The sequence below is a fragment of the Equus asinus genome, chromosome 15 (genome assembly GCF_041296235.1).
Source record: "Equus asinus isolate D_3611 breed Donkey chromosome 15, EquAss-T2T_v2, whole genome shotgun sequence".
Lineage (NCBI taxonomy): Eukaryota > Metazoa > Chordata > Mammalia > Perissodactyla > Equidae > Equus > Equus asinus.
The window spans coordinates 11,907,618-11,979,706 of record NC_091804.1 but is presented as its reverse complement, the minus strand read 5'-3'; positions in this window follow the sequence as shown (position 1 = coordinate 11,979,706).

Genomic DNA, 72,089 nt, shown 5'->3' with positions numbered 1-72,089 from the left:
ATTCTTGATGCTTGACTCTTGGGTCCTTTCTTCCCCGTGCCATGGAAGCAGAGATGGGCATGGAGGGGCCACAGGATTGATGCTGCCTGAAAGGAGAGTGGCCCTGACTCGTGGATGATTTAGGATGAGTGAGAAATAACTTCGTATTGTGCTAAGCCACTGAAAGTTTGGGGTTATGCAGCATAACCTAGCCTAACCTTATTGAAACAAGATTTGTGTTCAAACTCTCTTGAATGAGGCACTTTAGAACCACTGTTTCTTTATTTCCAGAGCATTTGTCCTGATTATTCTTGGTGGAAGCTCTTAACTGTTTTCTAAAATAGACTGTCACTTGGAAGGTCATGAACAGAAGGGTCCAGATGTTGACCCGCCACTAGCAGACCAGTGTATCATTCACGAGTTCCTCTAATTAATAGAGAGGAGTCATATGATATAAGCAAAATCAGGCTTCGCACAAGGCTGTCTTGGGATGTCTGCTTGTGATTGTTATAAGAAAAGAATGCCTTATTTAAGTGACATTTATTAATTGCTCTTGGCTACTCATATTAACTCACCTCTACACTGCTGGTGGCTTACAGGGATAACCTTGATGTGAGTAGTTGATTCAGAAAGGCCTGGGTGTGATATCAGTTTCAGGCATACAGACCTCCTTTCAGAAACATTGAGGTTCCAAAAGGCAGATGCCAAACCCAGTTTTGCATAAATCCAAATGAACCCCATCTACCTCAATAGGGTAAAATTGCCCACTTCTGCTATGACTCAGGCTTGATTCTTACCTATGAAATTTCTTAAGTTCACCAAAAGAAGTGAGTTGTTTTAGCAGTCCCTAGAATTTTAATTCCTTGAAAACTGGGAATACATTGAGTAAAGCAGCCCCGTTTTAATAGTCGTGAACATTTAATGTTTAACAGGCCAGACTCTCTTTCCAAATTGGAAGGGTTGGGGAAGGGGTATATATTTGGTTGTGTTTTGCGTGGTACTTCATAAATTACTTGTTAGAATAAAGAACTCTTAAAATGTAGCTATAGTGTTTCATCTGACCCTCTACCATGGAAGTTCTATTAATAATGAACTTAATGCTGATTTTACGTTCTTTCCTATAGGAAGGAACTCTTGACTTTCCTTTGAAGTGTATTCAATCCCCTAAAGCTTGATGTTTTTGAATTAAATAGCTATTGGGTTGTGAAGTGGGAAGGGGGATAAAACTGAAATATTTTGCTAATGGCTCATGGAGGTGGATGGGGTAAGGATGAAGCTTTGAGCAGGACTCCATCACTGATAGATAGGAAAATGTCTGAGCTGGAGGGAGGCTCTAGTCTGCGTCATTTCTCCAAAGCCCTTATGGAGAGGGATGGGCACACTCATTCACCCTTCCTTCTTTATTTGTCTCCTTCTGCTTATCTCAACTCATTTGGAAAGATTGACAAACCCAAGGAAGATGCAAGTCTCCTTCACTTGTACCTTGTTTAAAATGACTTTTGAAGTGACTCGGTCTCTTCTATTAGGGCTATTTTGTAGATATGACTTCTGATTGATGGATACAGTTCCTTCAAAATTTCTCCTGCTCCTTGATTTCTACTCCATTATTTTCCTGGAGACCATTTGCCTTGCGCTTTTCCAAGATAGCATGCAAAGCTATCTTGAGGTGGCTGGTCTCTCATTAACCTATTAAAGAGTCTTGTGCCTGATAATTTTTAGGTTGCAATCGCTACTTTTGTAGGTCAAAAACGATTGAATATCAGAAATTTCATATGGTTCAAGTTATATTTGCTGTGGCTAGAAATTCATGGAGAATTTCAAGAACACCCTATATATATGTGTGTGTAAAGAGCCTACTCTTTGTAATTTTATTTTCTGTCCTCCTACAAAGGAAACAGAGAGGAGATAGAAAGGAGTATCATCAAGATGGTCTATAGACGAGGCACGACGTTCTGTACATTGTGCATCGCTCATCCCACCCTGGTCCTGCTCCAGGCTGAGGGGTAATGAGAAAGAAGAGCAAAGGAGAGGAAGAGGTGATGGTTTATACTTGAGATCCAGCCAGCCTCAGGCAATAGCTTTATTCTGATGGGCCTCTGCCTCCCAATAATGAAATGAGACTAAGTTCTTCCTACTTTAAAGAGTTCTCTTGAGAGAAAATAGGATAACATAGAAGTATTTTATATTTTATACATCAGAGAAGCAGGACACATCTTAGACATCTGTAAAAACATTTGTGAAGTGACTGTAAACTTTTCTCTTATTTCCCACTCCTCCACAGAAAAACAAATCCAAAACAACAATCACAAAACCTCAGGGGTCTCCAAGTCTCCTTTGACCATGCATCCATGGAGAAGAGAGAAGAGCATTTAGGATAGAACAAATCAAGGGGCATGAGAAGCTAGGATGCCTACTTTTCCTCCTTGCCTACTCTGCTGCAGGAACTTTGTGTTAGCTTTTTAAATCCTCACAACTCCTCTATCATGTGGATATCAATATCCCATTTTACAGAGGAGGAGACTGGCTGACAGAGGGAATATAGCTTGCCCCAAGTGGAAGAGCTTGGTAAGCAGCAGAGGAATAGACCAAAGCCAAGCTGGCTTACTCCAAAGTTGTGCTTCTTCCAAAATGATATGCAAATTCCCATGTGGATCCAGGCAGGCAGTGGATTTTGTGGAAACAAGGAAAGCAAAGGGTACTAGGTGGGGGCAGGAACTTATCTGTCCACAGCTTCTCTGACAATCTATCCTGCTCTTCTCTGTGAGTCTTTCTCTAGCACATTAATGAAGCCATATCCCTGATGGTCCTCCAGGAAACACTGGGTAAGAGTGGGAGTGGAGGGGGTGGGAATATTGTCTGTCTGCCCGTCTGTTGCCCTGTCCCACTTGAATAAGCAGGTTACCATGGGAGAGAACTTAAAAGCTTCTCTATATGGCCCTTTGAGAGAAACACCATTTATAAATGTCCCCAAATAACGACACAGAATATTATAGGGGAGAGAGCATAGTTTTGGGGGCCAGGTAGCTCTGCCACTTAATGTTTGTGAGATACTGGACATCTAAAAATGGGAATGATCACACCTACTTTGTAGAATTGCTCGAATCAGCGATTCTGTCTGTCTGTCTCTCTCTCTTTTTCTTTGGTCTCAGGGCCTCTTTCACACTTAAAAATTTGTTGGGAACACCAAAGAGCTTTTGCTTAGTTAGATATGGGTTATATCTACTGATATTAGCCATGTTAGAAATTAAAACCAAGAAATCTAAAAATACTTATTAATTTATTTCAAAATTATACTTCATCTATTACATGTTAACATATACTTCTTAAGAACAATAACTATCCATTCCTAAAAACTTAGTGAGAAGATTGGCATTGTTTCACAATTTTCCAAATCTCTTTAATGTTTGGCTTCTCCTATCTGCCTCTGCATTCAGTCTGTTGTGATACATTGTTTTGGCTGAAGTGTATAAAGAAAACCCAGCTTCAAACAGATTAATAGTTGGACAAGTGCAGACCTTGTGGATCCCCTAAATAGTGAACTCTAAGGGTTCTGGTCATACACTTGAAGAATAGCTCCTGTAAAGACTAAAAAGAGTGGATAAATACAAAGGATTTCCTACAGTGCCAAGATTCAGAGAAGATAGATGTTCGCTAAATAGTATGAGAAAATGTTACCCCCAAACTTCAATGTACCTACATACCTATGTCTAAGAAGTATGTCTCAAAAGAATATATATACCAGGTGAATAGACATAGGTATAGTTATATAGATAGATATCACAGCCAAAGACGTGAATGAATGGGAGCAAACATACATGCACACAAATGAAGCTTTGAATTCCCTTGACCACCCTTAATCCAGGATATTGGCACCACTTTGCAAATTATTTTCACACCATTCTTTTGCCCGTATCCCTCTTACTTTCTACCTTTTTTTTAAATTGGGAGGGACACAGTTTATTGGTCTGACCAATATGGTACCAGTAGTGGGCATTGCCCAGCACCTCTCTCTGTCATGAATTCCTTTCCTCCTTGTCCTGGGAGCTCATGACCGAATCCCAGAAACAAATAAAACTTCAAACGCATTCACCAGGGCAAAGTAGAAGCTATTTACCCTAAAGCCCCTTCTTAGGAATGAGAGGAGCCTGGAAGAAGGACATCCCCTGCACAGGGTCCTTAATCTCAACCCTGGAACCAAGAAAACGATTTGAGTGGTGATTTTTTCAATTCTCCAAAGTATAGTCCGTATAAAATACCATTCTAGGTGCATAGGAGGGAAGTTAATAGACATACACAACACTAGCAATAAGCACTAAAGCTTAACTTTCTCTCAGCACCACATGGAAAATGATTGGGCAACTTCCACTGGCCTTCTGTGCCGTCAGCGTCTCCTTGGCATTGTCCTTGGGGTCCTCAGAGTTTGAAGTGTGAAAGTGTCCTATAAGATAATTTGTTAAAGATGTGATTCCTGATTTACTGTTATTCATTTTTGTTTGTTTTGAGTTCTTCCTTGACTTTGGATTGTCTTTAAGAAATAATCAATATTTCGTTATAATCCTTTTTCCCATTTTAAAAAAATCTAGCAGTAATTTGTATACAGTAAAAGTCATTATTTTCAGTGTACAGTTCTGTGAATATTGACAAATGCTAGAGTTGTGTAACCACTACCGAAATCAAGATACAGAACAGCCCAAACACCCCTCAAATTCCCTCATGCCCTTTATCGTTAACTTTTGTTCCCACCCACGGCCCCTGGGAACCACTGATCTTTTTTTCCACTTTCTGTAGCTTTGTCTTTTATAGAATACAACATTAATGGAATTGCAGCCTTTTGAGTTTGGCTTCTTTCATGTAGCATAATGGATTTTAGATTCATCCTCATTTTGGGGTGTATCAGTAATGGGTTCCTTTTTCTTTTGGGGCTGTATTCCATTGAAGGGATGTTCCATCATGTTCATTCATTCCCGAGGGGAGGGACAGTTGAGGTGTTTCTACTTTGGGGCAATTACAAATAAAGCTGCTATAAACATCTAGATATATTCTGTGTGTGTATGTGTGTGTGTGTGTAACTTAGAGTTTCATTTCACTTCGGTTGCTGGGTCATATGGCAAATGTATCTTTATAAGAAATTGTCAAGCTATTGTCCAAAGTGGCTCTACCATTTTGCATTCCCACTGTCAATGAATGAGAATTTTAGTGGCGTTTTATCCTTGCTAGTGTCACTCCCCCGACACCTCATCCTAATAGGTACATTCATACTTTGATTTTTGAGGTCTCCATTTTCTACACTCTTAAAAAAGTCACAAACTAAAGAATATAAAAATAACAGGTGGGCAAAACCACTGTGGAAACAATTGATAGAATAACTAAACTAATGAAAAAATATCAAATCCTGAAATTCTCAACATGTAAACAGAAAACTCTAAATGAAGTATTTATACTTTGATTCTAGGTATAATATTTACCTAAATATTATGTTTTGAAATCCTCTTGTCCTCACAAAATTTTAAAAGATAATTTAACATTGCAGGGCTAGTAACTCAAATACTAGAGGTCACATTAAAATAAGTATAAAGTTGATGCCTTTTCTAAGTATTCTTCTGATGCCACATAAACATTCTTTCAGTTAATATTGTTTTAAAATTTTTGATGGCCAGTAATTCCAAATAAGTGAGTTTTTAATGATGACTCTACGTTCTGTAGTTGTTTAGTAACATTGTCAAGTTTTAAATTAGAATTTCTATTTTTAAAAAAAACAGCTTTATTAAGATATAATTCACACGCCATGAAATTCACCTATTTAAAGTCTATGAGTCAGCGGTTTTCGTATAGCTGCAGATTTGCAAATGTAACACACTCTAATTTTTCTATTTACTTTTAAAAACAGCAATGGCATTATATTGGGGTGCATGATTCTTGATCTTTTTTTCAGAGTGTGTATGTTGTTGCCCACATATTAAGATTGTCCAGTGATGAGAAATTCACAGCAGCAAGGATTTAATTTTCCCCAGGAGTTAAACGTTTCAATGATTAATGTTAAGAGCCTTTTGCAGCTAAATTGATGGACAGTATCAAGCTAAATATATTGATAACATTTTATTTGGAACTTAAAAGCTGTGAAGCTTATTTTTAATAACCCAGTAATTGAGTTGAAATTAAGTTAATTAAAAACTCTTTTTGAAGTAAGCAAATTTAAAAATGATGAATGGAGAAGCAAAACTTTATTAGGTTTAAGAAAAGCTTCATTTGTTTTTCATCTTGTATGTCATGGTTTTTCAAGTAGCATCATGGCCTTAGACTCTGTAGGTCAAGTTTCTTTCGTTTGTACATTTGCATTCAGGCCAGTTTCCACTAAGGATGTTGATATATATGCATCTGTCCAAAGTTGGGGGTATTATTTCAAAATGTCTATTAAATGGATTTAACAAATCAACTGAAGGTCACCAAACTATTGGTACGTATGAGATCACATGAACATATGCAGGCAAATTTTGCCAACTGGTGTGTCTTCATTTTAATTATGGCAGAATATTATCCCCCTTTCTACAAGTATTGGGGGCCCCATGGAGTATCTCAAAAATGCTCATAGAATGGACCTCGGCTCACAGTCTTTACCTGCCTGAGCTGCTCCTCACATCCTCCTCCCCCATTACTGCTCTGTAATGAACTGCTGACCACTAAACAATATCCACCAATGACCTGGCTCTGCCCTAACCTGCTCATAGACTCCTTCCTTCAGAACTGGTTCGGTAAAACATTCTTCTTCCCTTGGTTCAATTCTCCTGCTTGGACCTCAATGTTTCACAGAGTTTATTAGGGCTGCAATTTATCCAGGGATCCTTCCTCCCTGGGTTCTCACATGTGCCAGAATAAATCCATGGGCCTTTCAGCCCCCTCTGTTGGGTCCAGCCAGCTGCAGTCTCATCATCCTTAGCAAGCGTTCCCTTAGGGCCCTAACAATTCCATCTTCCTTTGAGATTCTGTGTGCCCTCTTTATGCTCCTCCATGCCACCTTCCAGCCCACTGCCCCACCTCAACCATACATCCCACATCCCAGGTCACTGTCCCACCTCAACTGTACACTTCACCTCCCTGCCCACTGCCCCAACTCAACCATATATCCTACATCCCAGGTCATTGTCCCACCTCAACTGTATACCCCACCCCCATGCCCATGGCCCCACGTCCATCAGACTTCACCCCCCACCGCCACTGCCCCATTTAATATACATCCCACTTCCCAGCCCATTGCCCCACCTCAACCAGATGTCCCTCCAGTCACAGGCACTGCTGTAGGTGCCTGAAGGGACAGAGCTTCCCTCTTGTATTTTTAAAGGAGCTGCTTTCCCTGCATGCCATGCAATGACTTCCTGAAAATAGAATCTGGGTTGGTTTTGCCTAAATTCACAAAAGTACGTCCGAAGCAAACTTGAACCCAGACTGGGCCACTTCGACAGGAACAAGAAGAGATTTGGAGTTACAGATGCACCAAGACCAACTGCCCGTAACTGAGAAGACTTGGTGAAATGTCAGCTACAGAGACAGCTATCTGTATATCCTTGCCCTGGTCTAACATTTTAATATTAAATAGTGTTTGGCATAATCCTTGAGATGGCAAATGAGTTACCTACGTGTACCGGGGAGACCTGGCTATGTGGAGGAACTTGGGCTTTTGCCATCCCATTAAATATTTTTGAGGTAGCTAAAAGTATTTTAACATGGAATGTGTCATGGGACATGGGATTCTGCCAACTTGATAACTGAATGGGAGGTTGATGTTTATTTTAACAAAACCAAATCCCCTTTTGACAAGTCTATTTTTTCCCATTATGAGAGAAGAATTGCACTTTGTGACACCCTTCAGAAGCAGGCTGTCGCCCACTCATTTCTGACTCATGTCTCCAGCTGGTGTTCCACCCTCCTGTACATCCCCCACACTGTCGCACCCAGAGGCAAAAGGTAGAACTGCCACCACAACTTCACATCTGAGTTCCTTCTTCTGGTTCTGTACAACTTGTAGGTTTGCACAACTCTCTGGTTGTCTGTGATTGGTTTTCAAAAGCAACAGCAACAACAAAAAGGGAGATCCATGAAAAAGTGGTGCATGGAAGTACCTTTCCACATCTCTTCCTCTGTTCGGTGTAGAGGATATTTGTAGGCTAAAAAGAATTCCAAAGAGAAGATATATTCAAATTATTTTTAAGGTAGCATTTGCAAATTCAATTTATTCCTTTTACCTTAGCTTTTAATTTAAGCAATGGCCTCTGAAGAGTATCAGTATACAACCCAGACACTTCTTCCCAATGCACCTGGGATGGCCATTCATTTATCAAATTTGTAGATGTGTCAAGTTCTGCCTGGGTGCTGGGAAATTCAGGAGTGAACAACACAGATGAGGTTCCCTCCTCCTGCGGTCAAAGAAACAATAAAGACATAATCTGATAAGGCCAAGAAGAGAATACTAGGTAGGTTTGAGTATGATGAAGATTCTAGCCTTTAAAAGCAGCTCCCCAGAGTGTCTCGAGTTGAATCCAAGCATTCAGGGGGCAACATATGCAGAGCAGAAGGAAACTTTGTATTCTGTTGGCAAAGGCTGGGAAGAAACATCAGGGAGGAATAATGCAAAGCCTGGTCTAATTCCATGAGGAAAAGAGTTTCCACGATCTCCTTGGCATCTAACCCTGTCTTTCCACATCTTCCCCCTTGCCTGGCAGCTGAGCAGATACCATAGGAATGCTGGGTGGGTAGTCCTCAGGGAGGGTGCTGTTGAACCTTAGAGACCAAATCCATAGAGGATTACCCCATTTTACAGCCATGTTTTAACTAGCTTAATAATGATTTGAAGAGAATTTCCTTGAGAAAATGTGAAAATTGGAAGAGGGTTGCCTGTTTCTAATTATCAAAGGCTTTCAACTCGAGAGCTAGGAAAAAGTTATTTTTCATGCATTTGTAAATGGAATGTTCCAATGGATGTTCCAATGCTGAAACAGCTATTCTTTTATCTACCCCCTGCTAATATCTCCTTGCTATGATAAACTTTCCCCCCGCACAGACAATCGAGGGAAAGTGATTACCTAAAATTTTTCCTACTCTTCTCTTTGTATATTTTTCTTGCCTATAAAATGTTCTATAGGCATATCCTCAAGACAGTTCATTCCCTACACTTTACACTTTGCATATGCTCTACATTATGGAGGGTCATCCCAACTTTGATCTACTCTTCAATTCTTAGCCAAAGCCACACGCAGAAAAGGTGTTAATCAGGGGAACCCTTGCAATCACATTCCACTTGATCTTATTGGCACATTTGTCATTGTAGTGAACTGAATGGTGGCACCAAAAGATATATGCAGGTCCTAGTCCACAGAACCTGTGACTTTGACCCTTTCAAAAAAAAAATCTTTGCAAATGTAATTAATTTTGATATCTCAAGATAAAATCAACTTGGGCTTTAAAGCCAATGAAAAATATCTTTGTAAGAGACACACAGAGAAGAGGAAGAGGCCAAGTGACAATGGAGGCAGAGACCAGAGTGAGGCGGCCACAAGCCCAGGAAGGCCAACAGCTACTGGAAACTGGAAGAGGCAAGGAATGCAATCTGATATCTTGATTTTGAACTTCTGGCCTCCAGAATTGTGAGAGAATAAATTTCTGTTGTTTTAAGCCACTAACTTCGTGGTAATTTGTTACAGCAACCCTAGGAAACTAATACAGTCATTATAGGTTGTAAATTCCATAAAAGCAGGCCTAAGGAATGGGCCCTAGAATGTGTCCTATGCACAGAAAGGGGCCGAATGAATGTGATTTGATGAGGCCAGTTTGAGAATGGAGCTAAGTTATAAAAGTATCTATTCCAGAAATATTGCTATTTCTAGTATTCATGTGGCATCTCCAGCAAAATAGGGACAGCCATTTTTCTCTGTTAGAAGAAAAGATCTGAAGGTTTTTTGAGAGCTGTTCAGTTAGATGACAGCAATCGTACTCATGGGGGTCTGACAGCAAACCAGGAGATTAAATGAGGCCAGTTTACACCGACATTTTTCCTGCATGTGTTCCTCTCTTCCTACACAGAGATCTCCTTACATACAAAACTCAGTTTCTCACCCCAGTGCTTAGTTCCTCTCAGACTGTCTCATCAGCACCAGGATGCTGTGTGGATTCACCGTTCCCTTCATGCTGAAAAGAAAGCGACCTTGGAACTCTCTGGCACTTGAGCCGCTATAAATTTTTTGCATTGCCAGAGAACAGCACAGGCCAACTGCAGGGAGCGGTTGTTTATTTCCCCAAATACTGATGAAAGGCTGGTGTCTTGTGGTAATTCAGCTTCAAATTTGCCAGAAAAAAAGATTCCTTCTCACTCCTCAGTAATAAAACAGGGTGGCAGGGAAAACACAAAGACACCGAAAGAAACATTCATCAAGGTGTAGATGCTATGTCATGAAAACAAAATATACCAAGCCAGTGACACTGAATCACAAGGAGCTGTTTGAGCTTGCTCTCCTCACTTGGAGCGCCATGTGAAGAATGGGCGATGTTCTCAGTGTAAGGCTGCATCCTGCCAACTGCCATAAACAGTCACATGCAATAAAATGAGAGTTTCTTCTTCCTCTGTCCTTCTTTCTGGAGTACAATTTGATCCCACTTTGGGCCTTTGCAGAACCCCAAGCCTGCTCTGGGGTTTAGAAAGGCATCAGACAGATGACATAGCTCAAGAGTTACCTTCAGAGGCACAGAATCTAGCCCTCTTCCATTAGCCAGGCTCTGGGGGAGGGCAGCAGTAGAGTAGCATGTTTCTAAATATGCTCTGGGAAAGCCTCCATTAATACGATTTATTTCAAATGCTTATTACAATCCATACCCTTAGAACACAGCGATGAGGATGATAGCACAGATGAATAATTTTACCACATCCTGATTAGGTTTTATTGAAAAGATCCTCCTTAAAGCTGGTGGGACTAGACTGCATTTGGCAGAATGACTTGGAGATATTTCTGGGTTGAATGCACGTTTACACTTCCTTAGCAGAGCCAGCCTAGGAAGTCTAGCAATTTTAGAGAAGTCTCACACTCAATAACACTTTAAAAAGTTTATTCATTCTATAACTATGAATAGTGCACCCACCATTTGACCAGAAGGATGTATGTGCTATGCAAGATAAAGAAAAGTATAACACAAATTTCCATCTGCCACACTGTACAATCTACTCGAGAATAACGAGGGTACTTTCTTGAAAAGTTACAAAAACATGCGAGAGCAATCACAAAGCAGTACCTAGTTAGTCCTCTGACGAATAAAACAGATAATAAGTTGTATGTTTATAGGGGAGAAAGATGTGGCAAGACGATTTGTAGGGTAGAAGGAGCCTGCATCTTGTTTCAGGCAACTTGAGTTCAAACCCCCTTTTTTGCCTCTTCCTAGCTATAGGATTGGGACCAGGAGGTTTACAACCTCTGTGAGCTTCAGCTCCATCAAGATGTCTATGCCAGATTCTCAAGGTGTTTGGAAAATGAGAGACAGTTTATATGAAACATTTTGCACATAATAAGTCTTCACGTGTATTGTAGCTTCATTTTTACTGCTTCTTCGCTCCTATGGCCCACGTTTTCCTAAGAAGGAACACTCAAATGTTGATCAGATTCTCATGAGGTGTTTCAAAGTCTCTTGTGATATACTACATGTGGTGAGTGAGGAACTGCTGATTAAAGAAACAAAACATGCTAAAAAGAGGATTCCTATCATCCAGATGGTCCAAAAAGATGGTCAAGCTTCTGATTTATCATAGAGCTAGTGGCATTCATAACTGGGTCCCAAATTGAGGCCTCAGAAAGGATCTTATGTGGAAAATTTCCTTCCCCAAATCCAGATCTCACCTCCTTGGTTATGCTAACTATGTTTGAGCACTAAATTAGTTTTAAGATTTCTGGTACCCAGGAGAACAATGGAAACACAGCAGAATATATAATTTTCATTGACTGATAAAAAGAACATGTGGAGTCTTTCTGGAGATTAAATTCTAAGTTTTAAAAGGTGTAGTCACAAAGGAATGAGACTAAATGTATAATTTGCATTAAAAAATGTGCTTTATCTCTTTGCTTCACAGGTGTGGCTTCCAGCTCTGCTAGCAATGGTTGGGGGTGAAGCAAAAATGTACACACCTGGTGGATATGACCTTTAGGGCATTATGACTCAAGAGGAAACCTGGGAAGATACAGATGTGTGTGTCCGAGAATGGAAAGAAATGTGAACAGCATTAGCATATGAGAGATAAATGGAGAACAAAGAGAAAATAGAGAAAACAAAAGGAGAATCTGTCTAGAGTGGCTTCCATTAAGAAAAGTTTTATAAAAGCATCAGATATGAACAGGAATGGAGGTCTAGAGATTGGCGTAAGGCCAATGACATTGGTCTGGATGGTATGCCTAAATTTAGGATGACTTTTGTGACAGAACGGATTGAGGTGAGCCACTGCTTGAAGTATGGGTGAATGTAAGAAAATTTGACCCACTATTACAGCCAGCCATTGATACATCTGCATTCATCCACAAAGGAATTTTCTTTCTCAATGACCAAAGAAAGTATGCACAATCATTCTTGTCATGGACAGGAAATAGAGAAGTCCTTGGAGGAGACTGTCTGATGCTTTAGTTCTCATACTAAGATCACTTTCTATTATATAAATTATTTTGCAGTTGGATGTAGAAATACTATCTTAGGGAAGTCACAAAGTGGTCAGATTTCTACATGAAAAAAAGAAAGGAAAAAGTCCAAAAGGAAAAATCATTGAACAATGATACTTCCTCACTGTTCCGTGGGTAGAACTGATGAAAAATCGCCCACTGTGAAAAATCCCTTGTATGGCCTTCTCCTCTGGCAGTCTTGCTGATCAATTCTTTTTATTGATACATTCACTGCCAGTTAACTGTGAGGAAAAAAAGCAAACCAATGTGTAGTTTGTTTTACCTTTGGTTCTGACTTGTGAGAGGTTAAAAATACTCAAAATGAGCTGGTCCCCCTTTAAGGCAGTTCTCTACCCTGACAGTCCATTAGAATCACCCAAAGAACTTTTAAAAATCCCTGTGCCCAGGTCCATCCCATTCTCAGGGTAGGATCCAGGCACCAGTGTTTGAAAATCTGCCTATGTGGTTCCAGTGAGTAAACAAGGCTGAACACCAGTGCTTTAAATGATAAGCTAGTAAACCAAAAGATCAGAGCGAGGAAATGAGATACAACTAGAAGTAGCAACACCAGTAATAAAGAATGGAGCTGACTGAAAATCATGGTCGTCTTAAGAGGTGGAGTGTATTTCCCACTCCTTGAATCTGGACTGGCGTTGTGATTTATTTTGGTCAATAGAATATGGTAGAAGTGACATGAGGTGAGCCTCAGTGCAGCTTCTGCCTTCATTCTTTGGCATATTGCTCTTGCCATGTAAGGAAGCCTGGGATAGACTACTGAACCATGAGAGACTACATGGAGAGATGCCCAGTCAATAGGCAGCATCAACCTCTAGACTCGTGAGTGGGGTCATCTTGGATCATCCAACTCCAGTAGCCCATCTAACACTTCATGGAGCAGAAGTGAACCATCCCTTCTGAGCCTGGTCAAATTTTCTACCTATAGAAATATGACAAGAAATAAATGGTTGTTGTTTGAAGTCATTACATTTTGGAATAGTTTCTTATGCAGCAATCAATGTAAAGATATAGGAAAGAAAAATTTGAAGCTAAACTGTCAGATGAGTCTGTGGCAGCCAGCCTCCAAGTTAGTCCTCAATGATGCCCACCTCCTGGCATTCAGGCTCCTATGTTGTCCCTTCCAACATTTTACCAGGGTTGGTCTGTGTCCCACAGAATATTGCAAAGTATGGTATGTGACTTCTGAGGCTAGATCAAGAAGTTTATTGTGGCTTCAGCCAGCTGCCTTTCTCCCTCTTGCATAAAGATTCCAGATACAACACCATGAGGATGCTCAAGCAGCCTATGGGAAATTCTGTGCAGTGAGAACCTGAGTTATCTTGCCAATAGCCGTGTATGTGAGCCATCATGGAAGCAGATCCTCCAAACTCAGTCAAGCTTTTGGATGAACACAGCCTCTACTAAGTTTCTGACTGCAAATCTTTGAGAGACCCATACAAGAACCACCAGCTAAGCTGCTCCCAAATTTCTGACCTGAAGAAACTATAAAAAACTAAATGGTTTTTATTTTAAGTCACTAAGTCTTGTGGTCATTTGTTATGCAGCAATAAATAACTAGTATAAGGTCCTTTAGTTTTGGATGGATTCTACCAGAGAGAATAGGCCTAATGTGTCAAGTTAAAGCACATGAGGGGAAGAAGGGTAATTCAGCATCTACAATTAAAGGTCGGGATATGTGGTCAATGGCATGGTAGTGAACTGGATAAGCAGTGCTTTGCAGCCCAGTTTCCAGGGGAACTGGAAAATGGTGTATTTATTAGGAGCGCCAGGTGGTTATCCCAGGAAATGACAATCCCGCGGAGGAACAGAATTCAGTCCTGTCGGAGGTGAAAATCTGCCACTGGAAGGGTATTTAAGAGCTTCAGTTATATAGATTGGAAAACTGCAGGTTGATGGGCTGACCATTATACACACCTCCAGGGAGCTACAGAAGCCACTTATAGCTGAGAAAAAGAAGGACATAGAAATTCGTGTTAAGAGGTGATAAAAAGAAATGTACTATTTTTGGACCAAATACAGCTAAGGCCCAAAGTGAAAAAGGAAAGGGAGTTGGAAAATGAGGAGAAGGATTATGCAACAGAAACCAGGAAGGAGAAAAAAAAATTTAAACAAAATTTAAAATGGAACAAAATCTAAAAACAATTAGCATTTTTTAAAAAAAGTAAATAAGTTAGGAGAGTTTTTATCCTTCTCTCTTAACTGCTATAATGATCACCAAGCATGTCACAATCTGCAATAACAGCAGGAAAATTAGGAGTAAAATGTGCATGTAAGATGAAACTGAATCATTTCAAAGAAGGATGCTAATATGTAAATTTCAGACAGATTGCCAGTTCCTGAAAGCACAGCCTAGATACAAAGTAGAGTGGAGAAGACAGGAGAAGTGTCAGCAGCTCAGCAGTTAATAAGTAGAGGTGGGTGAGCAAAAATAAGTAAACATTAATTCACTAAAATAAAGGTCTCTGTGCTATGGAATTTTATTTTGAGACATGACTCTTTATGATTGTCTTATCCAGAAGGAGTAATTAATGGCTGAATGTTGAAGGAAAGCAGATCCAAGGGGAGATTGTTGGATTCCCCACCTCACTTCCCAGACACTCCCAAAATTGTGTTGGTCAGGGGTACAAATTTTCAGTTATGCCAAATGAATAACTTCTGGAAATCCAATGTACGGCAATGTGATGTTAGTTAACAATACCGTACTGTGTACTTGAAATTTGCCAAGAGGGTAGATCTTAAGTGTTCTCACCACACACACACATACGCACACACATGAAAGAAAAGGAAAACAAAAGAAGATGGTAACTATGTGACATGATGGCTTTATTAATTAGCTTGATTGTGGTGACAATTTCACAATGTATACATATACCAAAACACCAAGTTGTAATCTTACGTTTATACAATTATTACTTGTCAATTATACCTCAATAATGCTGGAAAAAATTGTATTGTAACAAATGGCATTCCCATGAAATAGACTCCAACAGAAAAATTCCAAGAGGGCATCTAGGAATAAATGAAGCCACAATAAAAATACATGAAAAAATAAATTGGAGATGAAGGCAAGAAAGATAAAAACAAAAAGTAGTTACAGGAATATGCATTAAAGGAGGGATTAATCTGGTTAGCAGAAGAATATTTATTTATATTTGTACTTTTGAAGCAGTGACACAATTACTAGTGGAAAAATCAATATTAGACTCCAGGATGTCTGACTTCAAAGTCTGTGCTTTTAAACATTATGTGATGATACCAAACAAAACTGAAAAATAAGCTGGAAACAAAGACAAACACAGAATTTAATGCATTAAGAAATAGAAAATGTGCAATATATACATATATATTCCAGAATTGTGTCTTTGAATAAATCAGAGACATAAAACTCTAATACATAAATCAGAGGAAAAAAGGAAAAAGTAAGCATACTCCAAATTAGAAGAACAAAGAACTAGCCAAAAATCAGAAGACATTAAGAAAATCATAATGGGAGAGCTCGCTCAACTATACAAATAAATTTGGAAGCCCGGTTGAAATTGAAAATATGAATTATTACAAATTCACTTGAGATAGACAAAAACCTTAGTAGAGCACTGGCCATAGTCGAAAATGAAACAGTTGTGAAAGCATTGTAACCAAGGACCCTTTGGGACCAGTTCAACTGACCTCATCTATCAGCAGAGTAATTAAGAGTTGTCTTTCAGGAACTGAGAGTTCCCTCTTGTCCAGTTCAGGCTGCTGGAGACCACCAATCCATCAACTAAGCCTGTGCAAATGCTGGATAAACTACCTTTTTGACATCAAGAAGACAAAAACTCCACCCTCAGATCATGGTAATGCTGCCATTTTGTGAACATGTGCCCTATGAAGAGCCATGAAGCTTGACTACGCTTGTGCAGATCATCAATGCCCCACTTCTCCATACTTCAAATCATCTATCTCCACCCTGCCCTGCCCTTTATCCCATAAATTTTGCCCCAAGCCCTGGATCACGGACACAGATCTGAGAGCATATGCCCTTGTCTTTGTGCAGATTAATCTAGCAATAAAACTGTTTTCTTTTCCCAAAGGCTGATGCCATAATAATTGTTTTTTTAATGAACATTAGCTGAGAGAATCTCAATTTTGTGGTAACAGTATTCTATAATAAGCCCCTGAAAACAAATGGCAAACCCAGATATTTTCACAGGTTCAATTTTGTGAATATTTCAAGTAATACATAAATCCAACCTTACTTAAACTGTTTCATAGAAGATAGAAAGAAGAAAGACTTCCAAGTATTTTTCCTTTAGTCGGGATAACTTTTATGCCATCCTCCAAAGAAAAGTAAAATTAACACATAGAATCACACAATGACAGATGAAAATCCAGTCTATCATCTGTATAAAGCCAGGGTGATCCCTTTAAAAGGTGAAGTAGATTTTGCTTCTCCTCTGCCCAGATTTCTCCAATTTCCCTGTAAAATCCAAAGTCCTTACAACTGCCCTCAGTGTCCTCTCACTCTGTTCTAGTTACATACGCTATCTGCCGATCCTAGGACTTTTTCCCTTTGCTGCTTCTTCTGGAAGAAGCTTCCCCCAGATATTCTGATAGCAAATGCCTTCCTTCAAGTCTTTGTCAAATCTTGTCTTTTATAAATAAAGTCTGCTGTAATCACCCCTGATCATTCTATTTAGATTAGCAACCACCTCCCATTTTCACGCTGGATTCCCTCTTCCTGGTTTGTTTGTTGGCTTTGAGAGCACTTAGCACCTTGTACCACATGATGTAGCTGACCTGACTGTTGTTTGTCTCCCCTACCAGAATGTAACTTCTGGAAAGAGCAGTCATTTTTATCAGTTTTGTTTGCTGATGTATTCCAAGCACCTAGGAATAATGTCTGGAACACGGTAAACTCCCAGTATATATTTATTGAATTAATTGATTATTTCTTTAAAAATTTTATTTATTCAGTTATCTTTTTTCTCTTTTTTTGGGAACTATTATATCTATATACTGAATCTCCTGGATTGATCCTCTAATTTTCCTGTCTTTTAAAAAACATTTTTCATCTTTTTCTTTTGGTTTTACTTTCTGGGATTGTTCTTGAACTTTCTCCTCTAGCCTTTGAATGAATTTTTAAAAATTTCTGCTATTTACGTATTTTTAATTTTCAAGGACTTTAGATTGTTTTCTGATTTTCTTTTTTATATAGCATTCTATTCTTATTTCCTGGATGTCATGTCTTCCCTTATCTGTCTGAATATATTAAATGCAGTATTTTTTTTTTGCCATTTTATAATTATAGAAACAGACAGGAAACTTATAGTGGTCAAAATCTATTGGAAGTAGGAGTTAGTTGATGATAGTCTTTAATTTTTCATTTTATATCCTTTGGTACTATTTGACTCTCTTACAATATGCATATATTACTTTTTATAATGATATTATTATTATTAATAATAATAATGAGGAAGAAGAAAAGGAGGAAGAAAAGCCATTAGATAAGGACTGCAAATTTTGACCAGTACATTTATAATGCTCACACAGCATCAAGAAAAAGAATATCCTTTATATCATCATGGGCCCAGACAGAGAATTCCGGTTTCATCAGGCAACTTAATGTCCCTCTGCATTCTATAGCAGTTCTTCAATGCATAATTTAGAGTCCCTGTAATGACTTCTGCTAACCAATGTGACTGCCCCTCCTCATGGTATCTATTGCAGAGTGGGACTTTGATGAAGGATTTCAATGTGATCTGGACTCTTACTCATCTGTAGTTATGCTACTTGTGTCTTGCATGGCAATCTCAAGTCCCTTTAGCCTACCAGGCAGCAGGCTAAAGGGTAAATCTTTCAGTTACCCTTATTTGGTAGTTTCTACTTTGTCTAATGGGCCTCGGAAATGACCAGTTTCCTTGCATAAACCTGAGCTGTGAGGTTGAGCCATCACTCCCAAAGGAATATGTGGCAAAGAAGGTGACTTGAGTTTATGTATCCAGGTTGGGCATCCTGGGCCTAGCTCCCATGTACCATGCATGTTTGGGGCAATTTGGGGCAGACCACTCCTGGCCTAGGCTAGTCTTCCATATGCCAGTTTCCTTAGGTAGATCCTACCAAGAGCACAAACTATGTGCAGAGGACACCGGGCAGCCTGTTCCTGAAATTCTACAGCCATCTGCATGGCCCCCAAAGAGGATGCGTTGTGGGTGCTGCTAAGAACTGAGTTTTCGCTAATGTTCTGCCAAGAATCTCGGGCCCATTACTGTCCCCACAGCCTTGGCTTCACTTGCCCTGCCAGTGCCTTATGGGGCCCGACACTAATTCTAATGTGTCCTTTCATCCTGCTCCTTTCTGTTTGTTCTTTCTACAGTAGAATCTTGAAGAAGTTTCTCTTCCTCGTCACTGAAGGGCTTACTTACATGGACCATTGGCAATGTTGAGAAGTAGAAACAATTTGCTTATGATACCTTCCCATCAACACACTCAACCAAAATGGATGCTGTTCTTTGAGAGCTTGATCTTTGTTAACTGTTCATTCATTTAACCAACATTAACTGTCCAATTACTATATGGCTCGTACCCTTTTATGCACTGGGGATATTTTGATGAAAAAAATAGAGAAAATGCCCGCTATTGTGGAGCATGTATTTTACTAAGTGTGCCCCCAGAATCAAAAGCTTTTACTGGCTAACAGTATTTTTTTGCAGGGGGGAAGATTAGCCCTGAGCTAACTGCTGCCAATCCTCCTCTTTTTGCTGGGGAAGACTGGCCCTGAGCTAACATCCGTGCTCATCTTCCTCTACTTTATATGTGGGATGCCTGCCACAGCATGGCTTGCCAAGTGGTGCCATGTCTGCACCTGGGATCCAAACCGGTGAACCCCAGGCTGCCGAAGCAGAACGTGCAAACTTAACTGCTGCACCACAGGGCCGGACCCAAACAGTATTTCTTGATTGCAAAGGAATGATCTTTTAAACAGGTGCTCTTGACTATTCAAAGACTATCTTAAAGAATTAAGTCAAATGATAGTGAATTGTAGCAATCTATTACAGTTTATTACAGGAAATGTGGTGATGGTTGACCATATCTTTAAAAATAACAAATATTTCTTGTTAGCCTGTTTTTCTTATCCAAAAGAAACCTATTATAGCTGAAAGAGCCCTGGATTTGATATCAAAAGATAGAGGTTCAAATTCTATCTTTGCCCTGTGGTGTGCTTTTTGGCAAGTTATTTTACCATTCTGAGCATTTGTCCCCCTTCTCCCCTCTTCTCCTAGGAAAAAGGAGATTCTAACACTCGTTGAGAAGTAGTGAGATAATATATTTAGCAGCCTAGGCTGGCCTGGTGCAAAACAAGGGCTCAGCATATGGATGCCCTCTCTGTGGAAAGTGCAAGACCTGAGCAGCTTCAGCAGAGTCCTTGATCCCAGCAGGAGAGCATTGGATATCCAGATCCTGCGGCTCTTGGGGGGCTGTGTCCATGCCCCGGGGAGGAGAGGGTCGGGGCAGATGGTGGACCCCATGCAGCTGCAATGGCCTGGGGCCTGGCCACTTCGCAGCTTGCTCTCCTGATGTATGAAGCCCTTCCCTGGAGCCATTTTCTTGTGAAACAGCCTTTATTTGCCCACTGTGGTTTGTTTGGAGTGAAAGCCTGTGTTAACTTCCTGCAGGCCTTTTTAATGACAGACTCCAATGTCCTCAGGAAAGACAGAGAAAAGCCACTGTGGAGGCACAAGAGGAGAGGCCCCATGCTGAATTATGCTGAGGCTGACAGAGGACTCACACTTGTGTTTTATATGAAGCTTAATTTATTTTTCACTATTATAAAAGTGAATTATATTGCTCTTTGTTTCTCTAATTCAGAGGAAGAAGAACCATTAGCCACAAAGTAAAGTGTCGATTAAAATGACAGTGCTGTGGGTGAATCCCTCCAACCACCCTCATGGAGGTTTATTTAGGATGATGTAAGAAGGGAGAAGACCTGAGATATAAATTTGGAGCCTCCTGAATTGTACTTGTAACTGGGGTCACAGAAGGCCAGGAGGAGATTCAATTCTCATTAGCTTCAATGGGAAATTTATGCTGGTCAAAAAAGAAAATACAAATAAATAGACAGCAAAAGCACCTTTCATTGAAAAGACATGAGTGATATATGGACTCAGTACCCCGAGGCAGGAATAATGATTCGAGTTGGTCATTTCTACTTGATCAAGAAAGGAGAGAAAAAAAGGAAAAAGAAAGAAGATAGAGAAAGCAATATTATATGATTTTTTTTGTGCTAAAATTTGAGGCAAAATATCTTTAAAATTATCTATTTATCCCAATGATGGATATAATTATTTAGACATGTTGGCAATAAAAATATCTGTTGTATGTTGGAATATTAGGGCTTTATGATGACGGATAGTATGTCCTAAAAGAAATCAAAATTATTTTCTTATCTTAGGCATTATCATAATGATACCTAGCATCCTTGAGAGGAAAGAAAAAATTCCTTGAAAACAACCTTAATTTTCATGTAACTTTAAGAAACATCAGTGAACCAGGCCAATAAATTTACTGGATCCTATTGTGATTGACTTATGAAGGCCTCAGTCTAAATGACTATAATTGCTGAAAAGCATCCTCACAAATGGGGTTAAGTAGAATTTTCTATCAGCAGAGTTCACTACTTAGCCCTCTTCAAGTGGGAAAAGATTTTGGATCAAACTATTGGAATTTAGGGTAGAAACAAAGAAATAAAGCTTCTCCCTGGTAGACATGATACAGACGTGTTTTGAAAATATTTGAATAGTTATAAACACGAATTAGTAGTTGTTGATTGTGATTTATTAAAGCAATGGAAACAATGGAAAGTTAAGACCTCAGTTTGGTATTTTATGCATATATATGTGTGTGTGTGTGTGTACATATGGGTGTATGTGTGTATGTGTGTTTGTTTATATATATATATGTATATTTGGTTGCTTACTTCTGCCCTGGAGTGTGAGGGTGTGAACGATTCCTACTGACGTGAGATTTAATTACTCTCCTGCTTTCTTCTACTTTCTGGGTTTGTGGGAGAAGAAGGAGAACTTGAACCCTCCCGTGTCAAGATCCTTCTCAGCTGCTGAAAGATGCATGCCTGAATTGGAGTAAGCTTCGTCCAGTCCAGCACCTCAGTGAGGTTGGGGATGTGCAAGCTGAAGTTTGTTTATTTTATTTATTTTTGAGGAAGATTAGCCCTGAGCTTACTACTGCCAATCCTCCTCTTTTTGCTGAGGAAGACTGGCCCTAAGCTAATATCCATGCCCATCGTCCTCCACTTTATACGTGGGACGCCTACCACAGCGAGGTGTGCCAAGCAGTGCCATGCCCACACCCAAGATCCAAACCAGCAAACTCCGGGCCACCAAGAAGTGGAACGTGTGCCCTTAACCGCTGCACCACCAAGCCAGCCCCCTGAGGTTTGTTTAATACAATGTGTTTCAAGAGCACGGTCATAGGATGCCAGGTGGGCTCCAGAGTCTATCCAATTGTCCATAGGAAGTTTGGCAAGCTCACAAGAGAAAGCAACGTGATTATTTGGTTCATGAACAGTTTGTAAGTTTAAAATGTTAGAGTATTTTTAATTTTCACAGAAATCCTTTGGGTACTTGCTATTTTTATCAAACGTTTTGCATGTGTTTAAACAACTGGGGCGGTCAGTTCATCTTGACTAATATTAAATTCACAGGAGTGATTTGTCTCGGCAATGGTATTTTCAATATTCAAACAATAAAATCAGTTGCTGTGCATTGTTTTTGTTAAATGCCTTTTATTCTCACTAGTGTGTACTATTATATCCCCAATCGATAAAAATGGATGGATGACTCAGAAATACTGCATTGAATATAAAAGGGCTATTAAAAGGAAAAGATTATACTCCGATAAAATTATGATGTAAATAGTAAACAGGTCTTCAGTGTGAATACAGAATGTAAATCTATATATACTGACAATTTCACATATGTAGCTAAATATTAAAAGTGCAAATAGGAAATATAACTGTTAATATCAAAAATAAATTTTTATTGGACTAGTGAGTCTTCCATCTCCAAATATGCCTGCTATGAAACTTCTGAAAACATTTTATGAAGCTGTCTATGTTTTCCTGTCCTTTTTGAATAAATAAAAGACACTGGTGTTTATTTTTAAAACAAATGCAAACTAATAGATCAGGACAAAATGGAAAATTTTCTCTCTAAAGTCAAAGAAGAGATAAGAATGAGAGATGCTTAATTCAGTTTGTCTCTTGATAGCAAAAACTAATATAAATCTTGTTATTGCCAAAATGCTTGTAAAACCAACCATAAAATTAATGATAGGTCTATTGCACAGAAAGGAAGCTGAACTAACCATTACCAAACAAGCCATTACCAAAACTCCTTTATCCATTGATGTTGTTGCATATTCCTTTACAGCAGGAGGCTATTATGATTAATGCAATCCCAATTTGACTCAAAGGCATCGCCAAAGGCGTCCTCATGGCCCCCGCAGCATGGTCTGTTTCCTTTCCTGGGTAGTTTTAGATATCTGACATACTTCCATGTGCACATTTTGCTTGATCGTCGACCTCCTAGTACCACAGTGTCATCATATTACAGGGGCCGGTTGGGTATCCTTGGTAAATTTGTTTGACTCAGCTCAGTCCTTCCTTAGAGGCAACCATTATGCTAGTTGGTTTGCTTCCAAGTGAGTACAAATCATATTATACCTTTGCAATCAAAACAATGTAAAATCATGTGCTTCTTTTTTAAAGTTGATTTTCTTTTGGCCTTTTTTTTTTTGATGAAGAAGATTGGCCCTGAGCTAACATCTGTTACCAATCTTCCTCTCTTTTTTTCCCTCCCCAAAGCCCCTGTAGACAGTTGTATCTCCTAGTTGTGGGTCATTCTAGTTCTTCTATGTGGGATGCTGCCACAGCATGGCCTGGTGAGTGGTGTGTTGGTCCTTACCCGGGATCCGAACTGGCGAACTCCAGGCCGCTGAAGGAGAGCAGGCAAACTTAACCTGTCGGCCATGGGGCCAGCCCCCTAAAGTTTATTTTATAGACACCAATTGGGATAAAGTTGATCTGTCTTTTCCCCTGTCCTTGTATATTTGTTTTAAGGCAAAAGCCAATTTTCTTCATTTAGCTATGTCTATTTATTTTAGAATATTATTTGAACTTGAACATTCTAGTGTATTTATTGTTCGTTGTGCTCCACATCATTGTATCTACTTTCTATCTGTTGTGAGCGTGCTAACAAGCGTTCCAATTTACAGTCGGATGGAACCAAAAATGTGTTGCATATGAATCATTTCTTAGTATAGGACACATTCTCAGCAGAGGGAGAAATGAATGAAGGTTTTTTGTTTTGTTTTATGCTAAAAATTCAAACTGCAGAAGAAGATAATTTCTATTTAACTGATTGTTTTATGAGCTCTGATGTAGACTAGAGAATATGCATTAGCATAAATGTTAATGTAGGACCCACTATATGTGAACAAGGAACATTGTTGCTGTGCAGATGAAAGAGTCTGTGCCTGGATTCTCAGCCACTAGGTGGTTTATTCACAGAGAACAGTTGGCCACAGATAATTTGCCTCTTAATCTCAAATCAGACTGGGATAGAACAGTAAAAATTGTCAATATAACTAAATGGTAATCAGTTAATACAGGTAGAACAAGACATTACTTTTCCACACTGAGGTCTGTTGGCTTTCAAGAGAAATGGTAAGCAGACAAGTCTTTGAAATGAGGATTGAGATGAAAGTATTTCCTCATAACCTAGATCAAAAATAATAAACCGTTTCTGTGATTTCCACTGGCTTTCTCCTAGATTAGAACACATCAGGATTTCTTAGGCAATCCAAATTTTGGTCCTATGTTTCAATTACTTAAAAATTAACTTTTTCACCAACAATTAATAGTTTTCTTGACTGCTCGGTTAGGAAGAAAATTGATGTTTAAATTTTGTATAACAACATGATTGCTGAAAATTTGCCTTTTTCCTCCAACGTCATAATTTTATTTACTTTTTGTAAAAGAACTTGATAGGTTAAACGATGCAAGAGAAGATGACAACAAACGAACACCAGGTAAGACTTTTCAGATGTGAATTCAGCCAGCATTAAGAATGAGGACTCCATTTGCAAGATAAAAATGTAACCTTTCAGGTTTTGAAGGTTGATATGACTATTCGATCAGAACCCAAAAGCACTGGGAGTAATTTTCATTGAGACCCACTGTCATATATTCATCATAGGCCGACTATGTCCATGTTCAAATTAAATTGCCAGAATTATCTGTCAGGACAAACATGGGCCACCACTCCTCCTAACATGAAATTATGTGGTTTAGGATTTTCTAATTTTGTTTAAAGTAAATATAATAGTAAAAGAAAAGAGAACCAAGTGGATGAATAACAACTACTTTTCAACCTACTTAACCATCTTTAGGCTAAATAGAAAAACTTCAGAAAAAGTTTGCAAAAAGTTTTCTTGCTGCCAACAATATGAAATAATTTTTATTAAATCTAGTACATTTAATAATATATTCTGAATAATTACTAAATGGTGTACAGATGTCAAATGGTCCACTGACATAAAAAAATTGACACCACCATTCTAAAAAATACCCAATCACTCAAAATAAGCACAATGGAAAAATTTAATACACAATCAGATTAATTGCACTAATTATCACAATTTGGAAATGGGAAACTAAATATATTTTATTTTAAGTATTCAAATCTATTGATTGAAGTAACATAACCTTTATGATTTTAAAAGAAAAATCAGGGAATTAGAATTGCAGATGCCAAGATAGAGGTACATTTTTAGAGAACGAGAAGATGCTGAGTTTAAGAAGAATGCTGACCTTACTGAGATAAGTTAGTGGGACGAACACATGACTGCCAGATCAATGCCTTTTGTATTCTAGATGCTTTGTTCAAACCACCCTATTCCTTACTCTGCCTTAACATCCGCTATCTCAAACACATTTATTCACTTACTTCTTCACACACAAAACGTTAATTGAGCACCTACTATGTGCTGGACACTGAATTAAGTGCTGGCATAGACATTGAACACAATAGACCAACGTTCATACTCTCATGGAACTTGCATCCTACAGAAGGGAAGTAGAAAATAAACAAGCTACATAATTAAAAGCATAGTGCTTTGATTATATACGTTCAATTGTGTTAAATGTGAGTAGTTAATAAAGCAGGAGAGGGGATATGAATTATCACGGGTACCCAGGAAAACCCTTAACAAGAAGGTAACTTTTTAAGAAAATAATAAAGGATGAAGGCAGCAAGCCTAGCCATATCTACAGAAGAAGCTTGTCGGGCAGAAGGAAGAGCAGGTGCAAAGCCCAAGAGGTGGGAACATTTGTGATGTGCTCAAGGAACAGTGGGAAAGTCAACAAGGCTTAAGTATAAAAGAAAAAGTCAGATAAGTATTGGGGTAAGGCAGTTCATATCTTAGAGGTTTAGCAAAGACTTTTGCTTTATTTTGCATGGGATGAGAAATCTTTGGATGGTTTTGAGCAGAGTTGTGACATAATCTGACAATTTTTTTAACCAGCTCAGTATGATTGCTCTCACTGGGGAGACCAGCTACTAGCTAATCCAGATGAGATACGGTGATGGTTTGAACCAGGTGATGACAGCAAGAGGAGTACAAAGTGCTCAAAATCTGGGTATCTATTTTCATGGTAAATCCTTCCGGATTTGGTGATGGAATAGATATGAGCTGAAAGACTAAGGAGGAGTCAGATTGACACAAGCGTTTTGGCATGAATAACTGTAAGGACAGTATTGCCATTAAGTGATAAGGGGAGAACTGCAGGCAGGGCTTAGGGTACGGAATAACAGGTGTTCTTTTTAAGCATGCTAAGTTTGACATCAAGGGGAGTTTGAATACTAACATGGAAAGCTGGGCTTTGGGCAGGGAGGAGCAGGCTGCTGATATTAATCAAGATTCTTCTGCAATAGATCATGTATGTGAAGCCTGGGTCTTAGAGCAATCACTCAGGGAATGATCTGGATAGAAAATGGACCAGGTCCAAGGACTTAATTCTGAGGCATTATCATATGTAGGGGCAGGGAAGGAAAAGGGGAACCAGGAAAGGAGACTGAGACAGAGAAGCCAGGAAGGCAAGAAGGAAACCAGGCAAGAGTGTTGTCCTGGAAGTAAAATGGAGAAAATGCATCAAGGAATAGAGAGTGATCAGCTGACAGGTCAAGTAAGAGTTGAGAACTTGGTTTAGCGTTAGTGACACAGAAGTCACCAGTGATCTTGACAAGAAGAGTTTTCAGAAACTGGTGAGGGAAAAACCTCACCAAATGATTATAGTATGTTCAAGCGAGTTTGAAAGGATATACTTTGGATTAGCAGGGATGGACAACAACACAAGGGGTTTTGCCGTATAGGTGAGCAAGAAATGGATGAATAGTTGGAGGGAAAAGTGAGCATCCAGAGATGATTTTCCTTTTTCGCTTTCTGGAGATGTGTAGTGTCAAGTATTTAAGGATGAATAGCAGTGACACACAAAAAATGGAGTAATGAGGAAATGCTAGTTGCTTGATAAACTCTAAAATATCATTAGGTTAAATCAATAAAAGTTTATTTCTCATTTACGTAACTCACCAGTGTGAGTGCTCCTGTTCAGTGGGCAGCTTTCCTGTATTTAGTGATTTGGGGGGTATTTGAGTTTGTGGGGACATTGGGCAAATTTTTTTTATTGAGGTATAGTTGACATATAACATTGTATTAATTTTAGGTATACAACATTATGATTTTATATATGTATATATTGCAAAATGATTACCACAGTAAGTTTAGTTAACATTCATCACCTCACATAATTACCGAAGAAACCTTTTTTTTTCTTGTGATGAGAACTTTTGAGCTGTAGGATTTTTTTCTTTCTAATTGGAGAAATAACAGGATATTTTTATGTGATAGGAATGATCCAGCAAAAATGTACATATTCAACACCTGCTTTAACCAATATTCCCCACTCCAGCCATGAATATTCACAATAAAGTGATATTGTGATATTCAATGATGAAGTGAGAATGTTATTTAGAAAAAACTCAAAATGATCTATATTACAAAGCAATTGTACTAAAGCTTCCATTTCAACTTTATTACATCAAAATTGCCAAGTCAAAATGTCACATAAACCCAGCTCCTTCATATCCTTTTCCTGTTCTACTTTTAAAACACTTATAATGTCATAGTAATATATCCCTTTTAAAATGCTTTCTTTCCTTGAAGTTTTTGTATTTTAAATCTTCTATCTAAGTTTAGAATGAAAAGCTTTTTTCTCTTTAAGTAACTTCAACTTCAACTTCAAGTATGTTGTAGAAATATTTTGAACGTCAAGGGGATCCTTCTTATTGCCTTGATCCAGAAATCGTACCATGAACTAAGCTGGTGCTAAGAATGGTAGTTTTGTTGAGGTGTCACGTAAGACTGGATTAAAAAGGATGGTTCTGTTGGGGTGTCACATAAGACTGGATCAAGAAGCATAGTTATCTTAAGCCAGGTTCCCAAGAGGAAGAACCTGAGACAGACTTCCTTGTATGTGATTTATCAAGGATGAGCTCTCAGGAGAAACCTGTAAGGGGATGAGGGGAGCAGGATAGGACAGAGGAAGAAGCCAGGCAAAGACTTGGGCTTAACTGGTGACTGACTTCAGCCTGATTCCACAGGCGGCTCAGTCACATGAATTTCACGTGGTTGTCTCTCTGTGAGATGAGGCGGTTGGGCTTTTGTACTACGTGTTAGCCAGTCAACGTCTGTAGGCTGCCCTCAGTGCGGCAAGGATGGAGCTTAGCCGTAAAGAGCAGTCACTTCTCAGGCAAGGCAGCTCTTGTTCTGCCCAGGCCAATTCTCAGGAGAAGGGAGCATTTGGGAGCAGTTAGCAGCAGCTGGAGAGGGACATGCCACCCCAGGAAAGCGGATCTGGGTGGGGCAGCAACAGCATCCACTACAATGGTCTCAGTACCTACCATCCGGATAGCTCCACGTTCCTCCTAGGAAGGATGGTGCAGGTTCAAGGTCAGCATGGGTGTTGTTGATAGCTACTATAACACCAACAAAAGGAAGTGAAACATTCTAGAAACTTGATTTGCCCAAAAAGTTAGTATACCAACTTTTTTTCACTTCCCATTATCATCTTATCATTAGTGTCCAGGCAAGCTGATTAGGACAAATGTTCACCTCTGCCTCTTCTGATGAGGCTACCCACAGAGAATCTCTGGGAGCTGAGGTTCAGAATCATGCTCTCTGCTACCTGCTGGAAGGAGAGTTCCAGTCTATTGTGCATCCTTGGTCATGGTCCTTAGGTGATATTCACAGTAAACGACAATGACACTGCACTTGACACTTACGTCTAAATTCCACATTACTTTTCGTTCATGTCAGGTAAAGTGCTTTAATTTTGTAGGTGGTTGACAATAACCACTATAACTGCGTCCCTGAGATATCCATACGAGCTGACTCGATGCTTTGCATTTATGCCTTTAAACTTGCCTGTAAAATTTGGCCTATGTACCTAGCCACATACTTTTTAAAAATATGATAAAATATTGTTGTGAGGCAATTCTAGGAGTTGGGGTGGGGGACCACTTAGACATCAGACAAGTGTTCAGATTTTGGTCCTGCTACTTTATAGCTAAATTTGGCCAAGTCATTTAACTTCATTGAGATTCAGTTTTCTTAGCTTTAAAATGGGAATAAAACCAATCCACACTCCTGCTCTCAAGGATTTTAATGAGCCTCAACATAAGACAGAAAAGGCACCTCGTATAACATCTAACTTCTTAAATCCCTTCTCTTCTTTCTCCTTCCTCCCTTCTTTCCTCTGCAGAAAGTGGGTTCATGTGTTTTCTTTTTTCCTCTTGCCCTTCAAAGGATGTCATTTGCGCTAAGTTCTGACGCCAGGCTGTTGTCCTGTGATGTCTGTTTGCAATCTGTCTTCACTTATATGTAAATCACCAAGTCCTCAGCACCTCCTCACTTTCCTCAAAAAAGAAAAAGAAAATTCACGCATGCCAAATATATTAGAGAGAAATAGAACGTTCTCTGAATCTTCCAAAAAGAAAATGCAGCAATGTCCACATTTTCTTCCTACCCACCCACCAGCAATTTGCTCCAAACTCTTCCTCTCAAGGCTATTCTTCAAAGCCCCTTCTGGCCAAGCCCAGAAGCTCTCCTCCTGACACCACTACAGAGTCTCCACCTGGCCTCTATTAGGCTGCTTCTTGTGCGGTTTTTGCTAACACTCCAAACTCTTGTTAAACTGAGTCTTTCCAACAAATGCAATTCTGTAGTGAGAGGAGGTCTAATAAAAAATAAATAAAGTCCCTCCTTCTTATAGTAGGAAAGCAGGCAAGTGGAGGGGAGGATGAATTTAATACAAAACAGCTTCCTTGTGCTTGGTAGGAAAACTATTTCTACCGGTAATCTGCGATCTGGAGCTCCTCTTGCTTTTAGGGTCTAAATAATTGTGTAAACTTCATTTGTTTCATTTGAAACTTGGCTGTCATTTCCTGTCAGGAGGAAAACAAGAGAAACTCTGACTACACGTTCATCTCCTGATTACCTGTCAGCCTCGCAGGAACAAGCATCTTGCAATTTGTCCCTGCCCAGGCACTTCATCTTCAAACAGAAACTGCATCTTAATTATAGGCTTTAATGGGCTGTTTCACTCCAGGATCAATATGTCTGACAAAAACCAAGCTCTGCTAAAAGCTCATTAATTCTCATCTGACTAATTCAGGATTTGTGATGATTTTGGCAGGGACCAAGCTGAAGTTTGCCTCTTATATTGCTGCTTACAAAGGTTTAGCTTGGCCAATTAATTGGGAAGAACAAATTTGCCAGGGAAGTATTTACAGAGCATCTATTTGCATGGAGATAACAGGCTAATAGTAGCTTCTAGACTGCTCAATTCCTACCAGGCAACCCAAGTTAATCACTATTTTCTCTCGGTAACCTGGACTATGAAACTGCAAAGTGTAGTGCGTCAAAAAATATCTACAGACCCACTAGTTTTATTGCCTCATGGTCAATGCCTTTGGTATATTGCACACATCCCTCATCCCACCTCTGATTTCAGCCACAGCTGTAGTAGACAATTCCATGTAGGGTCCAGCTCATCTCTGCAGGCAACATCCAATCTCCAGGACTGGATGTGCATGTCTTGTTGCCCTTGTGCCAGGGCCTCCTCTGAACCCACAGGAAGGGCAGGCCAGAAGTGTAGGGGGTTAACGCCGACAGAGGGTAACGCTCCACTAATGGGAGCTGGTGGGTATAATGACGGACATGTTGGGAGGCATTCCGTAAGCTTCTCAGGAGTCCTGGCAGAAGTGAGCCCCTACGGCCAACAGCTGTGATCTTGATCATGTGCACTTGTATTGGCTTCCTGCTTTCCTCTCTCACTCTCCCTGATTCATAGCATCACTTCCCAAATAAACTACCTGCCCCCACTTTGCTTTTGAGGGAAACCTAAGGTACCCCCTCCTTCAAAAGTATGTGTGTATCTGAGATGTTTGCTCATTCCTTAATCCACTCGTTCCTTGGTAAATGCATTTCTTTCTTGTACTTCCTGGGTTTAGGATGGTCCTTTGGAAAGTGTCGAATGGGCAATGTCTATCTTCTTTTTCCTTTGCTGCACTTACAGAACTTTTTCCCTTCCCCCTGATGTCCTTTTCCTGGGTTCTCACAGTCTTCTCTGCAGCCCTCTATCCAGTTCTGATCTGTCCCTAGTGCCATTCCTCTGCCTCCTCCTTTTCCCCAATATTAGCATAATTTATTACCCCCCACCCTTCTTCTGCCCTATGTTCTGTTTCTCAGTAACACAACCCCAAATAACGAATATAGTAGATGGATCCATGTCAACAGAGCTCAGGTATTTTTATGTTACTCTGAGAAGGTAAGAAGTACATGGTTTCACCAGGACCTTCTAAGCAATTGAGCCCTTTCTATTATCACTCAAATCATGCCTAGATTTGATCAGATGGAGACATGCCAAGTGCTCCTGCCTTCTTGACCTTTAATTGTCTCAGCTTTTGGAAAGTCACCATCACCTGTTCTCCTCTGACCTCCGTGGGTCTTCTTTCTCCATTTTTTTGGTCTTCTTCTCTTCTTCTTCCTGTCATTTAATTCCTTGTTACTCATAATGTGATACAATGACCAGTAATATTATTTAAGCCTGGAAGTCTTCTACAAGTGTAGATTCTTGTGTTCCTACACCACATCTACTGAATCACAGACTCTGCATTTTTAAAAGACCCTCGGGATTCATATATACTCTAAAGATTGATAAATATTGCAACTGTTGGTGGTTTCCTAGGTTGGCAGACCTGTTTCTCTTCTCACTTTCCAAACTCTTCCAGGAAATGTCTCTGCCCTCATAACACCAGCTACTGTCCATGAACTGATGACTACAGCAATCTATTTCCAACTCAGCTCTCTGTTCTAAGCTCACGCTCATTTGTGCAGCTGTTCCATTGCCCACTGGACATGTACATCTGGATATCTCACAGGGGAGCCTGGCTCAAGATATGAAAGTGTGGTTTCTCTAGGGAGGCCATTGCTGATTGGGCTAGCCTGGCCATTCATATCAATTGGGCCCAATTTAAAACTAGTTTGGGCGATTACCTGTTGCCATAGAAAAAAAAAAAAAAAAAAAAAGTTTTGTCCTTTCTTGAATTTGAAGTCTAGGTACCTTTTATTCTAAAAAATCAGTGACTTTTTTAACTTTTATCCTATCAACAAACACCCTTGTAGTGGATGCCATGTATTCCTTCAGATCCGGTCTTCAGGGTCAATACAGCTGACTCCCTGCTGCTGGAGATCTCTGCAGTTGCCCTCCTTACTGGAAATTGTCCGAGGCTGCAGGAAACTCATTTTCTCAAAGGTACAGCCATTCCCAGGGCGTGGCCTGTGGCCAATGATGGGCTGGGATGGGGACACAGAGGTCTAGTTGGCTTGTCTCAATTTGGAACAACTCTGAAGGGCTCATTCCAGCTTCAGAGCCCTCACAGACCAGCTGAAGCCTCAGCTGCCACCACATTGTGGATCAAACTCTCTACCCAGTACTGCCTGCTCACTTCCCCACAGGTCTATCTCCTGAGAGCACTTCCCAGCACAGCTTCCGTATGAAATGCTCCATCCCAGAGCCCATTTCCAGAGAATCCAACCTAAAATACTGCTGCTCTTGCATTACTCCCTATGTTACCGAATGCACCAAGATGCATCCTGCTGCCTGAACCAGACAACTGCGAAGAATTTTTGACTCTTCTCTCCCTGTTTCAGGCCACATACTAGGATGTCAGTGTTGCACTGATTCCTCCTTTCCATCTTTATGACTGTTTCCCTAGTTGAAGCTTTTATCCGTCTCTTACCTGGAAAGTTGCAACAGGCTCATAACTCGTTTCCTCGTTACAACCTTAATAATATTTCTAGAATTAAGAAAAATGATGGTATCATTTACAATTCTTCAGTAACCTCGCATTCCCTCAGCATAAAATCCAAACCTCATATAACACCTACAGTATTCGGTTCAGTCGGTACCAGGCTTACCTCTCTCAGAAGAGTCATTTCACTGTGTTGCTATGGGTTGTCAGACTCTCTCCATGTGTAAAAGTGGCCTCCTGGATGCTAAGGATGTGGTTTTCTATCTCAGCATCCCTACAGCCTTGCTCCAAGTACAGCATCTAGTAGGAACTGAAGTTTCCTGTAGACATCCACTCAATTCCCCCGTGTGGGTTATTCCTCTCCTCCCAGCCATTCTAAATTCAGGAAATGAACTCCTTTCACTGTTTGCTTATGTATCTAACCTGTCACTTACCTTTACTTCTTAAGCACAACCATTTAAACTTGAGGCCATAATGATCCACTAGGAATTCGCTGGGGTGACTGGGCAGCCAGGATTTACAGTGCTCTGCCCATGTGATTCCTTTTATACATCCTGTAAATTTCAGTTATAGCTACACTTGTCTGTGGCCAGTGTGGACAAGGTTGGCTCCTTTTTGTAATTTCATAATCACAATAAGGTCATAAATCTCAAGCCACCTTCTTTTTTCCTGTCCTTTTTTTGGGTGGCCTATTACCTGAAGCAAGGACTTTCAAAGGAAAATGTCAGCATTAATAGACAGCCACTCTAAATGAGCCAGGCTGTGCTGTTTCAAGGTTATGTGAAGTTCATCCCCACATCTTGACTGAAAGCTCAGGATTGAAAAATTGTGAGGATTTTCTCTGTGACCAAGTGATCATCTCTATCCAGAGTTGAAGAAAAGGGTGACGATACGAGTATTCATATGCTAGTGCCATTCTTATGCCTCACCCACGTGCGTCTAGTCCTTAGAAGAACCGTACAAGTAGTTTGACACCATGGAAACTTGCTCAGCCTTCCTGGATGTATAGCCATCTTCTGCAACACTACTATGTAAGTCTGTCCCAATGACGCCTTCTATGCTCGCCAAAAAATTGTTTTTGAGAATTGAGATTTTTTAAAATAAAAATTTTATTTTAGAACAGTTACAGATTGACAGAAAAATTGGAATGAAAATACAAAGAGTTCCTATATCCTCTACACCCAATTTCCCTCATTATCAACACATTACGTTAGCATGTTTCTTACAAAAAATAAATAATAAACCAATATTGATACATTATTATTAACTAAAATCCAACAATTAATTCATATTTTCTTAGTTTTATTTTAATCTAATGTCCTTTTTCTGTTCCAGGATCCCATCCAGGATACCAATTTATATTCGGTTGTCACGTCTCCTTAGGCTCCTCTCAGAGATGGCAGTTTCCCAGACCTTCTTTGATTTTGATGACCACGACAGTTTTGAGTCAATATTCCTCAAAGAGACTTAAGATATTTTGTGGAATTTCCTCAGTTGGGATTTGTCTGATTTTTTCGTATGATTTGGTTGGGTTTATCAATGTTTGGGAGGAAGGCCACAGAGGGAAGTAACATTCTCATCACGTCATATCAAAAGTACATGCATTTAACATACATCATTACTGATGTCAGCTGTGATCACTGGGCCAAGACAGTGTTTGCAGGTTTCTTCACAGTAAAGTTACTCTTTTCTCTTTCTTTCCATACTATACGTTTTGAAAGGAAGTCACTATATGCAGCCCACACATAAGGAGAGGAGAATTAATCTCTACCTCCTTGAGGGACAAATATCTACATAAATTATTTGGAATTTGTCTGCATGGAGATTTGCCTTTGGTCCTCTATTTATTTATTTATTCAACCATTTATTTATATCAGTATGGACCAGTAGAACTTATACTTTGGGTTATCATCTAATACTACTTTACATATTTTGTCATTCAGGTTGTTTCAGACCTGGCCATTGGGCTTTTTCAGTTGACTCTTGTTCCTCTAACATACCCCTATCATTGTGGGGATTTTTTTGATGTTTTGTTGGAGCACTTCCTTACTCTCTGATCCTTTATGTATATATCTATGTATATATATGCACACACATACATTATATGTGTGTTATCAGATATGTTACATTACATATAATATATTGATATATTATATCATATATATATATATTGTATTTGACATGCCTTGTAAATTTTTGTTGAAAGCATGGTATATCAGATAATGGGAACCGAAGTAAATGGGCCTTTAGTGTAGGATTTTATGTTAATCTGGCTAGCAGTTGAGCTGTGTTTGATGTTTGCTGTGGCTACATTGTGTTTATCTCCCCTGTTGCTTTGGCCTTCATAAGTACTCCTCCTCAGAGAGAGTCTGCATGCTGTGGCTCCCTCTGCTATACTCCACTGTTATTATACTGGAGTGCTGTTGATGTTGTGGTAAGGCGTGGCAGAGGGGAAGCATTCTATAATCTTATGATTAAATCTCAATCTTTCAGTGGGCCGATGTCTCTGGACTATGACCTTTGTGTTTCTTACCTTTTCTTTTTTTCCCCCTTAGATGACACAGGAAGGCTGAAGGGGATTGGAGGAGGAGGAATGTTCCTCACCTAGCTAGGATAAGGCTCCGGCAAAGTCTTTTTTCTGCAGAGTAGGCCTTCTTATGGGGAGTGCTGTGGGTATATTTCACGAGGATTACTCCACCTCCTGGGCAAGAAGCATGAAGGGATCTTTCTTGAATCTTTACTGTGAGAACCTGTGGGGTTCTTGGATGTAAAATCCATGAAAGTGTAGGGTCTGCCCTAAGATTGCAGCCCTCAGGAATTTTTCTCTCATCAGCTGCAGTTACAGCTGTTCAGGTTCTATGTCAGGCCAGGTCCTTCTTGCATGTATAGGTCCCAATACAGAAGCAATAGGAAGATCAGACTTCTCTCTGAGAAAGGACATTCTGACTTAGACTCCTGCCTTGATTTTTATCCATAGATGGAAGGGTACTATCCACGGAGAGGTTTAGGAAACTAACACTGAGTGCAATGTGGAATCCTGGATTGGATCCTGGAACAGAAAATAGACACTAGTGGAAAACCTGGTGAAATTGGGATGAAGTCTTCAGTTAAGAATATTAATTTCCTGGTTCTGATCATGCACTATGGTGGTGTGTCATGATGATATTAAGGGAAGCTCAGTAAAGGGTATATGGAAACTTTCTGTTCTATTTTAGCAACTTTTGTGTAAGTCTAAAATTAATCTAAAATAAAAAGTTAAAGAAAGACACACAATAATTTATTACTTCTCACACTTCTGCAGGTTTCCTGGGTGATTCTTCAGTGTCTCACCTGGGCTCATGAATGCAATGCCATTAATCTGGTGGGTTCACCGGGTGCTGGCTCATCTGGAACGTGGGGGAAATTGGGGATCTCTTTTCATGTAATATTTTTTTTTTCTTGCTTTGGTGGTTTCAGGAAATGGTTTCAAGACGGCAAAAACATAAGCTGTAAGTTTCCAAATGCCTTACCCTTGGTGGTTGTGCATCACTTCTACCTCATTCTGTTGGTCAAAGCAAGTCCTGAGGCCAGACCAGATTCAAAGGATAAGGAAAGAGACTTCAACTGTCAAGGGGAAGAGTGACATAATCACATCACAAAAGGTTGTGGACACAGAGAGGTATAATTCATGGGGGACACTATTGTAAAAATCTACAAGGAGCCATATTGGGCCGTGCCAGGATACACCAAGGAACAGATGACCAGGACACCTCCATTCCCACTGCTGTCACATCTCTCTTGCTGCAACCCTGGGGGAATATGGGCCTTCTCTCACCCTGAGTCACCTTTTCTGATTCAAATAATTCTCATGGAATAAAAAATAATCCCAGTTACTATACATCTCTCTGGAGAATATATTGTATTTGTGTGTATACAAGTATGTGTGGGGGTTTGCTTTGTGGTTTTTAGGTTTGTTTTATTCTGTAGTAGCAAACTTGATTTTCTCATCATTAGCTAAATTCTATTTCCCAAACCTAAATTCTATCCTGATTGCAACATAGATGGTTTCTGTGTGTGAGTAACAATAATGGCTGGGAGTGAGGGACAGGGAGAGAGAAGTTCACTATTTCACTGTACTATTCACTAGAGATAATGTGGAGAGAGAATCACTAAATTTTCACCGAAAACATTTATAAATTTAAGCAGCCCTGGCTCTCTTTTTTTCACTAGAATTTTGTTGTGTTGCAATTGGAAAAAGTTTTGCTTTAAGTAAAATCAAATGAAGGTTAAAATCAACTAGTAATTGAACAAGAGAATAGAAATCAATAGTTTTCTATAGAGCAAGGAGGAAATCAATAAAAATTGGAAGGAGGACTCATTATCTATGTTCAGAGTAATCAGAGTTGAGAGAAATTCTACCATTGGTTAATTGACAAGGGCAAATAATATGTCGCACAGATAGGATTGTTATTTATGATTTGCTACTTGAAGGGGTATTACATTCAGGGCTTCCAATTATAAGACATGGAAGAAAGTGGCATCAATATACACTTTATTTTAATTGAATTTGGTGTTCAAATAGAAAATAAAAGTGAATTCTCTCAAAAGACCTGAATTCTTGGTCTATCCATCTAGCTCAATAACCAGACTAATGCGTTTTCTCTTTTTTACCACACGTTTTGATGTAGCTTAAAAACAGGCTGTATTTTCCTTACTTCCACACAAATGGAACAGCAGTTTCTACTTGGGTCCAAGTCTCCCCGAGAGTTAATTTGTCAGGAATTGCACGTGCCCATGGCCAGCCTCATGTGTTTTTCAGACAAAGAGTGATAAAAAGTGGAGCTGCAGACAACCAATGGAGCCCCGAGCAGGTTTGTGCTCTTAATTACTTTAGAAACTTTGAAATCTGGATAACCTTTCCAAGAAGGAGTATCTCTCATTTTTAATTATGTTAATATTTTTCCAAGATACCACATTTCATTTATGATCTTAGCCTGAAAAACTGAAACCTTCTTGATACAGGAAATGAGAAAAGCCGTCTGCTTTCATTTCAGGAGCTGGAGGATGGGGATAGTGTCATTTCTGCTGACTGCTAAGACAGTGAAATGTTACAACATAAACGATTTTGATGAAATAAAACTCTTGATGCCTGGGTATATAGATTTGAATATTATATCAACATACATATATGCTAATGCAGTTTCCCGAAAAGGGAAATAAATCAACACAATGAAAAATTATTACCAACAAATACTGTGGGTCTCCTGTTCCAATGGCAGGACCAGTATTTAACCAAATAGAAATAAGAGGATTATCACAAGAAAATAACAGGGAGTTTAGAGTAAGGAAACCTAGGCCCCCATTCTTTTTTCATAACCCGGGTATTTTGACCTCATTGAGGCTGTTTCCATTTCTACAAAAATGGAGATAAAAATACTGTTACCTGTATTTTATTAGGGAGGCCAAAATAAATAATATAGGTAAGTTGTATGTCTGTATCTACTTTTATATGAAAAGTTGAATGATAATAATAGCCTCTGCCTTTTCCCCTTAAGGTTCTCTAATGTCCTTGATGGCATTTGTAAGGTCTCTCTTGTGGAGGTTTCCTTCAGTGTGAGGAGTTAAGACTGTCTTGGGTTACAGGAAAGGTTTTACAGACAAGGCATGACTCCAAACTAAATCATGGCTAAAGTGACTTAAAAAATATTTACACCAGAACTTTATCATAGAAATGCATAATCCTTTTTTGGAGAACTATACACATATTTTAGTGAGCTGCTAACTTTTAACATATTTGAAAATTTCAACTTTTAGAGTTGAATTCTCAACTATGGCCTGGTCTTTCAACAACCACTTCTTGAGGGCCTCTGATGTGCCTGAAGCTGTATAAAAATAAGTTTGTGACTGGACTACAATGAAACTGATTTTTCTAACAGGGCTGGTAAATTTAATTCCAAGTCAATTCCAGACTAAGGGAAAATTAATGTTTACTGAATATCTAGTATGTTCCAATCATTCTGTCTTCCAAACATCATTCTGGGAAGTTATTTCAAAAGTCTATCTTCTATACGTGCCAATGAGACTCAGGAATTTTTGTAAGAGCACTTTACTAGGAATTGGCAAAAGCAGACAATCCCAAGTCCATCTGATGTCAAAGTCAAAGACCATGTCCTTCTAGTTAGAACAGTTGCATATCCCTAGGGATTTCGGATGTTTTATAGGCACGGCAATAAAATTAGAATATTTACATAATTTCTCAAGGGAACCACTGAGAAATAAGAGAGCATATGGGACCAGTAAGTTTAGAAGTACTTACCAAAGGACATCAGTCTTCCTGATAAGTGCACCTTGTATGTCCATGTAGTGAGAAGACCAATCTCCCTTCCAACAAAAGGCACACATTTCAACTGAAGGATGACGAGATGAGATTTACAATGGATTACTCAATGAAAATCACTACTAGCCAGCAGCTCCAAGGTGATGGGATCACAAACTCTAAAGCCCCTGAAAGCCATGATTTATTTTCCTCTTTGGTGATTTGACATGTACAATTGCCAAAGCTCTGCCCCAAAGTAACACTACCCTGTAAACCCTATTTGTTGCAAGGCAGTGTTTCCCAGCAAAAGCACAATATCCCCAAACAGGTAATGTGTTCCTTTACTCTTTCATAGCATTGTCATCACTAAAATCCAGTCAGCCTGCCCTCATGCCATGGCCTCTCTTTACCACAACGTTTGGGCTCAGGAATCATGCTGTGTGGGTTGACAGATCACAATGCCGGAGAAGTACACAGACAATTTGGCTGAAACACCTTTAAATGACAGAACCCTTACAGACACAAAGAACTCAGTCAGCTAAACAATATTAGGATCAGGCTTTGCCCTTTGTTGGAGCATTTTCCTATAGGAAATGAGTTTCATCGATCATTTTTGTCAAAGCCATTTTGTCAACGAGACACGTTTATTTAATAAGCAGCATGGTGTTGCTTTCTAATCACTGGAACACGTAAGCACTGACTCTAAGTCCTTTTGCCCACTTTCCTCATCTGTGGATTGTCACACCATAAGTGTAGCCACTCTATGAATTGGAGAGTTTCAGATTAGAAAGCTGCAGCCCCCTGGGACTAAGGACAGGATTGGTGCACATCTTGGCACTGGGTCCATAGCAATCAATCAGGAAACATCCACTGAGTTGATTCTATCAGCAAATTCTTCTGTCATCTCTGAGGGTGATATGAAAAAGAATGCCTCATGTCTACACAGGCAAGTTTCTTAGAATCAAATTGGGTAGACAATAACAACAGCCACTATTTATTATGAATTCACTATTGAAATTCTTACATCTAATCCTCCCAATAAAGCTCTGAAGCTATATTATTATGCCCCTTTTATAGATAGAGGTTTACAGAAGGTAAGGAATTTGCACACATAACACAGTAAGCAATGAACGCAGGATTTGAACCCAGCTTTGTCCAGCCATAGATCTTAATTTTTATTCATTATGCTATAACTTTAATACCAATACAAGAAAAATTTAAAATTTAAAAATGTGAAAAAAGAAATATCAGTGAAAGAGATAAATATCAATACAGTATTACAATACAAAAAATGGTCTCACCCAGCGCCAAACATGTGGCAGAGTAATGAGGCTGCTGGAGTTGGGGAGAATGATTGAGCCAGTGTTGGAGGAGCTCACTAAGCGGATGGGCCCACTGGTGGACCTGAGAGCTGGACCCAGTCAATTGAAGCTCCCTGACCCCTGTGTCTTTGCAATGTACCTTCCACCCATGGTTCACATGTGGGAGCTGTTTTCAAGGACACAACCTTAAGAGAACAACTTGTTGAGACCATCTGGATGGTATACAAGCCTGAATACAACGTCTCTATATAAACTTTCAGGATTCTGCTGGGCTGGTGCAGAGAACCACACGTCTTGTAGCCACCCAAGACAAGTCTCATACGTGAGTTCCCTTCCTTATCAAACCTGCCACCTACCAATCTGGAGTAGTCTGTCTTTTTCAGTCTCTCTTTGCCCTCTGTGTATGGGACACTTTGCAAACCAACAGCCAGACTCTAGAGAGAGGGATAGCTGGGGCTTGAGAAGACTTCTGAGTGCTTAACTGAAAAAATTTACCATTCATCACTTTTCACTCTTCAATTTGCAAGCAAGTTTTTTTTGCCATGAATTAAGTGATATTATAATTGTTCTTTCTTTCAACAAATAGTAACGCATAGAAGCACAAGTGCTGGCCTTTTTTAGTGCAATGTCCTGTCATCGACCCAGCGATTGTCCTCTTCAGTCTCACTTTATTCTTCTTTTTTCTTTATTCAATGATGGTTTGTCCTAGATAAGGGAATTCACAACTCTGAAAGGCTTAGCTAGCACTTGTTGGGCTCTCCTGGGTGCCAAGCATTGTGCCAAAGCCCCCACAAACACCATCCCAGTGAATTTTCTCAGAGGTCCATTATCTTTATTTCCCAAATAAGGAATGTAAAGCATGGAACACCTATGAAGCCCTTAGAAGATTAAGAAAGAAATTTGCTTCCAAACTTTCCTTCCCTGACACATTATGACTCTTGTCTCAGAATAAGCTGGAAACACTTAGTTCATGGTGCCAGAGAGAGAGAACATGCTCCCTTCATTCATGTATGAGGGAGTTCCCATTCTGTCTCACACATCTAACTTTCTAGAGAAAAATTTGTCCGTGCTCTTTTCTCAGTTAAATAGCGGACAGCCCATGTGTTGGTTTGGAGAAACAAAGCAATGAGAAATCTTGCCATAAATATTTTGTTTCTCTCCAGTTCCAATTCCCCCTGGGTTATTATAGTTATGGTTGACCAGACTAATCGCTTTTAGGATTTCAGGAGCTCCAGTAAAGCCTCCCAAGACCCTTTGAGTTTCTGGGGTGTAGAGATTATGTTTAACAAATTGTGTTCCTCTAACTCCTAGTTTAATGTCTGATGCATTCTCTATATACCACAAATATCTGGTGAAGTGAGCTTGATTCTATAAAACTCACCCTATCTGATTTGAGTGCTTAAAACTACTTAACATGGGCAAGCACTTTCATTATATAGTGAAAGATAAGGCTTGATCCCTGCAAGGGGAGGGAGAGAGCTCCCACTGGCAAGGGGCACACCAGAGGCTTTTGAGGTTCTAGAAACATTGTATTTCTTGATTTGTATCCTAAGTACCTAAAGGTTCAATTGCTAATTATTCCTTTACTTTTTGCAAGCACTTTTCTGTATGCTTTGTAGACTTTATGAAATATAACATATATGTATAAAAGTGCCTGCAACAAACAGAAAAGTGCTTGCACAATTTAAGGGAAATTGTAAACCAAACACTTGTGTCACCACCAAACCACTTGTGTCACTACCAAGCTAAAAGGAAAAAATAGACAAAAGAAAATGCCCCTAGCTGAAGTAATAATTTGACTTGAGTTCTTTATCAACGTGCATGACACTTTCTTGTGAGCACAAGGGAGGAAGGGCACTGCAGAGATGGAGACAGAGCATTGACAGTGAGGTTGAAGATGACAGAGAGCAGCTTGGGGAGCAGGTTTGCGGAGCAGATATTCTGTTCATATGACACGTGGAGAGACAAGTTCGCCTCTCAGAAGGATAGCTGCTCTCTCCTTAGAGTGGAAAAAAGAGAAATGAACGTCAAATTTAGGGGGAGAGGGAGGTGATGTTAGGTAAGGGGATATTGGTAGGCCTGTTGATTGCACTGAGAAATCATAGATCTCCTAGATTAAGATTATGATGCTTGAATAATGCTATAGTATTACTCAAATAAAGAAAAAGATAGGAAGCTAAATCTTGGCACATGTCACACAAGAATCATTGATATGTTGATCATCTTAAAAGGTTACTACATTTATAAATCAAACATGATATATCACCATGCAATGGAGGATTGCTGATCGGTATTACAAAAGGACATCGATTAACTATGGTGACTTGACATTTGTCTCTTTGTTCTTCTGTATGAATTGTTCTAGGTGACAGGCTGTGATTGTGAAAGTCTGAGCTCTGGAGTGAACCAAGGTAAACGACGGTCCTGCAGTAATAAAATGTCCGCCCCTGTTTGCTGAATGAATCCTTCTGGGAAGGTGACTCTTCCAAATGGGATGGGATTCCACTTGGAAAGATAATAGTTAGGCACTTTTTCACTAGTGGATAAAGACCCATGATTGGGGATTTCATTATCCCCTATACAGAATTTGTTCCATCTTCCCATGTTTAAATTCAGAAGACCAATGGAATGGAAACATAGAATTAACTTGATTGGAGCAGAAAGCATTCTGAAGTGAAAACCTCTCATTCTCTTGGTCTGTCTTAGTGAGGAATCAAATGTGATTTGTGTTGTGTGGAGATGATTACTGATGGTAATTATTTTAAAATATCTCTTTTCAAGTCTTCTGCATGGCAATCAAGGAAGAATGTGAGAGGTTAGGCATTACATTACCAGAGTTAGCAGCAGCATATAATTTCTTAATTATGCATAAAAATGAATAGCAAATACCTGCAGAAGGACTTCCTGGATTTTCTTTGTGAAATGAACTCTGGAGTACACATGGGCCTCTGAGCCTAATAAGAGAATCTGTGGTTCAAAAGCCATGAGAAAAGATTCTTTCTTCTTTCTAGTAGCTATGCAACTAAATCTCAGTTTTCATATGTCTATAATGGGAAAAACGGGAAAAAGAAATTAGAAACCCTTTCTTCTCAGGGTTGATGTATGAATTATGCTAAATAATATTACAAGCTGCTTATTGTAATGTTTGGCATGTAATACAGGACACTTAACAAATGGTAGCTTTTGTTGTGGCTATTACTATTACTATCCATGTTAGTATTACTACTACTGTTTATACTACTAGCTTTGATCAAAGCCATATATAATTCAGGTAGAATAAATTTAATCGAGATGAATGTCACTTGGGTGGATCATTTTAGAGTTCAACATGGACATGGAAGTGAAAACTAACATGAGTCATTAAGGTAAGTATTCTGAAGAATGTTATAAGACAGAGGGTCTGTTGTAACCTTTTCCTAAGAGGATCTCTGTTTAACTCAGGCAAATTTTTTCTCAGGTTTCCTTTAGAGTGGCATGTGCCATTTGAATGTGGCAACCTTAAAATGAATTAAGATATTTACTCACAAATTCCAACCCTGCACCCTCGAATTTGGGGAAAAAGTATGTACATTTTTGATCTATTATGAAGGCTTGTCAAGAACAGATGAAGTGTTGTGAGTTGTTGCTATTTGTGTTCATTTCTTCTTAAAGTAAACACAGTACTTTACCACTCTGCATCCTTTCTTAATTGTTCCCACAGAGCCAGGCAGTTTATTGAAGACCTTACGCTGTCAATGGCATGGATCTCCAACTTTTTGAAGATACATTTATGAGCAATGACAAGACAGAGAGATTTATCTATAAATAGTCTTATTTATGTTTGATTGGTGGTGGTAGGGGGAATCTAATAAAAAAAAAGATGTTTTGTATAACGAGAAGGATGCAGGCTAGAACACATTTTTAGCTAGTTATATGATCTTTCGGCTACTCCCACCCATCCCAGCAGACTTCATGGAACCTAGTCAGGACAAACTGGCATCTGTCAGTTTTTCTACCTCCAGAGTAGGAAAGTCTGTAGTCTCTCTTGATAAACACTGGGGTTTGATGGGCTCCAAATCATCTAAAAGTGTCACCATTCATGATTTGCCATGCCATCTCTCCTCCACTGGGAGAATACTTTCATATCTCAGAGTAGCTCGTCGTAAACTGTGGCTATCAGAAAGAACAAAGGGAGCAAACCTGAGAATGGGATGTGGTGGTGTCATCCACAGCAAAACGGATGATAAATTAAAGATTCCTCACAGAAAAATAGTTGAGTCCTGAAGGATGGTCCACATCACGATTTTTGACAACCAGAAAGTCATTTTTTTTTTTTTGAGGAAGATTAGCCCTGAGCTAACATCTGCTGCAAATCCTCCTTTTTCCCGAGGAAGAGTGGCCCTGAGCTAACATCCATACCCATCTTCCTCTACTTTATATGTGGGACATCTACTACAGCATGGCTTGCCAAGCGGTGCCATGTCTGCACTTGGATCTGAACCGGCGAACCCCAGGCCTCCGAGAAGTGGAACATGTGAACTTAACTGCTGCGCCTCTGGGCTCGTCCCAAGAAAGTCATTCTCGTAAGTAACATAGTTCAGATTGTAAGCCACTCTGAAAACATATTACATATTAAATAATTTAATTAATATTAGGAAAAAGAATTAGGCATTTAGCAACATGGAAGAGAAAATTATGCTTGGAAAATTGAATTTCAACTGGTTCAATAAACTGCATTCAGGTATAGATATTTTACATAAATATAAATTAACAAGAGTATTGTTCAGAAACACTGAACTCCAGTACCAATTACCAGGAAAATTAGCTCATGAGAGACCACTTATTGGTACACCTTATCGGTATATTTATGCCTTCAGGGTGAAGAGACAATTTACATTTTACCTTCTACTCTGAATGTACATTGCAATTATGGCTCAAATCAGAAAGTGGGGCTTTGGTGCCTTCAAATATTTATATATATAAACTTTGAGAAACAAATGAAGACTGTACATTTACCGCATCCTAAGTTTCTACAGTCCTCCTATGCCTGGAAGAAAGAAAATAGTTTTGGATTTAAATGCCTCATACAACTATTCAAAGTGGAAGTTCAATTCATTTGAGAAAGTTTGATAACATTTTTCAGTAGTGTTGGGAAAGCCATTTGTTCATTTATTCTAGATTTAGGAATCTGACCCATTCTTTTCTCACAATTTTCTCCTGTTTCACCATCGTCTTGTGTAGGTCAAGGTCAAAATAAAGGGCAAAGCAATCCTTCACCTATTGCAACTCTGAAAATCAAAAGTTGTTGGAAATATATTGTTTTTGAGGGCTGCAAAAGAACTGTGGCATGGGAACCCACCTTCATATCACTGAGGGAGAAAGTTGAATGAGTGAGTCCTTGGTGCAAAATGAGTGGGCACAATGACCCTGGTCCCCACGGTTTAATGTCTCTTTTTAATTTCTATATCAAATTAAGCAGGATTGCAAAAGTTCATTGTTTCAACTTTTTGCAAGTTCCCCAGGCTGTGAGTAATCAGGAAGTACCAGCCATTTTTGGAGACATCTTGTTAAGTTGGCTTTTTCCAACACAGTTTGCCAGGGACAGGTTCCTCCTCTGCGAGACACTATGACATTCATGACACAATTCCTCAACAAAGATTGATTCACAATGACGGGTGCAGGTTGCTGTTCCACTTAAGACAACATGTATGCATGGTCACGATTCTTTGAACTCTTGGAAGAATGTTCATGACTTTGCACATGATCTTGCAGTGGGGCATACGTGTGATGGTACTTCATGTGCCTTTTCATTTGGCAAAGAGTTTATGCTTTCTCTAGTAGAGCAGTGATGGGATTACATTTTCCTATTCTCTGATATGGACAATATATATGGGTTTTCCCTGCTATCTGAAAGTGGAGCATTCTTGTGAAACCTTTCTTAAACCAACATGGCATAAAGCAAAGAAGCAATCACCATTAATTTATATGGGAAAATTTTTTCAGTGTTCCCAGAAGCAAAAAGTAACCTACCAATTCATACCAAATAACAAATAAAACCTAAAAATAACACTAACATATAGTAAAAGCAGGAATTATATGATAAACACACAGCCTGTATAAAGTAGAAATATTGGAGGTACACTCTACTTTCACTTACCAGAATTGGGAAGACAGCAAGCACACTGGAAGAGCGACAGGTGGTGGTGGAGATGGTGTGTTAGGCTAGGTCGTCAGAGGTCAGGGTGGTGGGAAGTACAGGAGATGGGGTGTAGGAGAGAGAGGAAGAGGGTCATCTATTAACATGTCACCATCATCTGAATCCATCAGGGCAGGCAAGTCACTAACGTCTATATTTTCTTCTCTGTCTGCCTGCCTCCGTGTCGAAGGTTGAGGTTTCTCCCCTGCTGTGGCTGATGCGAAAGTGTTGAAATATGACAGCATGCTTGACTGCCTTCATCTCTGGTGGATCTCATTTCTCCTTCACCATTATCACCTCCATTGTTGACGTAAGAAAACTGAAGCTGAGCTCAGAAAGACAAAAATACAGGGGTAAGTCTGTAACATTTTTATTGATCCACAGGAGGGATTATCCTGGTCAGAGCAATAGGTGGTGACTATAGATGGGGAGGTAGGTGAACCTTGGCCCTCAGAAATTAAGAATCAGCAACTAGAAGCCAACCAGCCTGAGCAGAGACCCAGGAATTGCTCCAAGCCCAGGGCTTCTCTCTTGCTGTCAGATGTTCCTTTTGCACTATGCCAGGCCATCACATCATCATCATCGGCCTAGAACTTGGAGTGTCCCTGTGTCTGGCATGTGGCTGAGGAGAACTTGAGGCTGGAACCCTAAATGACTTAATCGCAAAGTTGAGGAGAGCAAATGAATAGTTCAGCTCACTGATGTGGTTAGTACCCCAGGGATCTAACAGGTTAACTAGAACTCTGTGGTCTAGTGAATGTTTTCTAGGAAAAAAGTGTAGATTTGCAAACAGCAAGCTTACAGGCAGCCTTTTGAGACATGTCATTGGAGAACTGCCTGTGTCCTTTCTGTTTGTTTATTTTTTGGAGATACAAAATCTGTTTTTATTTTCACTTGCATAATTTGGCGCTGTAAAATGAGAAGTGGATGCTGAAATCATTCATTCTTCTGCTAGTCTGGAGGCCCTATGGGAGTAGGAGGCATAGCTTTTTAGTATCAACCATAGAGGCTGGTGTTACAGCTTCAATGGTTGATGATACATTAAAGCAGGAGTTTCAAACTTTAGTGTGCATCAAAATCCCCCAAGAAGCTTATCAAAACAGATTCCAGAGTCCCACTCCTAGAGATGGTGAGGTGGTAGGTCTAGGATGAAGCCCAAGATTCTGCATTTTTAATGAGGCCCAGGTAACGCTGATGTTGCTGGTCTTTGGGCTACACCTCAAGCGTTGTTGTCGTAGAATGCTACTGCAATCTGTCGATTTTATGTGTACTTTGTTCTAGGAGATTCTAGTTTTAGGCATACCATATTGTGTGGGCAGAGAGACCTATCAGATTGCACTTCACGCCCACCCCCCAAACCCTCCAGGCGCCAGTAAGACCCCCTGACGGTTCTTAGATGTCAGTTATTCTTAGGGCCTTAAGCCAATATGACCTGAGATGCAGGCACCCTTGGGACCTCTGAACAGGCTTGCTCAACAACCCTGGGAGTAAGGAAGAAAAGAGGTGTGTCTGGAATACCAAACCATGAAAGTGGTTAGATGTATTTTGCATGGGCACAAAGGTATCAAATTACAGGCTTACTTGGTTTCACCCAATATAATTTTTTTCTGGTTTACAAGGTTGGTCATGCATGCTGTTGGATGGGAGATGAGACATGGCTAAATTAAAGTTGTGTATGATATAGACATCTTTCAGATCTGGCTTGAAATTCAATCAGACCCTAACTGATTCACAGCTTCGTTCTGGGCCTGGCTCTAGCAAGTTGCTAAACATATTGAAGTGCTTATGGAACAGGGGTGGGGTGAGGTAAGGGAGGATGGGTGTGGAAGTCAGATAAGCTTTGGGTAAATATTTCAGTTTTTCTGAACCCTTGTTTTCTCATCTAGAAAGTAGTAATGTCAATGATATATGCTTCTCAGAGTTCGTGTAAGGATTGCATGTAAGCGTGTCTAAAAGCAGCCAGTATGGCATCTAAAACATAGTAATGTTCAATTAATATGAGTTTTCTTTTCTTATTTTTCTTAGTGTTTCTTTCCTATAAAATTGGGAGATAATGGAGGTTGAAGAAAGAAAATAAATATTAGATTCTTAGAAACTGCAAAATGGTTTGTCTCCTGGCACACAACTGAATTAGACTTATTTTATTCTTATAAAGGTTAGTGGAACTCCAAGGACTATCTGAGAAATCTAACAACCATTGATGACAGAAATGGCATTATGTTTTCAAAGCAGAAGACATTGGGTGTTAAAGATAACAGGTGGAATATGGGTGGTAAATATTCATATGAAGTCTTTAGTGTTTGACAATGGATCATAGTAACACCTAAAAATCCATACTAAGAAGAAATTATATGTACTGTAGTACCCCCTTTCCATGGTTTTGCTTTCCATGGTTTCAGTTACCCATGGGCTGAAAATATTAAATGGAAATTTCCAGAAATAGATAATTCATAGGTTTTAAATTGCACATCATTCTGCGTAGCATGGTAGCATTCTGATAGCTGCCTCAGTTATCAGATCAAGTGCCACACTATCGCAGGGCTTGTGTTCAAGTTTTTTTACTTAATAATGACCCCAAAGCAAACTTTATTATCAGTTATTGTTGTTAATCTGTTACTGGCCTAATTTATAAATTCAACTTTATCCTAGGTATGTATGTATAGGAAAAAACATAGTATATATAGAGTTTGATACTATCCCCCGTTGCAGGCATCCCTTGGGGGTCTTGGAACATCTCCCCTGCAGATAAGGGGGAAGCTACTGTAATTGAGTGATTTGGGGTCTGACATAACGCAGGATATAGAAAGGAAATGGAACTGGGGGCTGGGTTTTCATTTCAGCTCAGCCCCTAACCAGCCCATGACCTTGGGAAAGTCATTTAACTCATCCTAGCACGTGTGCGCATATGCATACACACACACACACATGCACACGCACTCACACAAATGCACACACTCCAAAACCAGCTAAAGTGACTTTTAGCTCAGAAATATAGTGCTTTGTTTAAAATCATCAAGGCTATATTTCAGATGCTAAATATTCCCATGCAGAGAAGCATTTCAAAGACAAAATTTGGGGGAAATAAAGCTTTGCTATTGCAGTGCTGATCTTTATGACTGTGGGCAGCAGCTCTTAAGACAGAATTTTTCTGAAAATCTCCACAGGTACCTGATTCCTAGGCTTCTCTGCTGACAGCAGGACATTAGGAGGAGGGTGGGTCACTATATTCTCCCTGGAAGTCAGGTCCCCATTATATTAGCGCCATGAAACTGGGACTTTATCTGTCTGGTCACTGCCACATCCCACTATTGGCACAGTGCCTGCCGTGTAGTAAGAACTCAATCAATATTTGTAGACTAAGTGAGACAATGGATGAATGGCAAACAATTCAGGTAATTCAGCCTCAAGAAGGTTGTCCCAGAGAGCCTATACAAATCAAATTGTGAAAATTTCTACCTTTCCTGATTCTGTGCAGACACAGCCCCAATTTCTGCCAGTGCCTGAAAGATAATTACAGTAATCATTCATGTCTCCATGTGGAAATAAGGTATAACATTCAGACTTTCCCAAGGTGCATTATCACACATACTTCATTTTGGAAAGACTGATATGGAAAATTAGCAGCTCCACCACAAGGCTAATGGGAAATATAGGCAAAGCATTTGAAGCAATGGAAAATAAGAAATTCTTTTCATCATGATCAATGAAAGGTGTATAGGAGAAGGCCATGCATGGAACCACACTCCACGTTAAGCAGCACCTATCACCACACTTTGTTCAAAATGCTTTTTCTCTTCCTTTACTTAGTTGCTTTGCCTTTAAAAAATAGACTTTGAGTATAAATTATGTACCTGATATTATAATAAATAGTATGGTGATAGATAATATAAGACATTTTTTACACAGAAGAACTGCAAAGTCAGTTGGGGACATAGACGCGTGCACACAAATCTACGAATGGAGGGTCTGATGGTGCCCATACTAAGTAGGGAGAGGCCTAATTACTAAGATTTCTGAAATGTGCAAGTAAAGAGTAAAGAGCTAAGATAGTGGGTAGTGGAAGACTGGGGAGTTGGAAAAGCATATCATAATGAAGAGATCAAAGGTGAGCTAGAACATATACGAATATCTGTGGGGTCGAGTCACCCCAAGGACCATGACGTGGAGAGCACCCAGGATCATCCACAAAGATGTGGCCTTTATGGTGACTAATGATGATAGTAGCTGTTAGGTACAGTAGAAGCAGCGCTAGTTTTGGATTCTAAAGATGTACATTGGAAATCCAGCTCTGCCGCTTACCATACAACTAACCTTGAGCCAAATTTATGAGCCTTAATCTTCCAGTTTGTGAAATAGGTTGGCCAGTATCTATCTCAGGGGGATCTTCAGAGGACCAGTAACTTATAAACCAAGAAGCACTTTGTCGGCACACAAGGTATACAAGAAATCTTATCATGTTAGTGCATGAATGAAGGTTACAGATGGAAGCTAAAATAAAGTCACATTGAGAAGTCTGCAGATTTGGCCAGAGGGTTTGGTTCAACCAGTTTTGACAATGTTGCGTCAAGGAGGTCACATATCTCCAGGACTTCCATAACACAGATAATCAGGGAGTCAAATAATCCTAACATCCATTCTCGCCCTGTTTCAGCACAACGTGTTTAGCTTCCATTTGAATAGTTAACCTGCTCAGCGCAGAGAACTGAATCAGATAATGCAGTCCTCGTTATTTTTATTTTTTGGACCAATTCATTTTGGCTGGTGATATTGAGTAAAATAAGCAAATAACTGCCAAATTTCCACTGAGCTTGGTGGAAACAAATACACAGATCTTAGCTGTGAAGGAGGGTGATCTGGGAGGAGAGGTATGGATAAAGGATGAGAAAATTTCTAGGAGAAGAGGCAGGGGGTCTCTTGGGTTGTTCTATTCTTGGAGAATTTCCACCATGCGCAATCAGAAAAACGTGTGCATCTGTCTATGCTTCCTATTTAAGTTGCCACGCTATTATCTGCAAGCTCCTTGGATTCAGCTCCACTTCCACCTTCTAAACGACTTCTGAACCTGGCTCACACCTTTCTTTGCCCTCTAATATTAATGGTAACAAGAGCTACCAGCCAAGGCATTTTATTTTACTGTTTACAAGGCATTTTTCCTTAATTATTCATTTGAGTCCCCTAAGAACCATGAAAGGTTGGCATTGATTTCACTTTACAAATGAGGAAAGAGCTTTAGTAGGGATAGGGGAAAATAGGGAAGGGGAAGAATAGAAATCAATAGTGGAAAGAGGAGGGCAGGCTCCTAGAAGTGGAGGAGACCATGGGAAGGCAGACAGTCCCATGGAGGGCTGTGTTTTGGTGATGATGAATTGTGTGGTATGTTCTGAGCTTGGGGTTTGTTCCTTCTTCCTTGACGGCCACAATCAAAGCTCAAAGGATTAGTGCAATTTTGACTTGGCTAGAAAATGGCCTAGTCTTGGGTTGTACATCCCTCTGTCCCATCATGCCTAGAACCTTACCCCTCTTATCTAAGCTAGACCTGCTTTCTCCAAAGCACACCCTTGGGTGTAAGAGGGGCAAGGGGATATGATGGTGCATCAAAAAAATATTGATTGTAGAAAAAAATCCATACAAAGAAGAAGAACACATTCAAGGAGCAGTGATGGGAGCAAACAAACACAAAGAAGCCAGGAACTTGTCAAATGATAATCTATCGCTGCTCAAATGCACATCTCAGGAACAAACGTGCTTTGCTTTCACTGTAGTCCTTAACGGCTCTATGTCCATCTATGTGGACTCATTTCTTAAGCTCCTTTCTTCTGATATTTTCAAAATGTTTAAGAAACGAATTATCCTTCTGTAAACACCAAGGACAGATGGATCCTAGGAAAGTGCTGACTGAGTATTCTACAAAGCGTGTAAGTAGTAACCCGGTGCTACCACTCCTTTGTCGTCTTTGTATTAGTCTTAACGGGATATATTTATCTTTAAGCTCCTGTTTCTCACTCAGAATGTTTAATCAAGATGAGCATCTTGTCCCTCTGAATTCTCATTTCACCTTTGTCCTCTTTTGTCCTCTAGTTAGGAGATAAAAGTTAGGACACATAGGGAAACAGTCCTGTGGCTCTTTATGGCAAAATTGGTTTACGTATTCACATCTGTCTTAGTCTGCTCAGTCTGCCATAAAAAAATATCAGAGATTGTATGGCTTTAGGTTGAATAACAGAAATTTATTTTTTCACGGTTCTGGAGGCTCGGAGTCCAAGATCAAAGTGCCAGCAGGGTTGGTTTCCAGTGAAACCTCTCTTGCTGGCTTGCAGAGGATCTCCTTGCTGTGTCCTCACAGGCCTTTCCTCAGTGGAAAGAGAAAGATCTCTGGCATCTTTTCCTCTTCTTATAAGGACTCTAGTTTTATAGAATTAGGGGCCCACCCTTATTACCTCATTTAACTTTAATTAACTGCTTAAAGGTCTTCCAAATACAATCACATTGGGGGTCAGGACTTCAACCCATGATTATGGGCGGGTGTACAATTCAGTCCATTGCAACATTTGAAGACAAAAAATATGACCCACAGACAAACTTTCTTGAATATTCCATCTCAAGGCCAGCCAACAAGAGTGGCCCTTCACCTTTCCTCCTTTCTATTATCCTTCCCTTTCCACTCTCAGCTTATGGCTGAATTCCATTCCTCTTCCAATGTAAATCACCTTTTAAATCTGAAACAGCCCGGAAGTGGTTGTTACCTTGTGATAACCTAAGCAGCCATCCCAGAGTGAAGGGAGGATGATTTGGTCACCTGAGGAGAAAACACAAGAGCTTCAAAGCTCTCTAGGTTTGGGGGCTTTGGTATTTATCTTCCTCCTTTCTCATTATGAAAAAAACAAGAGATGAAGGCTAGACAGAGTCATTGGGTATGCAGCGAGGCTTGGTGGAAAACAGATCCAAACACTAGAGAGAGGCATTGTGTGGAAGGTGGTGAACAGTAGTAGGGGTATGTGAGGGTGTGAGGAGGGCTTCATCTTGGGCTGTGGTCTGCAGGCCAGAATCTAGTTAAACCTTGGTATGGACAACAGGATTCTTTCAGTGAAAGGGTGGAGAAGCCAGATGAGCAAAAGCTTTTTCTCTGGAGGAGAGGAGGGGGCTCATAGTGCTGAGGGTAGCCAGGGGCTCAGTCAAGAGCAGCACTGTCCCCATAAATAACTACAATATTGGCCGCCGCTACTGTTTGTTTTTATTAACCCTTGTATCATTCCAAATCCGGATAATATCTTTAAGGACTCACACAGTTTCTGATGTATGGCTCTCTGGTTTCTAGCTCGTACTATCATGAGACAAAGAAAGTAGAGAAATTACGTGAGAGAAAGTTTTTTTGCCTCTATGTGATGATATGGATTACTGACCTCAAATCCTCCTTTCTTCATTTAACCTTGGAAAGATAAAGAAAAATGTTGACTTTAGAAAATGAATGAAGAGAACTGGGAGACAAGAATTCCAGAAACATCTAGTCTTTATTCACTCTTGTGTTCTTGTCCCAATTCTACCACATTATAATGATTGGGATGCCTTGAAACCTGCTTAAAATGTCAGCATTTATTATTTAACACCTTTTCTAAAATGCATGATTCTATCTTGGGCAAATAATAAAACCTTTGCTCATTTATGTGCACATGGACTCCCAGAATCAATCCTTCTGGATGCTGATTCTTCTAAAAAAACGGTGACCATAAATAAAAGAGATGCAGGATGTAAGGTGCACAGAATTTTCTTTTGCTTTCGTAGAAAATACTTTCTATAAGTTTATTCCATTACTGACACATTTAGGATTCATTTTCCTAAAACAAAGGACAATACGTTTTCGGGGAGATCTCTAGACTTTTAGTTATGGAAGCTTGATTACGTCATGTCACGTTGGTACAATTTTTCCACCAACTCCTCGTCGTCACCTCACTGAAGAGCGTCACTAGCTTAGGTCTTCTGCCATCCCACTGCATGCTCCTTGTCAGTCTCCTTTGCTCTTTTGCCTCATCGCCCTGAATGCTAAATGCAGGGGGCTCCCAGAATGCACTCCCAGCACAGCTTTGCTATTAATACTCTCTCCCTATTGGATCTCATCCAGTTCCTTTGCTTTGTGATGGTTCCCACAATTAGATGCCTTGTTCCAACTTCCCCCACCCCCAACTTAGGCTCATTTTTCCAATGCCTGTTCAGTGTATCCACTTTGAGACTAAAAAGGCATCTCAAACAAAACATAGCCAAAATTCAATTATTGATTTCCCTCCCAATCTCTTTCTCCTGTGGTCCTTTCTACATCAGTGATTGGCAAGTCCATTCTTCCAGTTACTTGGGTCAAACTCTCAGACTTATTCTTGACGTTCTCTCACTCCTTACATCCAATCCATTAGAGAAACATGTTGCCTTACCTGCCGGATTTATCTGGACTCTCAACACTTCTGCCCATGATTGCTATGAGCTGAGTTTGCACCATTAACAGCAATAAATCTGTAACTCTTCCTCCTTTGCTCACTCCTAGCCACTTATAGTGTATCCACAAAAGCCAGAGTATTCTTTTAAGATGCAATATCACATCCTACTCTGTCTCTAACCCTCCACTGACTTAATTTTCTTGAAAGAAAAATCTATGGTCCTATGAATCTAGTCATTTTTTTAGCTTTCTAAGTTCAATTCCTACCACTTTCCTTATCACTTATTCCAGTGCAGCCCAGCTGATCTCCTTGTTGCTCCTTTAATATGCTTCTGCCTCAGGGCCTCTGCACACACTGCACTCCCTCAAATTTCTTCCTACAGGAACACACCTCGTTCCTTCAAGTCACATAAACCTCTGCTCAAACGTCACCTTATCAAAGACACCTTCCCTAATCACTCTACCTAAAGTAGAACCCCTGCCCTTTCCCTCTTGATTCCTTCTCTGTCTTATTTTACCACACAGGCCTTATTCACACCTGATATATATATTCTATTTACCTTTTTATTGTCTACCTCCCCCACTAGGGTGTCAGATCCCTGAGAAAAGGCACTGTGAGTGTTTATTCATTGATAGATCTCCAGTGCCTATAGCAGTGCCTGGTTCACAGTAGTTAATCAGTAATGAATAAATTGCCCCATTTCTTTCTTTCTTTTTTTTGTTGAAGAAGATTAACCCTGAGCTAACATCTGTGCCAGTCTTCCTATACTTTATATGTGGGTCACCACCACAGCATGGCTGATGAATGGTATAGATCTGTGCCTGGGATCCAAACCTGCGAACCCAGGCTGCTGAAGTGGAGTGTGCAGAACTTAAGTGCTACACCATGGGGCCAGGCCCCTATTTCTATTTTTTATATGTAACAGCCTCCATATTCTCATAACAATAAAGACAAGTTCACAGGAATGGGAACCAGAGGGAAATCAGAAAACCAGCCTTGGAAAAAGATTATTTTAAGCCTTGACCCTCAAATTGTGGCATCCCCTGGAAGCTTAGTTTGCTGGAAATGAAGATTTTCAGGGCTCATCTCAAACCTAATAGAAGAGACTTTTTAGTTAAATTAGTTAATTCAAAGCAAAACTTGATTTTAATTTTTCCAGGCCTCAGTGGTACCATCTGACCTGCTTTTGTGGGCATCTGGATGGCTGGGCTGTAGCTGCACGGACCCCTGTGTACCTTGGGCCAGGTTTGTACTTCGATGTTGAAATAGGCAGGGCACAGAAAGCTGAATTCTAACAAGATTCTTGAGTAACTTGTATGCACAAAGGAGTGGGAAGTGTGGCCCTTGAGTTCCCAAATACACCTCTGTCTTTCCGCAATGAGTCACCTGTCCTGTTTGAACAAGATTACAGCTTGCCTGGTATCTGACACCAACTGTCTTTCTGTATCATCTGCTTTCCAGACCTTGTGCCTTACAAATGGCCGATAAATGAGACAAGTGATTTGCTTCGGGGAAACTAATAAGACCAGGCACCTTGCTGTCTTCAGTTTTTGACATGGGAAAGACCCCGCCCAGAAGAGTCTGCAGGGGCAAAATTATCACTCACAAGATCACGGTCCCCCGTGAAGAAGAAGGCTGCCAATCTGAGCCAAAATAAGAGTTCATCGAGAATCACCACAGGCACAGCCTTCCCACAGGGGTGATCTGAGAAGACAGACACTTTGTGCCATGGAGCTTAACGTTCACATAGGCGGAAGGGAGACAGTCTGGTTGCATTACATTGTACCTCATTCCTCTCTCGAATTGTCTTGCAAAGAGCATCTCCTCTCCAGGTAGCTGCTGTAATTAGTATATTATTATCTTGTCATTGTTCAAATCTGGTTTGCTAAATCATTCTGAACTTCCCTGACAGTCTGGTGATGTAAGGTCAGAAAATAACATTTCATACTTGTCTTAGGCCAATTTTCCTAGAAGCAAAGCCTCAGAAGAGGATTTGAATGCTTAAAGTCAGCCTGATTCCCACAGGGAGCTCTGGAGCATTCAGGGCCCAGAGACAAGGTCCCACCTTGAGGCAAAGAGGGTGGTCATTTTTACCCTTTTATCAGTAAGCTGCCAGCTGTCCCCAGAAATTGTGTATAAGTGAGGCAACTCATAGATCATGGGCAATTCTCAGGGTAAGGAAGGCAGTAGTAGAGGGCAACTTAGAATATTTATTAATAACTATCCATCCATAGCCCCTTTCTGAGGAGTAATCCTTCATCTAGATCAGAAATCTGTCCGGTTATCCCAGGCAAAAAAGAAAAAACAACAGCTTCCAATGTTAGATATTAACTCTTTAATTACCATTTGCTGTTTCAAATGCAATGTAAATATGAACTTCTTTAATCCTCATAACAACCTAGCAATTTAAGTGCTATTGTTATTTCCATTTTATTGGTGAAAAAACTGAGGCATTAAAAGCTTAGGAAATTTGCCCAAAGTACGCAGCAGAGGCATGCTTGAGTCTAGGCAGCTGGCTCCAGAATCCTTATTCTTAACCACTCGGCTATGAGACACCAACTGGATACTCACCACTTTGAGGGTAGGTACATCATCATAAAACCTCGCTCCATGCTTTACACATAGTAGATGCCCATTTTATGTTGGCTAAATGAACCAAGTGAATGAAGAGAAACAAGGTGGATAAAAATATGAATCCCTTTGATCTTGTTCACATCAGCTTTCACTATACAACAAAACGTCCTAAAACGTTGTGGCTTAAAACAACAAACATCAATTTAGCTCTCAGTTCTGGGGGTTAGCCCACGTTGCTAACAGCCTTGCAGTTCTCCTGTTCTTGCTGGGCTCATTCTCGCAGTTTGTGGTCAGCTGCCAGTTATCTAGGCAGCTGCACCTCTTGCATCGGTCGTCTAAAAGCTGGAGTGACGAGGTAAGTGGGCCATGTGTCTCTCATCATCTAGCTGGCTATCCTGGGCTTGTTTAACTAGCATTTTGGAAGTGTTCCAACATGGAGAATAAAAGCACGTAAGGGGTCTTGAAACCTATACTAAGAATTGGCACACCATCACTTCTGCTGCGTTCTATTGGCCTAAATGAGTCACCAGGCCGCCTCAGATTCAAAGGATGAAGATGACTTCATATTTTGACGGGAGGAGCTACAAAGTCACATCTCAAAGGCGTAAGGGAACTGGGAAGGGAAGAATTTGCAATCATTTTTGCCTTTACCAGAGCTTTCATTGTGCACCTGTTAGTTATGTGAATATAAAATCTAAACCCTTCCTTCACATTTAGTGCTTCTTTTATGTATAAAATTTGATAATATTGGATTAGGAAACTTAGAAACCAAATCACTACTGTTAATTGGCTAGGAAAAAACCAATGTACACATCTCAAACAAGAAGACTGCCTCTGGATGCTGTTTTTTTCCTATGAAAATATCTTATCAGTAGTTCTATAGTCCTACAATAAATCTCTATTTTAATCAAGGTTAAAATAGATTAAAATGTTATACAACGTAATTTGAGTCTCCCATCCACTCATCCTCGTACCTAGTCTTATTCTCCAGAGTGACTAATCTCAAAAGACATCTGTATTTCCTGACATCCTCTCCGTGAATGGGGGCATATGGATTGTACATACTGTCCTCCACTTTGCTTTTTCACTTAGCACTGTATCTTAAAGATATTTCCTTATTAGCACAATTTTAACTCATTTTTAAAAAACAGTTTAGCAGTCCCTCTGAAGTCCAAGAACATGCCATAGATAATTTACTTATTCCCTTACAGATGGTTATTTTTACTGCTTCCAGATTTTCTGCTCCTACAGACAATGATGGGGAGTAAATTCTTTTGCATATTTCTTTGGACTCACTTATGAGAGAATATCTAGGAAAATTTAAAGAGTAGAATATATCGGTTAAAAACGGCCTTTTAAAATTGAAAGATACTGATAAAATGAAATGAAGGTGTGCCAAGTTTAGCAATTTTAGACTCCTCTAAACGGTGCATGAGAGTAGGGTTTTTCCACATGCTGAAGACAGTATATACTAGCAAATAACTAAATTTTTATCACTCTTCAACTATTGGCAATTTTAGAGGTGACTATGGTCATATCTGGTTATTTAGTTGCCTATCTTTAAAAATAAATGAGGTTGTGTATCTTTCCATAAATTTATAGGTAATTTATATTTAATTTTGTTAAATGCCTATTCATATTCTTAACTTTTTAAATATTTTGTTGTCGATCTTGCAAGAAAACGCTTACATAAAGCTTTTGAAAAATTTTAGTTATTGTGGTAAGAACACTTAACGTGAGTTCTACCCTTTTAACAGAGTTTTAGGTGTACGTTATTGCTCACTACAGGTACAATGCTATACAGCAGATCTCTAGAGCTTGTTCATGTTGTTTAGTGGAATCTTATGCCCCTTTATTAGTAATTCTCCATTTTCCCATCCCCACATTCCCTGGTAACCCCCATTTCACTCCTCAAGTGTATGAATATGACTATTTAGATATCTCATATTACTGGAATCATTCAGTGTTTGTCTTTCTCTTACTAGCTTATTTCACTTCGCATGGTGTCCTCAATGTTCATCCATTTTGTCACATACTGCAGAATTTCCCTCTTTCTAATGGCTAAATAGTATTCTAATTGCAGTTATACATCCCACTTCCTTTATCTATTTATCTGTTTAGCTTGTTTACACATCTTGGCTATTGTGAATAGTGCTGCCAGGAACATAATGGTGCTAATATCTCTTCAAGATCTTGATTTAAATTCTTTGGATAAAAACTCAGAAATGGAATTGCTGGATCATATGGTAGTTTTCTTTTTTTAAAATTTTTTGAGGAACTACCATACTGTTTTCCACAGAGGCTGTACCATTTTGCATTCCCACCAATAGTGTGCAAGAGTTCCAGTTTCTCCATATCCTTGACAACACTTTTGTCTTTTTATTGTTGCTGTTGTAGTACTGTTTTTGTTTTTGTTTTAAATTGAGGTAACATTGGTTTATAACTATCTTCTATTGTTTTTTTTTCTTGAGGAAGATTGCCCCTGAACTAATATCTGTGCCCATCTTCCTCTATTTTATTTGTGGGACACCTGCCATAGCACGGCTTTATAAGTGATGCATAGGTCTGCACCCAGGGTCTGAACCAGGGAACCATAGGCTGCCGAAGCAGGGTGCGTGAACTTGACTACTACGCCAACGGGCCGGCCCCCAACTATATTATGTTTTTTTGATAATCCCATCCTGGCAGATGTGAGGTCAAAATTACAAAGTTTAAGCCTTTTATATTATAAAGAAAATTAACTTTTTTATCTATGATAGATATTACTACTGTTTTTTAAAATCTACTTTATTGGTAAGTATAATATGCACATAGGACAATGCACTGATCTTAAACATACAGTTCAATCAATTCTGGCAAATACCTGCACCTATATAACCATCACACAAATCAAGATAAAGAATATTTAGTAGTCCATAAATTCCCTTATGCCCCTTTCTAGTCAATCACCTCACACTCTCACAGAGACAACCACTGTTCTGACTTCTAAGAAGACAAATTAGTTTTGCCTCTTCTTGACTTTGATATAAATGTAATCATACAGTATACATTCTTTTGCATGTGGCTTCTTTATTCAATGTATTTTTTTAATATTCAACAATGATATTTTCTTTATCACTAGTTTGTTGCTTCTTGTATGGCAGTAGTACTTCATTGTGTTTTCCTACTGAAATTTGTTTATCTGTTCATCTGTTGATGGACATATAGGATATCTTGTGTTTTGTGCCATTGTGAATTAGGCTGCTATGAATATTCTTGCACAAGTTACTTTGCACACACATTTATTTCTCCTCAGTGGCTACCTAGGAGTGGAATAGCTAAGTCATAGGGTAGATATATTTCTAATTTTATCAGGGATGGCTAATTTCCAAAGTGATTACACCATATCATACGTCTATTAGCAATGCAGGAGATTTCCAGGTGTTCCACATGTCAACACTTAATATTTTAAGTCTTTATAATTCTAGATATTTTGACATGTGTATTTAATGTAATTTCCTTGTGATGTTGTTTTCATTTAGTAGATAATTAATGATGATCATCATCTTTTCATGTGTTTGTTGGCCTATCATTTATCTTTTGTGAAGTGTTTTGTGAAGTTCAAGTGTTTTGTCTATTTTAAAGCATTTCACTTTATTTTAGTCTTGATTTCTAGAAATTCTTTACTTACTCATGATTGAGACCTTTGTTATATACAGGCATTGCACATATTTTCTCCCAGTGTGTGGTTTGCCTTTGTATTTTCCTAATGGTGTCTTTGTTGATTAGCAGAGGATTTTAGTTTTCATAAGATCTTATTTGGGAATTTGTTTCTCCTGTGGTTAGTATTTTTATGTTCTTTCTAAGAAATCTTTATTTTCTCTTCTTCTATGAGTTGTTTCAAATTAATTTTGGCAGATGGTATGAGATAGGGATCAAAGATAATTTTTTTCTATATGGAAATGCATTTGTTCCAGCACCATTTGTTGAAAAGTTTTTTCCCATTAAATCAACTATATATCTTGGTTCTATTTCTGAGCTTTCTATTTTATTCTGTGTCATACTGGTGTATCCTTAAAAAAAGTCACACTGTATAAATTACTGTCGCTTTTTAGTAAATCTTGAAATCATGTAGAGTAATTCCTCTGATTTTATCCTTCTTCAAAATTGTTTTGCTATCCCAGATTTTTTAAACTTTCATATGGATTTTAAAATCAGCTTATCAATTTCTAGAAGAATGGTTCCTAAAACTTTAATTGAGATTGTATTGAATCTATAGATTAATTTTGGGAAAATTGATATCAATAATTTTGAATCTTTCAATCCATGAACATAGTATGCCTCTCCACTTATTTAGGTCTTTAGTTTCTCACAGCAATATTTTGTCATTTTTGGTATAGAAGTCTTGCATGTCATCCACTGATTTTGTTACTAGAATTCGATTTTGATGCTATGTAAATGGAATTGTTTTAAATTATATTAACAGTTGAATAAATTCCATTCCTAATTTGCTAAGACGTTTAATTATACATGGGTATCAAATTTTACCAGATGATTTTCTTTACCTATTTAGATGATCATATTTATATTATATTGATTTAGCAGGTTATAGTCATTGCTTTTCAAATGCTAAATCGACTTTGTATTCCTTAGATAATCCCTAATTGGTCATGGTTTATACAGTTTGAAATCAATTTACCACAGCTTTGTAAAAAATATTTGTGTCTTGGGCCAACCCTGGTGGCCTAGTGGTTAAGTTCAGCACACTCTGCTTTGGTGACCTGAGTTTGAGTCCCAGGTGTGGACCTACACCACTCTGGTAATGGCCGTGCTGTGCTGGTGGTCCACATACTAAAAAATAGAGGAAGACTGGCACAGATGTTTGCTCAGGGTGAATCTTCCCCAGCAAAATAAGAAAAATGTATGTCTGGGTTAATGAAGGATATTGGTCTGTAAATTTTTTTTCATGTTTTGATATCAAGGTTATGCTGGCCTCATAAAATAAGAATATTACCAATAACTTGCACCTACTAGCTACAGTTGCTTTATATATAATGTATATATAGATATAACGTATATAAAAATATATATACACACACACACACAGATATATATGAACTTTGAAAAGACAAATTGGAGCAAGAAAAATTTAATCCTGTAAGATTACATATAAGATGATATTGATTATAAATGTGAATATTCTATATTTAATTACTTTACTCTTTGTTTATGTTAGTTTTTATGTTTTCATTTAAAGACATAATAAATTAATGTATAAAGTTTTATATAACAGTTAAACAGTTTGATTTTTGCATTTTGAATACTCATACAAGAAAATCGTAAATTAGACATGACAGAACACATATGTATCCTTGTCTTTTAACATTTTTGTAATCTAATGCCTTGTCTCCACCCTTTGTTCCTTGACCCCAACTAGAAAAAGAAAATCCCTGAAAATTATAGAAAACTATTTCTTCAAAGAAATCATGAAGAAAAAATTATGAAGCAACCCTTCTAAATACTACAAAGTCTTGAGCAAGATGGGAGGCAATATAAATTCTACATGGCACTTACCATGATAGTGCTATTTGGAGCCAAATACAGATGTCCTGCATTCTAAGCATCATCTGTCTGAAAAGTTCATCCAAATATTCATTGGTTATGGTGATGTGATTCAGGACCACAGGAGGTTCAAAAAGGAGACTAAGAATTTCCTCTGGAGTTCACATTCAACCATAGATTTCAAGGGTAGATAAGGAAATCACATGAGTAGCCACAACAGTGGTAGTAACCAGAACAAAAACCAAAATGAGCACAAAAATGAAATTGCAGACTATCCTCAGATTCCTCCAGAGCAGCACTCAGTATTGGCACCCAGGGACAACGTTCTAAGGGGTAGAAAATATAGCCTCAAAAATTAGTACCCAGATGTATTTTATTCAGATATAATGGAAACATACAGATAGGTTTGAGCATGCAGTATTGGAGATCGGAACATTAATAAACCATGCTTATTAAAAAAAAAAAGTCAACCTAAAAATAAATCCAAGTTTAAAATCAGGAATTGGGGAAAAAAAGAAATCATGGTGAAAAGAGGAGTGCTAGACGTTGAACCCACTCAACTTTAAAACCCAGATCAAACAATAACCACTGTATTGACTACAAATCTTTTTAGCAAAGTAAATCTAGTATATAAATGCTAAATATGTATTCATAAATATGTAAATAACAAAGATTGGGAGGGGAGTTTGAAGAGGATGTACTAATTTTCTTATTTTTCACAGAAAGAAGTCAATAGAGCTTGTCTAAATTTAAACATAAGGTTAAAAACAATACTCCAACATCTTGAGGCCTGCCCAGTGGTGTGTAACGGTTAAGTTCTCGTGTTCTACTTCAGTGGCCCAGGGTTTGCGGGCCTTGATCCCAGGTGCAGACCTACACACCACTTATGAAGCCATCCCGTGGCAGACGTCCCACATACAACGTAGAGGAAGATGGGCACGGATGTTAGCTCAGGGCTAATCAACCTCAAAAAACAAAAATACTCCAACATCTTAAAGTATCTCTAATCTAATTTATTGATTTCAGATTGCTCTTTTGGCAATTAATATCAAGTGGTGAAGAAACTTTTATCTGAAGCTCAATATTCCTTAATTTTGATGGATTTCTGCCCCCTACTTTTGGTTAACTGTAATTAAATTTTAATTAAACGTCTAAGTAAGCTAGCCTTATGGTATGATAATTATCCTTCTAAAATAATTTATATTTATTTATGTGACTATTATTTAGATGGAGATATTTATATAGACATGCTTGAAATAATAGTCCCTAAATGTTGACAATGATTATTTCTAAGTGGTAAGATATAGAGAAATTTTGAAAATATTATCTTTGTGTTTTTCTGAATTGTCTGATTTTTCTTTTGTATCCAGCTTGTATAATACTTGCCTTATCTATAGATAGGTCATTCTTCTAAAAATTGATTATGGAAATTAAAGTAAATAATATATGACAATAAATACAAACTGGAAATCACCATAGTCAAAGACTTAAAAATGTACATGTATAAAATAATACTTCAATAGAAAAAGGACAAAGAACAAAAACAAAAGGTGGAATGCTAGTGACGAATACATTAAGAATAAACAGTGCAGCTTCTCTAGTAAACGAAGAAATTCAAATTCAAATCAGCTAACTTTTTTTTTCTGTCTTGCTAGTAAGGGATTATTGAGATAGCCTTCTCACACACTGGTAGTGGAAGTATAAATGGATATAACTTATCTAGAATGCAATTTGATAACACATATCTGAGTTTTAAAAGTATTCATAATCTTTTGTAACTTTAAGAATTTGAGCCTGTAAAAATACTCAAAAATGTGAAGACACTTATGAAAATAGATGTGTATTTCACTATTATTTCTAGAAAAGGAAAACAAGAAATAATCTAAAAATCCAACAATAGAAGAGATATTAGAGTCTATAATAAATAATAGTTTCTACTTATTGAGCTTTCATAACGTCCAATTTTGTCAAGGTGACCTCATTTGCATATGTGACTTCATTTTATCTATACAATGACAGGGAAGTAGGAACAATTCATATTTTACACTTGAGAGATTGCACAGCAGAGAAATTAGCAAACACAGTCGAGATTAGCAAACTTATTCTTGGTAAGGTTTGGATTCAAAGTGATTTAAAAAATGAATGTTCCTATATAAAACACATATATACACTTACTTCCTTTATGGTAATTTTGTGCATCCGTTTTAAATGAAGTGTTCATTTTGTTGAGTCATCATTGAATTGATGTATAAACAGTGCTAGTCAAGAGTAAATGTTATTTCATTAAAATTTGGTTATGGATATCTAAAGACTTGAAAAACTGAGTGCTGAATTCCAGTTTCCAGCTCCTTGTGTTAGGGGCTTGGAAGTCGCTACTCCATACCAACAACAAGTAAAAGTTGAACAGATTCAATAATCAACAACTCTCCTCGGATCTGTGAGAGAGGGGAGGACACAGGGCAAGCTGCTGGAGAGATAGGACAATAAAGGGAATCACAGCTTATGGGAGCAGAGATTCATAAGGAGAAACTTCGCAGGAACCAATGCCAGGGTAGGAAAACCTGAGCTGTCACTGAAGAATTGCTGGAGGCTCAGTGTGGACAACTGTGAGAGCTAAATATTCCAGGGGAACCCAGTCCAGGGGCTGGAGGTGGGGTGCACCACAATTTTGTAAGATTTACCTCTAGGAGCTTGACCAGGTTCTTAGAGAAAATCGTGGTGAAAAGTCTCCTAGTGCTTCCAGCACAGGAAGAGAGAAGGCAGTCATGTTAAAATACACCGGAGCACTATGATCTTCTTAACAAGGGCTGCACTCAGGGAAAACTAATTAAACAGCCTTATTGGCTGGAGTATTATCAGAGGCTTACTGAATGGAGGGAAGGAAACACGCAACTCCAGCCACTCTAGCCATCCAGTCCCACCTAAGGGGGGTCTGTAGAATGTTTCACCTGCCTCCGCATCTCACCACCACATCACTAGAGGCCTATTTACAGCTCTTCCTTTCACCAGGTCCAACATGTCCAGGTATCAAGAAAACATTACAAAACATACCAAAAAGCAAAAACAAAAAACCAAACAAATGAAAAGAAAACAACTTGAAGAGACAGAGGCAAGTATGAAAACCAGACATGGCAGGGATATTGTAATTATCAGCTCGGGAATTTAAAAATAAAACAAAACTCTGATTAATATGCTAAAGACGTCACTGTAAAAAGTAGGTAACGTGCAGGAACAGATGGTCAATGTAAGCAGAGAGATGGAAATCCTAAGAAAGAACCAAAAAGAAAAGCTAGACATCAAAAGCACTGTAACAGAAATGAAGAATGCCTTTGATGGGCTCATTAGCAAACTGGACACAGCTGAGGAAAGAACCTCTGACTTGAGGACATCTCAATAGAAACCCCCCAAAACTGAAACGCAAAGAGAACAAAGACTGAAAAAACAGAACACACTGCCCAAGGACTGCGGGACAACTTCAAAAGGTGTAACATATGCATAATGGGAATACCAGAAGGAGAAGAAAGAGAGAAAAGAACAAAAGAAATATTTGTAACAATAATGACTGAAAATTTCCCCAAATGAAAAATTAGGTATATAGATGTTTCTTACAATGTTATTTGTTTACAAAACTATTATTAAGCTCTAGATTTGCATAATTAGAAAATGAGAAAATAGATTAGCATATATTCATATATGAATCTGCACCAAGTTTTCAAAGAATATTTAATGATACATAAAAATAGATAAAACATAAAATTAAGTAAGAAAACGACATAAAAATTTATGTTAGATTTCAATTCTGTCTATATACAAAGAAATATTAGGAAAAAGGCAGAAATAAATAAAATATCTTAATATTTGGTATCTGAGTGGGTTCGTATATAATATTTACTTTCTTCTTCATATCTGTCTTCCTACAATTCCATAATACATGCACATTATGTATTTTAATCTTTGGAAAAGTAAAACACTTTTTAAAAAGAGGATAGTATGTTAAAGTATTCTGAAACAGACCCATGGCAACAACAAAAATATAATTTTTTCATGAAAGTGCCATTGCAATTAAGTAGGAAAATGACTACTTGTTCAGTAAATGGTTCCGTGTCTGTTGGATATCCACATGAAAAACAGTTAGTTTGATTCCTAACACACCATATACAAAAGAATCAATTCCAAGTGGATCAAAGACCTGAGTGAGAAAGGTAAAACAGTTTTGTTCAATATAAATAAAATGCAAGCCAATTTTTATTGATATAACTTACATACCATATAATCCATCCATTTAAATTATATGAGTCATTGGTTTTTAATTATATTTACACAGTTGTGCAACCATCACCACAATCAACTTTCAAACATCTTCAGCAACCCCCCCCAAATTTCATGTCGTTAGCAGCCACTCTCCATTTCCCTTAACCCCTCTATTCCTATGAAACCATCAGTCTACTTTCTGTCTCTATGGATTTGTCTATGATAGACATTTCATATAAATAGAATCATAAAATACATGGCCTTTGGTAACTTTGCTTTTGCTTAGCATGTTTCAGGTTTCACTTGTGTTGTAACATGCATCATATTTCATTCCTTTTTATGGTCAAATAATATTCCATTACATGGATATACCATTTTGCTTATCCATTCATAAATTGATAAGTATTTGGATTGTCTCCATTTTTGGCTAGTATGAATCATGCTGCTATGAACATTGACAAGTTTTTGTATGGATATATGTTTGCATGTTTCTTAGGTATATCCCCTAGAGTGGAAATTCTGCATCACGGGGTAGCTCCATGCTTTAACTGCATAACCACATTTCAGTCAACAATGGACCACATATACAATGGTGGGCTCGTAGGATTTGTACCATAGAGCCTACGTCTATAGTAAGCTATACCATCTAGGTTTGTGTAAGTACACCCTAGGATGTTTGCACAACAACAAAATCACCTAATGATGCATTTCTCAGAACGCATCTGTGTCTTTAATTGAGGCATGACTGTATAGTCTGGATACAAGTTTGTTACAAGAATTATGATTTGCAAATATTTTCTCCCATTCTGTGTGTTGTTTTTTTCATTTCTTTTGCCTTTGAATTGCCATGGCACTCTGTCGAAAACAAATTGACTGTAAAGGTGAGGGCTTATTTCTGGACTCTCAATTTTATTCCATTGAACTATACGTCCATCCTTATGATAATAACACACTTGTGTCGATTACTATAGCTGTGCATACCATGTTCTAAATATTAAAAAGAAACAAGTGAAAGTAATTTTAACTATATATTTTATTTAATACAATATATCTACAGTATCATTTTAACATGTAGCCAACATAAAAAATTCTTAATGAGATATTTCCTATTATTTTTTTAAATTAACTTTCAAAGTTCAATGTTCTGTATACCTAGCACTGTTCACTGCCACATTTCTAGATCTCAACAGCCATATGTGGCTAGTGGCTACCATATTGGACAGCACTTCCCTAGAAGAAAACATCGGAGAACATTTTCATAACCTTGCGGCAGGCAATGAGTTCTTAATGATATAAAAAAGACTAATCATAAGTGAAACAAATGATAAATTTGGCCAATAAAATAAAATATTTCTGTTCATCAAAAGAAACTATTAAATGAGTGATTATTAAAGCATATCATAGACTAGGAGAATAATTTCAGTACATATATTCAACCAGGGACTCATATCAAAAATATACAAACTCCTACATACTAATCAGTAAAAGACAGACAACCCTATTGTTTTTTAAAAGACTAAAAGTCTTGATTGAGGATTTCACAAAAGTGTATGAAAGTTTGCTTAATGTCTGTTAGTTATCACGGAAATGCTAATAAAAATACAAGAAAACGCCACTATCCAACCACGAGAATGGAAAAAAAAATGACAACACTAAGTATAGAAGAGCTGGACCTCACACATTGCTCATCGGGAGCATATATTTGTATGACCATTCTGGAAAAATTATTTGGCAGTGTCTATGAACACTAACCATTTGTTTTCCCTGTTCCACTCCTAAGTATTTACCAAACAGAAATAAGTACATATGTCAGCCAAAATATATGTAAATGAATGCTCATTTCAGTACAATTTGCAGTTGCCAAAAATTGAAAAGACCCCGACACTCATCAACAGTACAATGGATAATCATATATTGATATATTCACCAATGGAATATTAAACAGCAATGGAAAAGAAGACAACATGTATAGGCAAAAATACGCATAGTCCTCACAGACACAATATTCAGGAAAAGAAGCCAGATGTCAAAGCGTACCTATTGTATTATCCCATTTATAAGAATTGGAAGGAGAAGCAGATGAATCTGTGGTAATAGCTGTCAGAATAATGGGTGTCTTTTGAAGGGTTTTCATGGGAGAGGACAAGAGAGCCTTCCAGGATGCTAGAAATATTCTATATTTTGAGCTGTGTGATGAGTGCACAAGAGTACGCATTTGTAAAATTTCATCAGGGGTTCATCTAAGATTTGTGTATTTTGCTGCATGTAGTTACACTTCAACACAATTTTAAAAAACTTTTTAAAGTGTAATATGAGGCAATGAAAGATTCCCATAGGTCAAACAACCCAGGAGTGATATGAATAAAAATTTAATGATGTAGAAGATAAGTCTTTTCAAAGAAATAAAGATTGCTTGGATGAGAGCATGATACAGAGTTTTCTACGCTATTTTATCTATCATTTTTAGTCGATTTGGTTTGAATTTAAATTATTTTCATATTATGGCAGTTTTGATAGCTAAATTGCTTCCATGATTTGAAATCTCCAGATATATTTAAGAGCAAGAAGAAAATAATTGCTATAATGAGTAAAAAAGAACCTTTTCTGCCTCGAGCTTAAAAGATAAGAAGGCGTTTAATGGAGCTTTTCGTTTAACTTTAAAAGCGCCCTGCATGGAGGAACCGTACAATTTAATGATCCAGGAAGTGTTTTCATGAATGGCAAACTAGTGTGCTGCGTAGAGGGTAAGAAGGAAGCAGAAAGAGTAAGCAGGTTGGCTTATGCCATAAAAGACTCGGGAGTTTATCCTAGCAGAGCTGGGCTAGAAAAAGACACAATGAAGGAGAAGAATTATACATTATATATGGCAAAGAAGGAGCACTTACTACTTCATTGCAGACAGTAGCTCTTTAAAAGATCCCCTGGCTGGGGCTGGCCGGTGGCACAGCGGTTAAGTGCGCACGTTCTGCTTTGGCTACCTGGGGTTCGCCAGTTCCGATCCCAGGTGTGCAGATGGCGCCTCTTGGCAAGCCATGCTGTGGCAGGCATCCCATGTGTAAAGTAGAGGAAGATGGGCATGAATGTTAGCTCAGGGCCAGTCTTCCTCAGCAAAAAGAGGAGGATTGGTGGCAGGTGTTAGCTCAGGGCTAGTCTTCCTCCAAAAAAAAAAAAAGACAACAATAAAAAAATTAAATTAAATTTAAAAAAAGGATCCTCTGGCTCTTATACAAGACCAGAGAGGGAAGGGAAAAAAATGGAGTAGGTCAGATTATTTACAAAGACCCAGGAAGGTATCTGACTAGCTTCTCTCTGTTCCATAAGGCAATTATTTAAGCCTTGTGTCTTAGAACAGATTTTCTAGAAGCAGAGCTTGAAATAGGAATTCCTTTGCTTGTGATTTCTTGAAGGAGTACACTCAAACAAAATTTGTAAGGGAATGAGGGAAGCAGGAAAGGACAGAGTAAGAAGTCAGGGGTAGATATGGGCCCAGTATAGCTAGGACTAGCCTCAGCCTGATCCCATAAAGAGTGGGAATCAACCACAGAGCCCTTTCCAGAAGCAGCGGAAGTGTTTTTGAACTCTTAAACATTAGTTCATCCTGTCAGCCAGCTGGCAGAGGGAGAAGGGGCAAGGAGGTAAATATTCAAGAGCGGGCAGCAGCGAGGTGTCAGCAGCCAGTGCTCTCAGCAGCTGAGGAATGAGGACACTGGCCAGATAATAGGAGGTGGGATGGTGTCAGCAGCATATATGTACTTTCCAGAAGGAGGGAAGAGAGGCCTTAACCTCACTCTTTCTTTCTTATCCATGGCAAATGAACAAGTGTCTACCTGGCTTCATGTTTAGTTTTGTTAATATTACTCAAACTTTAGCAATTAGCAAATCACATTCACATCATTTTAGTATCTGTCTAGATAGATAATATCTCATTTTTACCAAATTGTCTAATAAACATTTTTCTTTAAATCAACTCTACTTTTTTCATGAAGAAATTAGACTTTTGTTAAGCAATACTATCTGTGAAACCATATGTTTGGATTTCTACATTCTTAATACATAGTCAAAACATGTACAACTATTAATATTTAAACACAACATACAAGTATGATCTAAAAGCCTCTCTCACGTTACCAGTGGTACAAGTACCATCGTTTGAAGAGCATTGGCTTAAGTGGTGCCAAACGCACACTTGATCTCAAAATGTGTCCTTTATTATAGGAAACCTGTTGTGATGTCCACAGTTACCATCATGAAGGCTAAATCTTTGCACTAAGATAGTGCCTTTAAAAGGTCCTAGATTGAAAAATGTAAATATGTCAACTGAGAGGGAAAAAGCGTGATCAGACACTATCACAGTTAATTTTACCCCTCATATACAGAAGAGCTCTAAAGGAATGAAACACTACAGAGG